General features: G+C 42.7%; 1 protein-coding gene across 1 annotated transcript; it reads right to left on the bottom strand.

The window, feature by feature from the left end:
- Positions 1 to 13,671: 13,671 nt before the first annotated feature.
- Positions 13,672 to 65,226, bottom strand: LOC149455020 (astacin-like metalloendopeptidase). The gene is made up of 12 exons (XM_089686743.1): positions 65,100 to 65,226; positions 53,327 to 53,380; positions 50,085 to 50,225; positions 47,456 to 47,573; positions 42,285 to 42,463; positions 36,578 to 36,665; positions 32,694 to 32,821; positions 25,297 to 25,412; positions 21,361 to 21,571; positions 18,675 to 18,793; positions 16,447 to 16,669; positions 13,672 to 14,408 (listed from the first exon to the last, which is right to left on the bottom strand). Exons 1-12 carry the CDS (start codon positions 65,224 to 65,226, stop codon positions 14,404 to 14,406), a joined length of 1,509 nt encoding a protein of 502 aa, XP_089542869.1. The 3' UTR covers positions 13,672 to 14,403.
- Between the last annotated feature and the right edge of the window lie 6,863 nt (positions 65,227 to 72,089).

Here is a 72,089-nt window from a genome sequence, read left to right as displayed (position 1 = left end):
TCCTTAGTGCACTTGGGGGTCATATAGGGACCACCATCCTGCAGAGTATAGCCATCTCTGTGCAATGAAAAATGAGAGGCGCCACCTGAGTGCAGTATTTCAGCAAATTTTAATTGCACATGATTATAAACACTCACAGAGCAATAGACTCTCCCAGCAACAATAGACTCTCCAGCAGCCAGCAACAATAGACCCCTCCCTCAACAGTAGCTCCCTTTCAGAAACAATTGACCCCAACAATATCGGCCCTGCGGCAACAATAGACCCCCACCAGCAACAATAAACCTCCCCAGCAACAATAGACTCTTCAGCAGCCAGCAACAACAGACCCCTCCCTCAACAGTAGATCCCTTTCAGAAACAATTGACCCCAACAATATAGGCCCTGCGACAAGAATAGACCCCCACCAGCAACAATAAACCTCCCCAGCAACAATAGACTCTCCAGCAGCCAGCAACAATAGACCCCTCCCTCAACAGTAGATCCCTTTCAGAAACAATTGACCCCAACAATATAGGCCCTGCGGCAACAATAGACCCCCACCAGCAACAATAAACCTCTCCAGCAACAATAGACTGCCACGCAAAAATAGATGCCATTCAGCAACAATATGGGTGGATTCCCATCCACTATGAGGCCCAGTGCTCCTCCAATAACATTTACTACTCAGGCTGTGATTGGATAGTGAAGAAGCAGCCTTTGATTTCCCCCTGTGATCTCTCTTTCTGCCAGCATGTTCAGTGCACTTGATTGGCCCCTAACTCTGCTTTTCCCTCTTCCAATCTAAGTTCCACTGTAGAGGGCATTGTAAGAGGCTGAGATGATAACAGTTATATTTGGATGGGTGTAGAGGGGTGGACTAGGGGCGGACTGACCATTTGAAAACTCGGGCACTGCCCGAGGACCCGGGGTCAGAAGGGGGCCCCATGAGATGCCCCTGGTACTTTTTTCATAGGCTTTTTTGTTTGGGCAAGGACACAGGGGCCCCATGATCCCCTATTGCCTGGGGGCCCCATGAGTTGTCAGTCCGCCCCTGGCATGGACGGCTGTCATTCTTGAGGTTATTATTACTAAAATGTTTGTTGAAAATCACAGTTCACAGCTGATGAGTAAAGCCAACACGTTTTTCTCCCTCTCCTTCCCGCTATACGTCGCTGATCACCGCCATTACTAGTGAAAAAAAAAATCACAGTATATATACCGCCATATGTAAATGCTATAACTTTCACATAAACCAATTAATTTACACGTATTGTGAGTTTTTATTTAGCAAAGATGTTGCAGAATACATTTTGGCCTAAATTTATGACGAAATTAGATTTTTTAAAAAAATTTACTGGACATGTTTAATAGCAAAAAGTCCAAAATATTGTTTTTTTTTCACAAAATTGGCAGATTTTTTTTAATGCTCACAAAATAAAAAAATGCACAGGTGATCAAATACCACCGAAAGAAAGCTCTATTTGTATGAAAAAAAGGACGTAAATTTCATTTGGGTGCAGCGTTGCATGACCGCGCAATTGTCAGTTAAAGTAACGCAGCGCCGCAACGCAAAAAATGGCCAGAAAGGGGGGTAAATCCTCAGGAGGGCAAGTGGTTAAGTAATAACAGGGCAATAACTAAAAATGATAAAATGTTGCAAAAATTAAAAAGCACACATGCACAGGTAACATACAAGCACAAATGTAACATAAAAACATTATACTCATACTATAGGGCAGGGGCGGACTGACCATTTGGAAACTCGGGCACTGCCCGAGGGCTCGGGGTCAGTAGGGGGCCCCATGAGATGCTGCTGCTACGTTTTTCATAGGCTTTTTTGAGTTTGGGCAAGGACACAGGGGCCCCATGATCCCCTATTGCCCGGGGGCCCCATGAGTTGTCAGTCTGCCCCTGCTATAGGGCCTTTTGAAGTATTTAACCCTTTTCCATTGTGCTCACATATTATACAGTATATCCCTCTACACAATAGAGATTCTAGAATAAATTTGGGAGCTTAATTTTAGTTTCATGCTAAACAGCTGAAGCAGGAAAGGATTTTCGTAAGTTGTGTAATTACAGTTATTCATAATGCTGGTGCCATTACCACCTAGTTAATCCTCCCTAGAAGCATATGGAGAACACAGTCCACAGACGGGAAGCGAAAACTTTAGCAATGTCCTGGTTCTTACAATAAGAATGCAATAAAGTGTTACTAAACCCACAACAGTAACATCAGTCTGTATATGCAGTAAAGCATGCTTGTTATACTCACTGTGGAACCTAAGGGGTTAATCCTCTGCATTGTGTAAAAAGGCTGTTTGATCCTGACTTCTCTGCTCCTCCTCTTGTTCAAATGTCCAAATCTTATCTCCTGATAAGACAAATTGAACCATAGCCATTCTGCACATGCTCAGTTTGGTGTGTATTGCTAGAGAGGGTTTTTTTTCTTGGGAGAGTGCATGTGATCAGCACAGGGCCAATCGGCGCTATTCAGACAGAGGTCAGGGGTTTTACAACCTCCTAGAGTAGAAAGAAAACTCCTCCTACAAGCTTTAACCAGTGCTCTGCTGAACACTGATAGAAGTCACAAGACTGCTCTAACTGCTGATGAGAAAAGGTATTTAGCAGTTTACATTTACTAAAATAATTGCATTTCCATGTGTGTACTGTGGGGGACCAGATAGAGTGGATGCAGTGTCTGGGGGGACCAGATATAGTGAATGCAGGGTCCGGGGAGACCGGATATAGTGAATGCAGGGTCCTGGGAGACCAGATATAGTGAATGCAGGGTCCGGGGAGACCAGATATAGTGAATGCAGGATCCTGGGAGACCAGATATAGTGAATGCAGGGTCCGGGGAGACCAGATATAGTGAATGCAGGCTCCGGGGAGACCAGATATAGTGAATGCAGGGTCCTGCAAGACCAGATATAGTAAATGCAGGGTCCGGGGAGACCAGATATAATAAATGCAGGGTCCGGGGAGACTAGATATAGTGAATGCAGAGTCCTTGGAGACCAGATATAGTGAATGCAGGGTCCTGGGAGACCAGATATAGTGAATGCAGGGTCCGGGGAGACCAGATATAGTGAATGCAGGGTCCGGGGAGACCAGATATAGTGAATGCAGGGTCCGGGGTTTAGTAACACTTTAATGCTGGTGGGAGGGAGAGGAGTAAAAGCTGGATTTTAGCAGTTGCAGGAGGACAGTGGAGAGGATTGGTTTCTGTATATGCTACCGACCAGGGGGCGGACTGACAACTCATGGGGCCCCTGGGCAATAGGGGATCATGGGGCCCCTGTGTCCTTGTCCACACTCAAAAAAGCCTATAAAAAAGGTACCAGGGGCATTTCATGGGGCCCCCTACTGACCCCAGGCCCTCGGGCAGTGCCCGAGTGCTCGAATGGTCAGTCCGCCCCTGCTACCGACTGCCATTCTTCCTGTCCAAGTGTAAAACAGAATGTGACAAGGAGGCTGCACAGGCCCCTGGAGCATGGGGCAGGGTCACTATTGTGTCCCCTGATGCTACACCAGCAGTTGGGGGGATGTAGTAAAAACACATCTCAACTATGGGGTTTTACTCCCCCAAAGCGCAAATATAGACAAGCCCTTATTGACCAGAGCCCCCTAAAAGGCTGCTTTCACACTGATATGCGTGGCGGGTGCATCACAGTACACCTGCGGCTTTCCTGCAGGTTCGTTTCGATTTACCATAGACATCTATTATATCTTGCAGGTGTGAAGCACTTTCTGAAAGCACACCAAAGCTGCCGTATTTAATAGAAGTCGATGGCTCAGCTAGCCCACAAGAAAGGTGCAGGTGCACTGCGCTGGGCTTGCGGATCAGTATGAAAGCAGCCTAATATTTGTTAACCCTTTTATAGGTGCTAATATGCCCATTGCAAAAGCGCAGTGTTTATGTGTTGTTTATTACACTGACTTTTTCCCTCTTCCAGCTTCTGCTGCCATCGCTCTCTGGGCTGCTAGAGTGGTCCCAGGCGAAGTGCACTTCCTCTGCTGCCGGCACCGGCTCAATGTACTCTGATGCTCTGGAATGGCAGGTCGGTAAGCCCAGATCGTGATCAACGGGTTGCTGACCCCTGACATTCGCTTCCCTGGTTTAACCCCTAGACGTCCAGCGCACGCAAATATGCGGCCTCTCGGCAGCTGGGCCTTGACGCCGAGTGCCCACATATTTGCGTACCATTTGAAAATACATATGTGCTGAGAGCGCGCGCCCTGCGCCCTCCCAGCAAATATGTCCATGACTCACGGAAAGGTCCTGATCTCCCCTTGCGATAGGGACCTTTTCCATTCATGTGGCCACTGTGACAGCGAATCACGGCAGTCACATGACCCTAAAACCCCACCCCGCCTCCCAGCTTCTGAAACTCTTAAAGGGCCGAGAGGCTCCGGTACAAAGGGGTTAAGATCCAGGGCCACATCAGAGGGCTCCAAGGGCCACAGGTGGAGCACCTGGTTTCGAAAATTTGGAAACCCCTGATGTTATAGTTTAGGAAATGAATTTTTTGTAGTAACAACGTTAACCAGTGACACACATTGGGGGATAAGGAATGAAGTGGAATAGTACTGGAAAATAGAATGTATTTGAGCTTTTTGATTTTAACATATATTTATTATACAACCTTAGGCTCCATGCACACTAGCATTTTTTTAGGCTCAAAAAACACTGGTAAAAAATTCTGGATAAAAAAACGCTAGTGGTGCACCAAAATGGAAATTCAGAATACATGTGGCCAAAAATCGAACCGAAACCGAAATGTCTATGTATGTGGGGGTGGGGAGGCTCCAATTTTTTTTTTTGTATTTTTTTTCTACTTTCGTGTATATTTTTATTTATTTATTTTTACTTATGATTTTATTGCTATCACATAAGGGATCAATAGTCCCCTATGTAATAGCATATGAGTGACAGGTCTTCTTTGTAGGGGGGAGGGGGTGGGGGGCAGTGTGCCTAAGGAGGGGGCAGGAGAGAAGCAGTGTATACAGAGAGGCTCCCTCACTGGTTGTCAGTGCCGGTTTTTAAATGCAATTGCCGGCTTTTTTTTTTTTTTTCTTCACTATAGCTCACAGAAATAGCTGCCACTTTCCCCGGTGTTAAGGAAACTTTGTTTCTTTTATCGCGGGAAAGAAACTAAAAGGAAACTTTGTTTCTTTTAGCTGGGGGGAAAGTGACAGCTAATTCTGTAAGCTATAGTGAAGAAAAAAAAGCCAGTAATTACATTTAAAAACCAGCACTGACATATAGTGACAGCCAGTCACTGTATACACTCCTGCTCTCCTGCCTTTCCCAGCCGCCCCCTCACATCTGCAGTCCCCTGTATCGGCACCTGTATCGGCTAAATTTTTCTTATCAGCAAAATCCCGAAAGGGCTATTTTCGGCCGGTATGTTTTGGTTGGCTGAAATTTCGGTGCATCCCTAAAAAAACGCTGGTAATAGCGTTGTTTGTTGGCGTTTAGGAGTGTTAGGTTTCATTCGCATTTTTACAGTGTATGTAGGGGAAAAAAAGCTAGAGAAAAGCTGTTAGGAGCGTTCAGTGTTTTGGTTTTTTTTTGCCAGGAAAACACGCTCCCAAAAACTATACAAAAACCATTTTTTTCTGCTCCTAAATGCCAAAGCTTAAAAAACACTACTAGCCAAAAATAGTGTGCATGGACATACAGGATAACACGCTTCTGGAAGCAGAAAAAAAATGCTGATAATAGCTTCTAGGAGCGTAAAAAAAAAAACGCTAGTGTGCATGGAACCTGAAAATGTATTTTAACAGGAACTTTTTTTCTTGTTTTGGATGAAGTGGGGAAGGGTAAGAAAGAGAAACAGAAAATAAGCTCATAGTGTTGCTTCTCTTTTCACTGTCCAGTCACAATGTGGGAATGGCAAGAAGAACTGTAAGTGAAGGTGAAACTGCAGCAAAGAAGGATCAGGTCCTCATCTGCCAGACAGGGCTGGGCTGTAAAGTAAAGTGGTGCAAATCAGAGGACTGGATGGACAGAAATAAAAATCCTTTGATAGGTAAAATGGCTTCCATATGTGTATTCATTCTACTTGCCTGGAGTTTAGCTTTCCAAGTATTGAGGGCAGGGCTCCCCTTTATGGTCGGTTCTGATCTTTTCTACACTAGTTGCTCATATCTTCTGATGTAAATTAAATATCGGTTGGTTCCTTTAAAGTCTTTGCTGGTGTTTGCAATCATGCACAAACTCCTACAAAAGCATTTAAAATCTAACTATTGCTAAATTGCAAGAACTGGCAGAATGAAGATTCAAATACTAGAACAAACCGCATCGGGGAAACTGCAAATATATAATCACAGTGATTGCTTTATAGAACGTGCCTTTGAATAGCATTTGTGCCAACAAATTGAACTGTCGTTAGGTTGATCAGCTATTTTATTTGAACATTTTACTGGTCTTAGAAGTTTATATGATGACATTCACAGCTGAAAAAAAACCCCTCAATATTCCTTTCTGGTGTCCTGCTGCCCCCCGATGGTCACATAGGAGAAGCACAAATTCCATTTGGAGTTGGAAGGAGAGTATTTCTTCAATGTAACTGAAAGGGTAAGTTCACCTTTTCACAAAAAATTAAAAGGCGAACTACAAATATCCTGGCCACCCCTCCAGACCCTGTTGCACATAGCGAGATGCCCTGCTGTCTGTGTATTTGTCTGTACACAGTACACCATGATATGTCGGGCAGCACAGTGGCTAAATGGTTAGAACTTCCACCTGCCAGTACAGTGGTACCTCAGTTTACGAACGCCTCAGTTAACGTAATTTTCAGTTTACGAATGAAAATCCATTGAAAATAATGCCTCGGTTTACGAATCTTTTACAAATTTTTTTGCAATTTGAAGTGTATGTCAGTGCCGATTTTTAAATGCAATTGCCCGCTTTTTTTTCTTCATTAACCTCCTTAGTGGTTTTCCCGAGTGTAGCTCGGGGTAAAATTTGAGTACCAAGAGCGGTAACCCTGAGCTACACTCGGGCTTACCATGCGGCGTTGCTCTGGGAGTCCCTGCAGCACTTACCTTGTCCTTCGCTCCCGCGATGTGTCCCCTGCAGCGTCCCCGGCCATCTCCTCCGGCCGATTCCAGCATCCGGCTTCTGTGTTCCGGTCCCTGTGACGTCGGACATACGGGCGCCGGAACCGGTGGCAAATTTGAAATTTTAAAAAAATGTAATTTTTGCTGTCATTGCTGTTTCAATGCATTTCACATATATTTTGTCCCTACTGCTTTGTCCTGTGCCCTGCCTGCATTTTGACTGTTCTTTCTGCCTGGAAACTTAGAAAAGTCCATGGCGTCCAAAAAGCGTCCCTTTAGGTCAAAAGCAGTTTTAGAACAGCGATAGTAAATCAGAACCACTTGCAGAATTGAGTGATAATGATTCGTGGGGGAAATTCGTCATCAGACACTGAAAACGATTTTGCGACTTTGCTCAGCGATGTGCGAACTTGGCGCTATATTTCAAATTTCAGTGTTTTTGGTTTGATTATATTATTTAATTAAATTTATTATTATTATATTATTTTTTTTATGATTATTTATTAAATTATAATTTATGATTTCGTGTTTCAAGTTTTATCATATCCGGAATGTTTACTAGACTCTTGTTCGTACAGATTTAGTGAGTTATTCCTAAAAATTACAGGCCTACAATAAAAAAACTACATATTTCCATGCAAAAAAAATGGTACCGCTTTCAGCACAAAAAATCGGAAAGAATCATACCGCCGAGGAGGTTAAAGCTCACAGAATTATCTGTCACTTTCCCCAGAACTAAAGGATACTTTGTTTCTTTTATCTCGGGGAAACAAACTAAAAGGAAACATTGTTTCTTTTAACTCGGGGAAATAAACTATAAGGAAACTCTTTCTTTTAGCTGGGGGGAAAGTGACAGCTGATTCTTTGAGCTATAGTGAAGAAAAAGCAGGTAATTACGTTTAAAAAACCGGCACTGACCTATAGTGACAGCGACTTTTTTAAAACTTTTTTCTGACCTCCGGAATAGATTAATTGGTTTTCAATGCATTCCTATGGGAAACTGCGTTTCGGTTTATGCATTTTTTGCAATACGAAACATCTCGAAGAACGCATTATTTATTTATTTATTTATTACAGGTACTTATATAGCGCTGTCAATTTACACATTAAATTCATAAACCGAGGTACACCTGTACTAGGGTTGTTGGTTTGAATCCCAACCATGGCACCACCTGCCTGGAGTTAGCATGATCTCCCTGTGCCTGCGTGGGTACTCTGGTTTCCTCCCACACTCCAGAGACATGCTGGTAGGTTTATTGGCTCCTGCTCTAGATTGGCCCTAGTATGTGTATGTATGAATGTAAGTTAGAGACCTTAGATTGTACACCCCTTGAGGGTTAGGGACTGATGTGAATGTACAATATATATGTAAAGCGCTGCGTAAATTAACGGCGCTATATAAGTACCTGAAATAAATAACCACCAGCCTGAACCATTGATACAAGGCAGGATGGATCCATGCTTTCATGTTAACTCCAAATTCTGACTCTACCATCTGAATGTCACAGCAACCAGTCTGTCCATTCTCCTTTGACATCAACAAGGCATTTTTGTCCACACAACTGCCACTCAATGGAGATTTTCTCTTTTTCGGACCATTTTCTGTAAACCCTATAGATGGTTATGTGTAAAAATCCCAGCAGATCGGCAGTTTTTGAAATACTCAGACCGGCCCGTCTGACACTAATACCCATGCCACATTCAAAGTCAGTTAAATTCCTTTTCTTCCCTATTCTGATGCTCGGTTTTAACTGCAACAAGTCGTCGTTACCATGTCTAGATGCCTAAATGCATTGAGCTGCTGCTGCCTTGTGATTGGCTAATTCGCAATTTGTGTTACCAAGCAATTGAACAGGTGTACCTAATAAAGTGTTCAGTGAGTGTATAAACTGCACATGTCACATACAGTCATGGCCAAAAATATTGGCACCCCTGTATTTCTGTCAGCTAATGCACCACCTCGCCCAGAAAAGTGTTGCAATTACGAATGTTTCAGCATTCTCATGTTTATTTCTTTTGTTTGTATTGGTATGACACAAAAAAGTGGAGAAACAAAAAGCCAAATATGACACATTCTACGCAAAACTCCAGAAATGAACTGGACAAAATTTTCGGCGTCTTTTCAACATTGTAAGAAATAATCGCATTCCAAGTTTGTGAAGCGCCTGTCATGTGTAATTAAACTCAGAGGTGCTGACAATATAGAAATCACTCAGCCAGTTAATCGAGGTTCTTTATCCACCATTTGAACAATACTTTCAGACAAAGCACTGGAGAGTACTGAACTGGCCAGCAATGAGTCCAGATCTCAATCCCATAGAGCACCTGTGAAGAGATCTCAAAACAGCAGTTGGGAAAAGGAACCCTTCCAATCTGAGAGACCTGGAGCAGTTGGCTAAAGAAGATTTCTCAAATTCCAGCAGAGAGGTGTAAGAAACTCATTGATAGTTACAGGAAGCCATTGATTTCAGTTATTTTTCCAAGGGGTGTGCTACCAAATATTAAATAGAGGGTGAAAATAATTTTTTTCCAGTCAATTTTTGAACTTTGGGTTGTAAACGTCTTAACAATGTTGCGTATAGTGGACACAGGAACATTAAGATCTCTGGAGATGGACTTGTAACCTTGAGATTGTCCATGCTTTTCCACAATTTTTGTTTTCAGATCCTCAGACAATTTTTTACTGCTCTTTCTCTTCTCCGTGCCCAACACAGAGATACACAACAGAAAGGTTGAGGCAATTTTTCACCATTTTAACTGTCTTCCGGTGTGATTTATCTATTTTCAGCACCTGTGAGTTTAAATACACATGACAGGAGCATCAGAAACTTGGAATGCAATTATTCCTTACAATTTTGAAAAGACACCAATCATTTTGTCCAGTCCATATTTGGGGTTTTGTGTGCAATGTGTCAGATTCGGCTTTTTGTTTCTCTACTTTTTTGTGTCATACCAATACAAACAAAAGAAATAAACATGAGAATGCCAAAACATTTGTAATTGCATCAGTTTTGTGGGCAAAATGGTGCATTGTCTAACAGAAATGCAGGGGTGCCAATATTTTTGGCCATGACTAAACATATACTCATAAAAAAAAAATCAAAAACTGGGCGCACTCTCTTCGTGCATTACCGTGGTGAAGCACAAGTTTATTTAAAAGCATAAAAGTGCATACTCACAAAGAAAAGGGGATTAAAACAGAGATAAAGAGTCAGTGGTGACGGTCCAAAGTGACGGTAGACCCTTATTGAGGCAGCTAACACTTTTCGGGAGACGTACTCCCTTCTTCTTGTCTGAAGAAGGGAGTATGTTTCCTGAAACGCATTAGCTGCCTTAATAAGGGTCTACCATCACTTTGAACCATCACCATTGACTCTTCATCTCTGTTTTAATCCCCTTTAGTTTGTGACTATGCACTTTTATGCTTTTAAATAAACTTGTGCTTCACCACGGTAATGCATGAAGAGAGTGCGCCCAGTTTTTGATTTTCTTTACCAGTACCAAGATTTCCCGATCTTCTAAGGGCTGCACCTCAATGAATGACAGTTACAGTACCCCTAGTCAGTATGAAGATTTGAGCGCTGGTATAATTTTTTTGGATACATATACTCATATTTTATAAATTGTGTCAAAATAAAAAAATCAAAAGAAAGTCCAATTTAAAGTCCCAATATGTACTTTGTTGTTTAAAGTCCCAATATGTACTTTGTTGTTTAAAGTCCCAATGTGTACTTTGTTGGGTTTAATTTAGTCAAATCTAAAGGTAACCGGACAGAGAGGATGGGAGAGCGTCTGGTCGGAGAAGGAGAAAACAACTGTATAACGTAGAGGCAGCTGCACAAGATATATCAAAGCAGATCTGCAGATAACTGAGGTCAGCAAAGGAGAAGAGCATCAATCTAAAAAATGAGAAGTACTGAGCACAAGGTGCTTTGTCATCATTAACAAATGAACAGGAAAGTAACAGTATTTAGGGATAAGTGGGCCATTCAGACTGGGTTCTGGACTTATGGACCTTTATAATTTTTTTGGCTTCATGTACACAGACACAAAAATCCTGGCACATGTAGGTGGTTTAGTGCATTTTCCTCTGCAGGAATTCCTGCCTACATGCATAAACGCACCCAAATGCAAGTTAGGAAATGCAAGATTAGGGGCATTTAGAGGCATTTTTTCTGGCAGCAAAAATGCCTCTAAACTTTATACACTGTGTGCATGAGGTCTTAATGGTTATGTAGAAGCATATCTTGGCCATGGCACACTTTCCTTTCCCAAACTTTATGCATAACAACTTTGACTATAATATTTCAATAAAGACAAGGTAGATTGTAGAATCATATTGTAATGTGTATGAGTATCCTAAAGGGCATTATGCAGGTCAGAGTATCATGTGTAAACTTAAAAGCATACATAGAAAGATTTGTTTGAAGGCCCCATCATCATGCAACATAACATTACTAGAGGTTGGGTTATCTGGTGCTTCAAAGGTCTTGTTGACTTAAAATTCTTCCAATGTGAAGTCCACCGGATTATGTCAGATAACATTCTTAATAACATTCTTGAGGTTGGGTTACTGCAGTGTTTCTCAACTCCAGTCCTCATGGACCCCCAACAGGTCATGTTTTCAGGATTTCCATTATTTTGCACAGGTGATTTGATCAGTTTCACTGCCTTAGTAATTACCACAGCTGTTTCATCTGAGGGAAATCCTGAAAACATGACGTGTTTGGGGTCCATGAGGACTGGAGTTGAGAAACACTGGGTTACTGGGTGATGTGAAAGCCCTGGTTCATGTAAGATTACATTACTAAAGGATGGGATTTGGGGTGCTTCAACACATTGGTTGACTTTGAATTCTTTCAGTGTGAAGGCCACAGATCATGTAAGATAACAATACAAGAGGCTGGGTTACCAGGAACTTCAACAGACAGGTTGACTTTAAATTCTTTCAGTTTGAAGGCCCTGAAAATTTTTCACATATACTGCATCCAGAAAGTATTCACAGCACTTAGCTTTTGCCACATTTTGTTATGTTACAGCCTTATTCCAAAATGGATTAAATTCATTTTTTTCCTCAACATTCTACAAACAATACCCCATAATGACAACGTGAAAGAAGTTTGTTTTGAAGTCTTTGCAATTTATTAAAAATAAGAAATGAAAAAAAAAACAAACACATTTACATAAGTATTTACAGCCTTCGCCATGACACTCACAATTGAACTCTGGTGCAGCCTGTTCCCACTGATCATTCTTGAAATGTTTCCACAACGTGACAGGAGTCCACCTGTGGGAAATTCAGTTGATTGGACATGATTAGGAAAGGCATAAACCTGACTATATAAGGTCCCACAGTTAACAGTGCATGTCAGAGCAAAAACCAAGCCATGAAGTCCAAGGAATTATCCGTAGAACTCCGAGACAGGATTGTATCAAGGAACAGATCTGGGGAAGGGTACAGAAAAATTTCTGCAGCATTGAAGGTCCCAATGAGCACAGTGGCCTTCATCATCCATAAATGGAAGAAGTTTGGAACCACCAGGAATCCTCCTAGAACGGGCTGCCCGGCCAAAATGAGCGATCGAAGGAGAAGGGCCTTAGCCAGGGAAGTAACCAAGCACCCGATGGTCACTTTGAAAGAGTTCCAGCATTTCTCTGTGGAGAGAGGAGAACCTTCCAGAAGAACAACCATCTCTGAAACACTCCACCAATCAGGCCTGTATGGTAGAATGGCCAGACGGAAGCCACTCCTCAGTAAAAGGCAAATGGCAGCCCGCCTGGAGTTTGCCAAAAGGCACCTGAGCGACTCTCAGACCATGAGAAACAAAACTCTCTGGTCTGATGAAACAAAGATTGAACTCTTTGGCCTGAATGCCAAGTGTCATGTCTGGAGGAAACCGGGCACCGCTCACCACCTGTCCAATACCATCCCTACAGTGAAGCATGGTGGTGGCAGCATCATGCTCTGGGATGTTTTTCAGCGGCAGGAACTCGGAGACTAGTCAGCATCAAAGGAAAGATTAATGCAGCAATGTACAGAGACATCCTTGATGAAAACCTGTTCCAGAGCGCTCTGGACCTTCGACTGGGGCAACAGTTAATCTTTCAACAGGACAACAACCCTAAGCACACAGCCCATATAACAAAGGAGTGGCTTCAGGCTAACTCTGTGAATGTCCTGGAGTGGCCCAGCCAGAGCCCAGACTTGAACCCGACTGAACATCTCTGGAGAGATCTGAAAAAAGCTGTGCACCGACGCTCCCCATCCAACTTGATGGAGCTTGAGAGGTACTGTAAAGAAGAATGGGAGAAATTGCCCAAAAATAGGTGTGGTAAACTTATAGCATCATACTCAAAACGACATGAGGCAGTAATTGGTGCTAAAGGTGCTTCAACAAAATATTGAACAAAGGCTGTGAATACTTATGTACATGTGTTTTTTTATTTTTAATAAATTGTAAAGATTTCAAAATGAACTTCTTTCACGTTGTCATTATGGGGTATTGTTTGTAGAATGTTGAGGAAAAAAATAAATTTAATCCATTTTGGAATAAGGCTGTAACATAACAAAATGTGACAAAAGTTAAGCGCTGTCAATATTTCTGGATGCAGTGTAATATTTCTGGATGCAGTGTAACAATACTAGAGGTTAGTTTATTAGATGCTTCAACAGACTGGTTGAATTTAAATTCTTTTAGTATGAAGGCTTCAAGATCATGTGAGATAAAAATAGTCGAGGTTAGGTTATCAGATACTTCAACAGTCTTGTTGACATTAACTTTTTTATGTCAGATAACATTCTCAAGGTTGTGTAATTGGGTGCTTCAACAGACTGGTTGACTTTGAATCCTTTCAATGTGAAGGCCCCAGATTATGTCAGATAACATTCTCGAGGTTGGGTTATTGGGTGCTTCAATAGACTAGTTGACTTTAAATTCTTTCATTGCGAAGGCCCTGGTTTATGTGAGATTACATGTATAGAAGTTGGGTTATTGGGTGCTTCAACAGACTGGTTGACTTTAAATTCTTTCAGCGTGAAGACCCCTGATTATGTCAGGTAACATTCCCCAGGTTGGGTTATTGGGTGCTTTGACAGGCTGGTTGACTTTGAATTCTTTCAGTGTAAATGCCAGAGATTATGTCAGATAGCATTCTTAAGGTTGGCTTATTGGGTGCTTTGAGAGACTGGTTGACTTTGAATTATTTCAGCATGAAGGTCCTGGTTTATGTGAGATTACATTACTAGAAGTTGGGTTATTGGATGCTTCGGTAGCACTTGTTGCCTTTAAATTCTCAGTTGCATTAAAACAAGGTAGTCTGTTCCAAGATCATAATTCTCCATCCAATGATGTCTCACTCTGCAGGAAGAAAATAAATATAACCATTTTATCACATCAAAGATTGTTAGGGCATATTTGCAAGTACTATGAAACAATTTCCAGGGCCACATTACTGCTCAACTGGAATAAAACTGTCACAAAATTTTAGAGAGAACTATCAAAGGCAGTGAGACTAATTTACCAAAGCAATCATTTTTTATTTAACTCTTTGATATTGTGTTGAGTTTAAACCAATCATGAGCATAGGAATTAAAAATGATCTCCAGGCAAATAGCTAAATATACATATATAATATATCTAAAGAAGCTGCTTTATTTGTCAAATAATTTCTGTTTCTCTCCATCCAGTCCTGGCATTTTACAACTCTGCCACACAGCACATCCCTGTCTGGCAGGGCAGGAGACCTTATTTTGTTCTGTTGTAGTAAGTAACACTTAAATGACAAAGGTGTTGTTTGTCCTGCAGTGTTTTCTTTCAAATGCTGCTTTATACATTGATATACCTCCTTAGATCCAGTCTTGTGGGGACAGCATGGTCACCTGCTGACTTGGCACAATGCATAGACAGCTTGACACTTCAGAAAGACACAGAAGTTGAAACCAAAGCAATTTTATGTCAGCTAATTGCAGTAAAGAGGATGTTTTCCAGTCTTTTGAAGTGTAAGAAGACAATGACTATCCTAAGCCCTGTCTTTGACACAGTCTAAGGGAACAAAGATAAAATGGGAACGGTGTAACTATGGATGAACTAACTAGCACTAAAGAGGAGAAGAGGAAAGAGGAAGAAATCAGATAGTAAACAAGTTGTAGTGTCCCAAAACCTCCACTAGATGTCCGCATACTACTGAACTATAATAACACAATGCAGTTCAGTACAACACAGTAAAAGTACATGTAAGTGGGACAAAACAAGTAGCCTGTTATTGGAAAGTGAAAGGAGAAGCAGCAGACTGATGAGACATGGTGACGTCTCTCTATCACTCTGCTCTCACCTGCTGCCAGCATGTACCTTGTTAGCACATGAGCACTGCAAACCAAGATTCTTCTTTTTCTCTGAACTCCAATGTATAGGGAATTGCAAAAGGTTTATGTAGCACTACCCCCTTAGGAGTCGCTATAGATTTGGATCCCCCTATAATCCTGCACAGTCAAGCAACATGCATTTTTCACAGACTTGCATCCAGGAGATAATAACCAGTCCTTGAGCTTGTTTTTTTGGAATTTATTAGGGGAATTTGAACTTGGATGGGTTATGGGGTGCATGGTATGCCCAAGGGAATGGCAACTGAGGACAATCTTCCTGGAACTATGTACAAGTCTCTTTAAACAGCAAAATTCTCTTCTTAGGGAGCTAGCCAGCCTCTCTTAATGTACCACCCCAGACCCCAAATGCTCCTCTATCCGGGTGTCTGAAGAATTCCTGGACAGGGGATCCAGTGCCTGTCACTTTAAATGTAAGACAGTCCCAGGTAAAAAGCTAATCCAAATTCCCACTAGAGTGCTCCTTCCCCTTACTGGCTCAGGGAGTGTAGGTCTACTTACTTAGTCCTCTGCCTATGAGCTGATGGGTTGGTGGCTGCTCTCAGGCCTTCTGCTGTGCCTCTCCTTCCCTGCTGCACAGGTGGTCCTTGTTCTAGGGGCCAATGAGGTCCTGAGCTTTCCTCCTTTCCAGCACCACTCCCTGTAGGTGAGCGATTTCCCAACTGGGCCCCCTCCCAGGCTCCTGCACCTCAACCTTCTCTCTCCATCTTCCATCAAAACTCTCCTGCTGCTGAGCAGGCTCTCTCACATTTAAGTGCTGCTCTGGCCCCATGCCAAGCCTTCTGCTTGGTGATTGGCCAGGGTTCCTTAAGTGTGCAGGCCTGCCCTTCCTCACCCCTGGCCCCCTAAGAGGTCCCCCTACACATATACTAAGTCAAATTCAAGTATTTACACTACATTTAATTTAAAGATGCACTGCACTGCATTTATTTGTGTTTTTAATATCTGCCTGGGTAGAGCTGTGAAGAAAAAGTACACTTTAAAACCATGACTCCACGTCCCCTCCTTCTACTTACCCCAGCTGTATGTGACCCGGAAACCGGTACTCTGTACTGACTTGTCTGAGTGAAACTGCAACAACATCCAGTTGCCAGAGGACACTAGTGATGGCATATTCTTGGCCCCACAATACTTGTGCGATACCGAAGTGCCAGATCGAGAGCTGTCCGAGATGGACAAGTAATCATAGACACAATTACGGGAGGACTCCAGTGCAAAGGAGATGAAATTCAGCTGTACCTGCCAGTGAAAAAAAAAAAATGGTGTTTTCAAGGCAAAATATTCATGTGGTAGCATCTTATGAAAAAAAATGTATGTGGCACCCCCCCCAGTTAGGCTGCTAGGTAAATTTAATGGTTAGCTCCACCTGTAGCCAAGGGAGCAGTAATTGTTTGTTCTTGACTGTTCAGGGTTTTTACGGGCTGGGAGATTGATTGTTTCCCCCATCTCTGGTAGAAGGAAAATTCAAATAACCAGCCTGAATATTGATAAGGTCCTATCCAGTCCTTGGGAAGGTGTGCCCAGATGGTGGATGGGGAAGCTGATAAATAGTCTGAAGCTCTGGAGAGCAAGGAGAAGTTCCCAGCCTTAGAGGGGACTGTTGCCCCTCTGAGGCAATCCTTGGATTGTGCTGCCATTCTCTGAGGCTGCAGGACATCACCAAAGGGATCTGGTCTTGAGAAGAATTTTTCTCACTCAGTGGACCGTGTCTGGAGGAAGCTGGAAGGTGGCAGCTGTCCTGGGGACTTTGGGAAATGACCGTTAATTGATTCCCAGTGACTGTGTGCTTTATATTAGTCTTGATAGGGGAATCCCTTCTGCAATTTGAGTTCCACGGGTAGGGAGCCTTCCCCAGTGGCAGAACAAAATGATTACTGCTAATGACTGTAGCCACCGGTAGTAATCACATGCAAAAAATCTACCAGGCTGGTTGTACTGAGGTCAATTTATGGACCAGCCTGCCCATAGATGGATCAAATCTCAGCCAGTTCCTGCTTAACCAGCTAAGATTCCATCCATCTATGACTGGCTTAAGGTGGTTGCAAAACTAGAAGGTTTTTTTTTTACCTTAATGTATTCTATGCATTAAAGCGAGCTTCAACCAAAAAGGGGAGGTTCCACTTTAAGGACTGGTCCCACGATCCCCGTTAAGGATTGGCACCTTTGGGGAGTGGGGGGGGGGAGCGGGTACCCGAAATTGACAGGTACCCATTTCCACTTCCTCTACAATCACCTAGGTGATCGGAAATGGAAGTTGTCCTCCCCCCTGCCTCCCCGTAGTCTTCTGGGACACATGATAGGTTCCAGAAGACTACGGAACCATTCACAAAGTGCAGCGCTACTCGCACATGTGCAGTGGGCACCCAGTTCTGAAGCCGCAAGTCCTTGGGGAGGTGTGCCCAGATGGTGGATGGGGAAGCTGATAAATAGTCTGAAGCTCTGGAGAGATTGTCTTCCCGAGCAAGGAGAAGTTCCCACAGCCGTGTGCCCACACTGAAGATGCCGGCGCCAGGAACACAGGGCGGCCAATGGAACGGGCTGCAGGCGGGACACTGCGGGATCAAGGGACAGGTAAGTGGCTGTTTTTTAAAAGTCAGCAGCTACAGTTTTTTTACATTTGCACCAGAACTCCGCTTTAAGGTAAAAAAAAACACTTTCTGTGGTCTGCTCTCTCTCCAGCCCACCCTATACGTACCTGAGCCCGATCACAATCCAGTGATATGCACAAGAGCAGCAGCTCTCTTGGCTTTCTTTCTCCTCACTGGCTTAAAGACAGCAGTGAAAGCCATTGGTTCCTGCTGTTATCAATCACAGCCAATGAGCAGAGGTACTCTGTGTGTCTTATGGAAACACAGAGGCAGCTCAGGAGTGAGCACATGAGTGCCCCCATAGCAAGCAGCTTGCTATGGGGGAGCTTTGCAGGGGAGAGGAGCCAGGAGCACCAGCGGGGGACCCCAGAAGAGGAGGATTGAGGCTGCTCTGTGCAAAACTACTGCTCAGAGCAGGTAAGTATGACATGTTTGTGATTTTAAAAAAAAAAGTCATAGTTTAACAAAGACTGTGTATACGATTAGGACAATAGTTGAACTATTGGGAGTAATTGTAGAATACTGTGACACTAATGGATATGAAGACTAGCTGAACATAAAAAAAAAGAGTTTAGTAGTAGGAAGTACTGTAGCCAAGATAACTACTTGAAACATTTTTTCCTTTTTTGATTGCAATTTTTCTTCACTTGACTTACTCTGTGCCCAGAGGGTGCCATAATAGACCACATACAGTCGGTGGAAGGTAGGTACTTGGTGGGGTAACCCGGAGAGCTGACAGTTCCATTCTCCTTCGTTTGCATTCCACCACATGCCACTACAACAACAGATAAATATGCAGCATCATATACTGGTGCAGATGGTATGATGTGTGTATTAATGAGATCCATTTAAGTTTTTTTTTACAGCTGAGCTTCAGGCAAATATTAAAGATACAATTGAATGCAGCTCGGTATTCATTGTTGCATTTTTTGTAGATACAAGCAGTGTGATTACCTAAAAGTGACTTGGTATCAGCTTCTTGCAATCTGCACAACAGAACTCAGACAGGGAGATAGAGAAGCAGCACAAGGAGCCAATCAGTTATGCTGTAGTACTCATGTGCTAACAAGAAGCATACTGGTAGGAGGAGAGAGCAGAGTGACAGAGACATGAGCTCATCAGTCTGCTGTTTCACTGTACAGTCACCAGCTGGGGGAGCGACAAGATGCGCATTTGTGTGACTTACAGCAAGTACAGCAGAGAAAATCAAGTCTCCTGTTCTGCAGTGTCAAAGAAATACAAATCCTTTGGCAGGTAAATCAACTCTCATATACTGTCTATAATTCACCTGCATAATTAGTTGGATGCCTGGAGTTCAGCCTTGAAAGTAAAGCTAAATCCAAAAAGCTAAAGCCTAAAACTTCTGTTCCAATCCGGTTAGACTTGGTTTAGATTGGATGTCGATCAAACCAAGTCGATCAGCCAAGGTAGAAAATTATCAATGGGTTTTCACTCATCAAAAACACTGAGATGATTTAGTCACCAATCTGGTTTTATTTCAATCAACTGGATTGTGAGGTTGCCTGGTGGAAACAGAGATATAGTCATTAACTTATGATTGTCTCTTCCAGCTGTCAATTGTATTCTACCTTCCCAAGTATAACTGTAGCACTACCCTCTTGAGGGCCGCTGGATTTGATTTGGGTCTCCCTAAGCTATGCATGGCCAGGCAAAACGCATTTCCACACACATTCAGAGTCAATCAATAGTCCTTGAGCTGGTTTGTAGCTGTTTGTATTAAGGGGTTAACAACTTGGATGGGGTCCAGGGGTATATGGGATGCCTAAGGAACTGTAAACTCGAAGGAAGTAAATCTAAAAATAGCAACTGTCTCTGTTATGGAGCACTGAAGTCCCCTTGGTGTACCTCCTCAGACCCCAGCTGAATCCTCCTCTTCACTCAGATGACGTTATCCCTGAGCAAGAGATTCCAAGATCTAGCAGTTAAGTAGTCCTGGATGAGAACTAGTTAAGTATTGCACCTGATAGCCCTCTCCCTTCAACTGGCCCAGGAGGTGTAGGAGTACTCACACTGTCCTGTCAGCGTGGTGGGTTGCTAGCTGCTTTCAGGCCTTTTGCTGGGCTAGCTCCTTCCCTGCTGCTCAGGGTGTCGTCCCAAGGAGACTTTGGGCAGTGGAGATCCTCCTTTCCAGCAACCAGCCTGCAGATAGGCTCCCCTCCCTGGGGACCCCTCCCAGGCTCCACACTCCAGCCTTCTTTCAATCTATCTTCTACCCGACTCTGCACACTGCTCCCCAGGTTCTGCCACATTTAAGGGTTGTCCTCGGTCACCATGCCCAACCTCCTGCCTGGGGATTGGGCTCCAGAAGCCCTGACCTGTAGACAGTGGTGTATTTAGGTTTTGTGCTGCCCTAGGCAATACAAGAATTGTACAACCCCCCTCAGCAGAGAGAGCCTGCCACCAACCAACACCAGACACCCCCCCCCCACGGAGAGAGCCTGACAGTGACCAACAACACCCCTGCCCCATCCCTCCCCTACCCCCACCCGAAAGAGCCTTCCGCTAACCCCTCCCCCCCCAACAGAAAGAAAGACACTCACCTTCACAGCTCTGGCCATCCCAAGGAACAACAGTGGGGCTCTGCATACACCATCAAGCAACCCACAGCCCACCTGGTCCCCATGTCCCTCCTTCCGGAGACCAGTGCTGCCCCCCTAAAAAAAATGCCGCCCTAGGCAAATGCCTTGTTTGCTTTGTGGTAAATACGCCGTGCCTGTAGAGCCTCCCAGCTTGTCCTGAGGTGAATTCACTACCTCACTCCCAGGCTGACTCATACCAGGCTGCTACCCAGCTTCTTACTAACAAAAATCTGATCTAGTTTACCTAGAGGGTGTTACATAACATATTGGTTATGTTCCCTGTTCTCACATTCGCAACCACCCACAGCCAAATCGCTCTGTTCTCGCAAGATGCACAGAGCAGCCATTCATTCTGAATTGCATCCCCACGCATTTCAGCCTGCAGCATGTTTTCAACTATAAAAAGATGCCAAGGCAGAACTTTTCAGTAGGCTGGGGTTTAAGGGAAATACTGTGTATGATAACAAAACTATGAAAATATGTAGGTTGCCATTGTTGACCTTCTGAAAGCATCTTCTGTCTGCCTCATACTCAACCACTGGCTTCATGTTCCTGTCACTGACCTAGGACAAGTATACATATCGAGGGCTTTTGACTTCACTTGCTGCATGATTATTCCAGAGTAGTATCTTAAAGTGCTGAAGCTCAGACAGCATCCAATGGATTTGTCTCCTTCAACGTCATCAGTAAGCGTAATAAAAAAGTTACACCCTTTGTTCAATGAAACACTCTGAAACTCTACCTGTCTGATAGGAAGCTGTGAAAGTTGATGTTCCACCGCTTAAAAATTCCACGAACATCAGGTTTCCTGAGGACAAGACGGGAGGGAGCTCCTTCATCCCACAGGTAGTGTTCATTAGTAGAGGAGACATCTTGCCAGCCCCATCATACACCTTCAAAGAGTCCGATATGCAGCCAGGAGAGATATCAAAGGTTTGAAACTGCAGGAACACCTACATAGGAAAACCTTCATCAGCAATTCGATATGGTGCAATTGACAGGCAACCTAAGTGGGAACGAGGTTCTCGCAGCTGTTCAGAGGATGCCTGCTCAGCAACAATCTTGTGCTTCAGGATGCTGAAAATCCCTTATGTAGGTGTAAGTATACCAGGCCAATGGACTTACTCAGATATACAGTGCACAGCATAAAGGAGTACACCCCTTTTGAAAAGTAAAATTTTAATCATTATCTCAATGAACACAAGAACAATTTCCAAAATTTGACAAAACTGAGTTTCTTAGAACATTTGTTTAGCTCCTTACATGAAAGTAAGGTTAATAATATAACTTAGATTACAAAATCTTCAGTTTTACTCAAATTAGTTGATGCAAAAATGAATACACCCCACAACAAAAACTACTCCATCTAGTATTTTGTATGACTTCCAAGATTTGTAAGGACAGCACCAAGTCTAGGTATGGAATGTACAAGTTGACAACATATTGCAACATCTATCTTTTTCCATTCTTCAAGAACGACCTCTTTTAGAGCCTGGATGCTTTATGGAGAGTGATGCTCAACAAGTCTCTTCAGAATTCCCTATAGGTGTTCGATTGGGTTCAGAACAGGAGACATACTTGGCCACTAAATTACTTTCACCCTGTTCTTCTTCCGAAATGCAACAGTGGCCTTAGATGTGTGTTTTGGATCATTGTCATGTTGGAAAAGTGCACAAAAACCAAGGGAACAGAGTAATGCTAGCATCTTCTCTTCCAATATAGAGGACTACATCCATGAATTCATGATACCATCAATGAATTGCAGATCCCCGAAACCAGCAGCACTCATGAAGCCCCACAGAAGGACACTGCCAACACCATGTTTCACTGTGAGCAGCATGTATTTTTCTTTGTACTTCTCAAGTTTGCGATGCCATACAGTTTTTAACCCATCAGTTCCAAAAACATTTATCTTAGTCTCATCACTTCACAGTACAGAGTTCCAGTAGACTTCTTTTTCAGCATGGGCCCTGGCAAATTCTAGGTGGGCTTTTTTGTGATTTTTTTAGGAGAGGCTTCCTTCGTGGACAACACCCATGCATGCCATTCCTCTGCAGTGTACACCATATTGTGTCACGGGAAAAAATCACCCCAGTTTGGCTTTCTACTTGCTAACTGCAGTGAACTTGCATGGCGATTTTCTTCAACCCTTCTTATCAGAAGATGCTCATGTCGAGGTGTTAAAGCAGAGCTCCACCCAAAAGGGGAAGTTCCGCTTTAAGTCTTTGGCCCTCACTCCCCTTTAAGGATTGGCACCTTTGGGGAGTGGTGCAACCCCCTAAGACGATCGGAAGTTGTTCTCCCCCCTCCCTCCCTATAGTCTTCTGGGACATGTGACAGGTCCCAGAAGACTACAGGGCCATTCACAAAGCGTAGCGCCACTCACACATGCGCAATGGGAACCCTGCTGTGAAGCTGCAAGATGTCACATTCGGGTGCCATCTCTGAAGATGCCAACGCCAGGGAGAGAAAACGGCTGGTGAAACCAGCCGTGGTGAGGACACCACTGGACCAAAGGAACAGGTAAATGTCTGTATTTTAAAAGTCAGCAACTACAGTTTTTGTAGCTGCTGACCTTTATTTTTTTTTTTACTCAACTGGAACTCTGATTTAACTTCCGTGGACGTCCTGGACGTCTGTGAGATGGTCGCAGTTCCATCTTTGTTAAATTTTTGGATCAGTTTTGCTACAGTATTCTGACTGATAAGTAAAGCTTTTCTGATCTTCTTGTAGCCTTCAACTTTCTTGAGTAAAGAAATTATCTTCTTTCTCAGGCCTTGTGACATTTCTCTTCCATGTGGTGCCATTGCTGACAGCATGAAATGGGAGGGGTTTTCATTGTTAAGTAACGCCCTTTTATAATCAGCTGTCTGCTGGACACCTGTTTAATGAATAATTAGACTCACCTGTAGTTGAATTCTTGTTAATTAGGATTTTGTTGTCTAAAATTTAGCTTTGCTCCTAAGACTTTCATTGGGGTGTATTCATTTTTGCAACATGGTCTTGAATTAATTTGTTATGAAAAATACTTTTTTGTGTGTGCAAATTAATAAATCTTGTTTGCAATCAATGGCCCGCATTTCTGGGAGTATTTTGTAGTAAAGTGTCCCATAGAAAATGTTTATTCTGAAAGGAAAGGTTTTCTGAGAAATCTGTTGCGGTGTACTTATTTATGCTGAGCACTGTAGTTACCAACATTTCAAAAAAGTTTCCAGTGACATCTTTGAAGGTCTTGTTCAGTAGGTTCAGGAGGGCAAAATATAGGGTGGTACCAGGGCACAGTACTGTGGGGTCAGAAGAGCAAGGTACAGGGGGGCACCAAGGTACAGTACTGTGGGGTCAGGAGGGCAAAGTACAGGGGGGCACCAGGGCACAGTAGTGTGGGGTCAGAAGGGCAGGGTACAGGGGGGCACCAAGGTACTGTACTGTGGGGTCAGGAGGGCAAAGTACAGGGGGGCACCAGGGCACAGTACTGTGGGGTCAGAAGGGCAAGGTACAGGGGGTCACCAAGGTACAGTACTGTGGGGTCAGGAGGGCAAAGTACAGGGGGGGCACAAGGGCACAGCACTGTGGGGTCAGGAGGGCAAAGTACAGGGGGGCAGCAGTCTATGGTACAGAAATTATTTCCTTCACATACAAAGTGGCACAGGGAAGATGCTTTGACAGTATCTACCTGTTCTAAAGCGTACATGGAGGGCTGTATTTATCCACATGGGGATGCACAGGTGTTCTGTGCATCCCCATGCAGACAGTTTCATTGATGTTGATTGGGATGCAGCTGCTGCTCCCAATCTGACATCCATGCAGCTTCATGGCCCCGAAAGCCGACAGTATGAGTTTGGAGACCCGCACCTGTGCCCACATGGATGTCAAATAGGGAGCAGGGGCTGTATCAGTGCAGCTGATGCATCCTAATTCAAATCAATGGGATTGACTGAACAGGGATGCATGGAACACCTGTGCATCCCTGGGTGGGTACATATAACCCCACTCGGGTATATGCTGCAGTATGCTCCATGCATTTTTTCAGCCGTGTTTGGGGTCTTAACAGACCACTGATGTCTCTTTTTTGAGACAGAGAAAGCGACTGGGGACATAGAGTTCTCAGTCCCTTTCTCTGTTATCACATGCTGCAGATGTATATGAAGCACTACTGTATATACAGAGAAGCCTATTAATTCACAAGCTGAAGCATAGTAAACAGTTTACTATGCTTCAGTGATTAATGAACACATGAGTGATCGGTACCGATCACTCACTGTGTTCATTCAGGAAGTGGCTGGTAAACATACATATGTACTGTCACTTTTATTTACCTTTTTTTTGTGTGTGAAACAAAAAATAATGAGACTAACAAGTTTTTCACTATGTCAGGTCCAGATAGTTGAAAATAGCTTTTTTAACCTTCAGGAGCCATTACAGGCCATTGCACCCTATAAAAGACCCTTTGCCTTCACCATTGATCGAAATCATGTAGCTAAAATGGTAAAAGTTTGCCATAGCTTCCCAGTTTTAGATGAAAATTGGAGGAATTGAACACTCAGAGTTGTACGTGTCTCTTTTGTCATATAATAACATATTTGGACCCCCTTTGATTTTGGAGTGTCTAGGAATGTACAAAACAATATAAATTTCCACCTAGTATACAACAGCAGTTTATAACAATTATCCTAAATACCTTGTTTGTAGGGACCCGAATGAGCCACACACATTGTGATCTGTTCTGATTGTCCGACTGCACATATCCTGAATGCAAAGATCCTGATGGATCACAGAGAAGAGAACTGCAGACATCTGCAAATCAGATGGAGAAATCAAAAACGTTATTTATTAGAGAATACTTGACCTCATCCATAATCTTCCTTTATACTAAAGTTATCATCATCTTTCTTTGAAAACCAGCTGAAATTACAGATAGAACAGTAGAACAGTTTGTGTTGGAAGCTGAAATCAGACTACAAGAGAACCAGACATAAAAACTGGCAGGCGTCCATCCAAAAAAAAAACTCATTCATTTAGATCTTCCTCCTGTAGCACTACCCCCTTAGGAGTCACTGAGTTTTGGGACCCCCTAAAGCTCTGCAAAGCCTGGCAACAAATATTTTCTTCCACATTTTGCACACTAGAGACAGTAAACATTCCTTGAGCTTGGTTTTGTTGTTTTTTTTACGGGGTTAACAACTTGGATGTGGTCTAGGGGTATATGGGATGCCCAAGGAAACTGTAAACTTTAGAAATGTATACATGAAGTCAGGCCAGAACACACTTCAGGTGAGTGGATAGAGAGACCAGAAAGCTCAAAGCATAATCTCTCCTAGCACAGAAAATGATCAAATCATACATACACTATATTACCAAAAGTATTGGAACACCCTTCCAAATCATTGGATTCAGGTGTTCCAACCACCTGCATAGCCACAGGGGTATAAAATCAAGCACCTAGGCATGTAGACTGCTTCTACAAACAGAATGGGTTGCTCTCAGGAGCTCAGTGAATTCAAGCGTGGTACCATGATAGGTTCCCACCTGTGCATTAAGTCCATTCCATGAAATTTCCTTGCTACTAAATATTCCACGGTCAACTGTTAGTGGTATTATAGCAAAGTGGAAGCAACTGAGAACAACAGCCAACACCCACGAAATGGTAGGCCACGTAAAATGACAGAGCGGAGTCTGCGCATGCTGAAGCACACAGTGCGCAGAAGTCGCCAACTGTCTGCAGAGTCAATAGCTAAAGACCTCCAAACTTCATGTGGCCTTCAGATTAGCACAACAACAGTGCGTAGAGAGCTTCATGGAATGGGTTTCCATGGCCGAGCAGCTGCATCCAAGCCTTACATCACCAAGTTCAAGGCAAAGTGTCAGATGCCGTGGCGTAAAGCACGCAGCCACTGGACTCGAGCAGTGAAGACATGTTCTCTGGAGTGACGAATCATGCTTCTCTGTCTGGCAACCCGATGAACATGTCTAAATCTTGGCGGTTGCCAGGAGAATGGTACGTGCCTGACTGCATTGTGCCAAGTGTAAGGTTTGGTTGAGAGGGATTATGGTGTGGGCTTGTTTTTCAGGAGTTGGGCTTGGCCCCTTAGTTCCAGTGAAGGGAACTCTTAAGGCATCGGCATACTAAGACATTTTGGACACTATCATGCTCCCAATTTTGTGGGAACAGTTTGGGGATGGCCCCTTCCTGTTCCTACGTGACTGTGCACCAGTGCACAAACCTTATTCCATAAAGACATGGATGAGCGAGTTTGGGGTGGAGGAACTTGACTGGCCTGCAGAGTCCTGACCTCAACCCGATACAACACCTTTGGGATGAATTAGTGTGGAGACTGCGAGCCAGGCCTTCTTGTCCGACATCAGTGCCTGACCTCACAAATGTGCTTCTGGAAGAATGGTCAAACCTTCCCATAGACACCCTCCTAAACCTTGTGGACGGCCTTCCCAGAAGAGTTGAAGCTGTTATAGCTGCAAGGGGTGGGACAACTCTATATTGAACCCTACAGACTAAGGCTGGGATGCCATTAAAGGTCATGTGCGTGTAAAGACAGGCGTCCCAAGACTTTTGGCAATGTAGTGTAAATGTAAGTGTGAAACTGCTAAAGAAATGTGGGAAGGATTACAAAAGGTACATGAAAAAGCTAACCTCAGCAAAAAATTCTCTGCGCTTAGCCCAACCAAACTACACAAAACGTGAACTACTGCAGCCGATTCATTTATCTGAATACTAAATAAATATCAATCAAAATGTGATTTCTAACAATCACAACTGACAGACTAGTGAGTATCAGCACTGGGGTCCCAATACCAGGGGAGTCACCAGTTGTTGCTCGGATGTTCTCAGGGTGGATGTGTAGATCATCATGATGAGTGGTACTGGATATTAGAGCCGAATCTTGGTGGGACCGCACACCTTTTTGCTGAATGCAGCAGTGGTCTGACAGTGACAGTGCCAGTTTGAAGTTGTGAAGCACATGCTTGCTTGCTCTCTATAGCTTGAAATGATCTCATTTTGGTAAGAGGCTTACTTGTTTCTTAAGGAGCGCCTTTTGAGCTTGGAAGCACTTTACATGACGTTTTGCAGCACAGAGCACCTTTTCCACAATTTATTTTCGGCCTTTTTTATTTATATTTTGCATATGAATGTTCATGTTCTTATGTATTGATTTAATTATTTATCAATGTCATGCTCACATTGATCCATTTAATATTCATATGGGCACATATTATTGATTCACTTATTCTTATTTTATTTAAAGTTACAGTGCACTGTTTATTTAAATCTGAGCAATAAACTGTAATTTATTAGAAAGCTATACCAAACTAAGCTGATGAAAGGCCAGGATATGCAGGATTACATAAGCCACACCTTGGAAATGGTTGAACATCTGAGAGGTATAGAAGAAATAAAAGATTTTCTTGCCGCAGCACTATTACTTAGTGGTTTACCAGAAAGTTATGAAACACTCGTCACAGCACTTTATGCATGTCCAGATGATGAACTGACATAGGAATGTGTTAAGGGCAAGCTTGTAGATGAATATAAGCATAAAACAAAAAATACAACAGTAGCATGCTTCAGTCTGCTTTACAGATGAAAAATAGGAATAAAAACAGTAACATGCAACAAGAAATATGTGCATATTTTGTGTGCAAGAAACAAGGCCATTTAAAAGCAGAATGCAAAATCTGGAAAGCTAGAATACAAAAACATGAACTACAAAAGGCCAAAGGGGTGAAGGAAAAAATTGATTTGTCTTTAGATAATGCGTATGTTTTTCAATCCAAAAGTTGCACCTCATCTTTGCTGGCATGGTGTGTTAATTCATGAGCTACAAGTCACATAACAAATGACAGAAATTTCTTTATCCATCTTAACCAGATAAAAACAGAAAAAAATCATCATAGCTAATAGGCAAATAATGGAATCAGAAGGAATAAGAGATGATTTTCTTTACTGTCCTATTTCCCAAAGTGTCACCAGATAGATACCTGTGAATAATGTCCTGTATGTCCCTATTCTTGAAATTAATCTTTTGTCAGTGGAGAAGCTCACAAAAAAAGGCAATGTAGTGACCTTCCAAGATGACAGGCGTGCCATCACAAAAGTGGATATTTTACTTGCAAAGGCTAAAATTACAGGTGAACTGTATCAGCTGAACTGCAATGAGTGGTTAATAATGCCAAGGAAGAAAAACATTCAAACTGCATTCACACATGGTATAGATGACTTGGGCACAGAAGGCCTGAAAAAAAATGAAGAAATGAACTAAGAATGACTATGTATGTGGAATAAAAGAAAAAATGACAAGAAAGGCCTTTCCAAAGCAGAGTAACAGCAGAGCTAAAAAAAAACCTCTGGACTAAATTCATTCTGAGGTATTATCTCATTTTATAGATGATTACTCCAGATATACTACATTATATCTGTTACACAACAAAAGTGAAGTACCAGAGAAGCGTGAACAGTATTTGGCTCAAGTAAGCAACAAATTTGTCAAAATGCTGAGTGTTTTGAACACAGACAATGGAACTGAATATACAGGTGATAACACGTAGGCAATTCTCAGAAAGCATGGCAAAATATTTCAAACTACTGTACCATGCAACTCAGAACAAAATGGAGTTGCAAAAAGAATGAGCTGTTCTCTATGTGAGAGTGGAAGAACCACGATGTTTGATGGAGATATGCCAACCACACACTGGGGGAGGCAATTACGACCGCATGCTATCTCCAAAATCGACTAACAGGAAAATCAACTGAGAAAACTCCATATGAACTGTGGAATGGAAAGACCCCGAATTTGAACCGTCCCAATACCAGGGGAGTCACTGGTTGTTGTCCGGATGTTCTCAGGGTGGATGTGTAGATCATCATGATGAGTGGTACTGAATATTAGAGCCGAATCTTGGTGGGACCGCACACCTTTTTGCTGAATGCAGCAGTGGTCTGACTGGAATGGAAAGACCCCGAATTTGAACGGTCTAAAATTTTTAGAAATGAAAGGCAAAACATTTGAGTATAGATATAAAAAAAAACATTATAAACACCTTTATCCCCTTTTTTATACAGTAAGTGATCACATACCCTCTGTTCTCAGCTGCATAAGGAGCTCAGAGAGCTGGGGGGAAACAGCAGCACACTGGTCTTCCCAGTGAATGGCTGTGCGGGGGTAGCATGTCAGCACAAGCCTGACCATTGGTTTAGCTCCCAACACAGAAAACAGATTGTGCTGTACTCTCATGCCTAGTGTGGTCATTTTTTAATAGGAAAGCAGAGGGACTGGTAGGGATTCCACACAAAGGAAGCAATACAAAGAGAACAGGATACTTTTTCATACAGCAGGCACAAATCAGGAATATGAAATGTTGGCTTTACATATTTTTGCTTGACTTGAAGCAAACTTGTACTTTGTTGTGACCAGGGGCGGACTGACAACTCATGGGGCCTTCGGGGAATAGGGGATCATGGGGCCCCTGTGTCCTTGCCCAAACTCAAAAAAGTCTATGAAAAAGGTACCAGGGGCATCTCATGGGGCCCCCTACTGACCCCAGGCCCTTGGGCAGTGCCTGAGTTTCCAAATAGTCAGTCCGCCCCTGGTTGTGACCCAGAACTTACACAGTTCTTTCCTAAGTAAATCTTTCAGTAGACACTGCAACCAACAATGGTGTCTTATTGACCAATGACTAGTTGAGATCCTGCACTGCACAAGTTATTGAAACTTGAGTAGGAATTGGTTGCAGTGCCTGGGGTGCAGTAGGGGCAACTTGAGGACAATATAAAAGCTCTGATGAGGTTAGTTTATTACGCTCCTCATAAGTACAGGTACATTTTAAGATGAACATGTGCTTCATCCATCTAGAGCCAACCACAGGGTCAATGTGCAACAGCACCTTCTTCCTCTTCACTTCGTTCAATCACCAAGAGTACAAGGAAAGTCCTGGGGAGCCATAGCTTACACATGACTATGTATTCCCCATGTGACAATGCTGACTGGTCTAGTGCTGTAACATGGAGTGGGTCACATGTTCTGCCATGCCGGGAAGTCCCAGGTATTTCCTTTGGCTCTTGGCACTTAGTGGAGCATTGGGTAAGTGAAGGAAATGTAAGTATGTAGTGCCACCTAGACACAGGTTGTTTAGCCAGTTTCTGTGCCGGGGACCTACTACAGAGCTCGTAAAACAAGGTTAAAGCTGGCTCTCATGGCTGGGATCTACGCTGCTATCTTGAAAGCTTACGGGGTCTGCCTGTTTGTGGCTGGCCTGAGGCCTAGTAGCTCAACCTCTTCTCTACTTAACTCACTTTCACAGGCATAACAACCATGGATTCAGCAACTGGTTCCCACAGATAGCACTAGCTTCCCTCAGAACAACCTGGCATAGTCCATGGGTTCCCCAGTAGACTTAGGCTCATTTAATCCTAGTGGTATTTTAGTGCCCCCCAAAAAGCGATCCAAGGTGGATCCCTTTTTAGAGGATAGTGAAAGGGGGTTAGCAGGCACTCAGAAGGTGATACTTCCCCTCATTATCCCTGTTTTTTTTACTTCTTTTTCTTTGGCAGCATGCCACTAGTGCAAGCCAAGTGTTTGGCTCATGGGTGCGGTGTGGCCCCATTAACATACAGTATATGGGAGAGTTTGACTGGTGGTGCCACCTGTCAAACTCTGCATGCAGCATTAAAATTGCTGTGCCACATTCCTATGGTATGATGCCCCTGCGTCAACAGTGTCATTCTGAGGAGGACTGATGGGCATCTATGTCAGTGAGATGAAGTTGGGGGTCAAAGCTGGAAGGTGGGTTCTGTGGAGTGCATCAAACTAAAGGGGTCTAAGGGGTCTCTGGGGGAGGAAGTGAGGGCAGAAAGGGCTCTAAGGGCTAGTTCAGATATGTGGCTGTCATTGCTGCCCCTCTGAAAAGCCATCTGCTGTGGATTTTGTTTTGCCGCCCCTCAACTTGCCCATGTGAATGAGACCTAATGAAGGGAAGAGGCTTAAGCACTCTTTAAAGGTTCTGAAAACTAGAGGGAAAGTCTTGGGCTGAGTCATCCCCTCACCCTCTGTGTACTCACTGTTCAGAGCTCCTTCTCAGCGCAGAGCCCACTTGGATTGAAGGCAGATTCTCCTTCTTATCTCAGGTCATGTGATTTGTCCCATGACAAGGGGATACAGAAAGGACTGTCTCACTTCTCGCACCAGTGGTGCCACACGGAGATGGAAGTATGTGCTCAGTGGGCGCTGGCTTTTTTCTACCCAGGCCGGGCTGTTATTGGAGGAAGGAAAGAGTGGAGTGCTCCCTCCATCAGCTATTTGCTCCTTCTGACAGGGGTGATGCTGCAGTCTTCCCGCCAGTGAGGTACAGGAAAACCGAATGTCTGAAGATCCTAGCATGTCCCACTCCTCCACATATGAACACCTGCTCCTGGGGCACATGTCCCTTCTGCCCTCTCTTTGTCCAGGCCCTGAATATCCTCCACAGCTGACCTATACAGTATAACAGGGGGGCAAGGACAGCACCTAGACTAATTGGAAACAAAGTGAGGAAAATCATAAAAGGGAACTAATCTCCCTATTACATGTATATGCTGATGATAAATAGGGATTGAGGCAACCCTGTTGCTTTGCCCTGAATGGACAAAGTACATAGTACATATTTGCATTATTCACAACAGTGATTCTAAATGTGAGTCCTATTAATGCCATAGATGACTCAACTTTCTTTCCTTCTACTATGGGTGGAAGGAAAAAAAAGTTGCTCGACTCCTCCATCAACACAGTCAGTGTTGATGGGGGAATGTCTTCCACAGAGCTATTGTGTTCTGCAGCAGGGGGCGCGGGGAGCCTTCCCAGTTGGCAGAACACAATGATTACTGCTAGCGGCTATAGCTGTAGACAGTAACTGCATGCTAAAATCCAACAGGCTGGTTGTACTCAAGACAATGGATGGTCCCTGCTGAACCGGCCAACATTCAATCCATCTATCACCATTTTTAGAAATAAAAAGTGTGCAGGGCCGCATGATGATCAGATAATGAAAACTGTAGTCTGGGTGATGGTATTTTTTATTGCTGGCTCTCACCACACTGATAAAGACGATTGATCTTCTGCAGGTCCAAGCCACTCAGTCCATACCTCTGCCCTATGAGGATACTGGGATCAAGCTTTGGGACAATAGTTGCCTTCCCAGGAGCATTGCTGAAGGCATATCTACAGAAAAAAAACACAGTCAGATAAGGCGATACTTTTAAAACACTTGCATTGAATTTAGGCATTGCAAATTCCAGCCAAATTAAACCATTCTTTGGTATAGTAAAGCCAACCTTTACTGTAGACCTCCAGCCAAACCTTCTACTGTAGGGTTGGACAGAGTGAAGAAGGGTTAAAACTTTTGTCTGTTGCCCTTGTCCCCGTTGGGTAGACCACCCTTCAATTTGCATCCCAGAGACATAAAAGGATTTAGTCACACAACTGAATTCCAGTTAAGGCAGCACTAAAATTCTACACCACTAACCTGCCAGCTCTGCTAGCCCCTTCCATTCTCCATTTCAGTACCCACCCACATATACCAATATACAGATATACACTCACCGGCCACTTTATCAGGTACACCTTGCTAGTACTGGGTTGGACCCCTTTTTGCCTTCAGTACTGCTATAATTCTTCATGGCATAGATTCAACAAGGCGATGGAAACATTCCTCAGAGATTTTGGTCCATATTGACATGAGTTACTGTTGCCTTTCTATCATTTTGAACATTTTGTCTGCCCATTCTCCTCTGACCTCTGACATCAACAAGGCACTTTCGTCCACACAACTGCCATTCACTGTATATTTCCTATTTTTGGGGCCATTCTTTGTAAACCCTAGAGATGGTTGTGCGTTAAAATCCCAGTAGATCAGCAGTTGTTAAAATACTCAGACCAGCCCTCTGACACCAACATCCATGCCATGTTCACAGTCACTTAATTCCCCTTTCTTCCCCATTCTGAATCTCGGTTTGAACTTCAGCAAGTTGTCATCACATCTAGATGCCTAAGAATGGTATCCGCCTCTGAAGAAGTGTGTGTGCACGAAACGCCTTAGGAGGAGCCAGGACGTCGTGACGTCACACCGCCGGTGCCACGTGGAGGCCCCACAGCCATCTTAGTTTCTGGAGGGTTAGTTCCTTTCTGACCTGACGCTGCTATATTGCATACCCTACTGTTTTTTATTTAATTTGCAAATTCGTTTTTCATTATTAAATAAATCTTTTAAAACTACTGCACTATGGGCACTATTCATGGTCTCCTTTGAGGAACAATTTGTTTATAGAGCCAGTCATCCATCCATCGAATCCAGAGAAGGGAGTTCCTGTAAGCAGGCATCTTTACCCATCCATCCCTTTAAGGGACCTCTGGCTATCTGGATCTATTTACTCTCCGCTGGACTTGTAACAACATCACCCTGAAGGAGGATTATCCGCGCCCCAGACCAGACCTATACCTGTTAAAGAGACCCACATTGGTTTACACACTGCGTACTTTAATTACGCATCTGGTGAGTGCGTAAATTTTACCACACCATTTGGAGCACCGCTACTGGATTTTATTGTCATTCTGCACCTTTATCAACACAGACTGTCACTTTTATTAAACAACTTATTTATAATAATTTACCGTTATTTCTTATGTGGGATAGACTTTATCATTTTAGCGCTGCACTTACTTTCTATACATATACATGCCTAAATGTATTGAGTTTCTGCCATGTGATTGGCTCATTAGCAGTGGCTAAATGGTTAGCACATCCACCTAGCAGTACCAGGACTGTTGGTTCAAATCCCAACCACAGCACCACCTGCCTGGAGTTTGCATGTTCTCCCTGTGCCTTTATGGGTTTTCTCCAGGTACTTCAGTTTCCCACAACATTCCAAAGAAATGCTGGTAGGTTAACTGGATCCTGTCTAAATTGGCCCTAGTATGTGTATTTATAAATGTGAGTTAGGGACCTTAGATTGTACACCCCTTGAGGGTTAGCAGCCAGTGGGAACTCTGACTCTCCACCTCAGCAGGGATCATGGAATGGAATGCCTAAGCTTTTGGTTATGTGAGCAGCACTGGAGTGAATATGCACTGGTATTCACTCATTGCTCTTGAATATTTATTGTGCATGTTCCATTCTAACAATCCTCATGCACCAATATTCACTCATCATACTTGCAAACCATCTTTTGTGCATGCTCCGCTCAGACAACATGCATGGACCTATATTCACGCATTACTCCTGCAGATTGCCTGTTGAGCATGCCCTTCTCTGGCAATGCACGTGCACATAATTTACTGATTGCCCTTGCAGATTGCCTGTTGCACATGCCCTTCTCTGGCAATGCGCGTGCACAGAATTTACTGATTGCCCTTGCAGATTGCCTGTTGAGCATGCCCTTCTCTGGCAATGCGCCTGCACAGAATTTACTAATTTCCCTTGCAGATTGCCTGTTGAGCATGCTCTTCTCTGGCAATGCGCATGCACAGAATTTACTCATTGCCTTTGCAGATGATCTGTTGAGCATGCCCTTCTCTGGCAATGCACGTGCACAGAATTTACTCATTGCCCTTGCAGATTGCCTGTTGAGCATGCCCTTCTCTGGCAATGCACTTGCACAGAATTTACTCATTGCCCTTGCAGATTGCCTGTTGAACATGCCCTTCTCTGGCAATGCACGTGCACAGAATTTACTCATTGCCCTTGCAGATTGCCTGTTGAGCATGCCCTTCTCTTGCAATGCACTTGCACAGAATTTACTCATTGCCCTTGCAGATTGCCTGTTGAACATGCCCTTCTCTGGCAATGCGCATTCACAGAATTTTCTCATTGCCCTTGCAGATTGTTTGTTGAGCATGCCCTTCTCTGACAATGCACATGCACAGAATTTACTCATTGCCCTTGCAGATGGTCTATTGAGCATGCTCTTCTCTGGCAATGCACGTGCACAGAATTTACTCATTGCCCTTGCAGATTGTCTGTTGAGCATGCTCCACTCTAACAATTCTCATGTACCAGTATTCACTCATTGTATCACTCTGACATTGCTCATGCACCAATAATAACTCATCACTCTTGCAGATTGTCTGTTGTGCATGCTCTGCTCAGAGAGCACTCATGCACTGGTATTCACACATCGTGCTTGCAGATTGTGTATTGAGCATGCTCTACTCTGACATTGCTCATGCACTGATATTCACCCATCACTAATGTAGACTGTCTACTCTGTATGCTCCATGTCATGTTTCACATGACTGTCATATGCCTTTAAGTGTTCTTTGTATTTTGTCTCTGCTCCCCTTCCTTTGGTTTAGTTCATGCTGTAGAGATAGCCCCACCCTTTTATTCATTTTCCCAGTAATGCACCTCAACTTCAAGCCTCATGTCTCATGAAGTAGATCACATTATGATCTTTTGACATATCTGATGTTCATTGTTGTAAGATTCTCTCAGTTTATGGAATAAACTTCACAAGATCTACAAGGTGTCATCTGGATCCAGTCACTGCCTGTGTTATTCAACTAAGATTGGAGTTATCGCTATCTCATCACAACTGTAAGTTACAGAGATCACACTTTCAATGCTTAGATTGGAGAGACAGAACACTCCACTCTGACAGTGCTCATACACTTGTATTCACTCATCACTCTTGCAGATTGTCTATTGCACATGGTCTGCTGTGACAATGCTCTTGCATTCATATTCGTTCATTGCTCCTGCAGACTGTCTATTGTGCATGGACTGCTCTGACAACCTCATGTATTCACTCATCCTTCCTGCAGTTGTGTATTGCGCATGCTCCATTTTGACAATGCTCATGCACCAGTATTAATTCATCACCCAGAAATACATCACAAAAAGACCAAACCCCTGTCCCAACATTACTTGAGAGCTGCATGATGAAGGGTCCTACAGAAGGTGTATTGGCGACTGTGACTTACCTCCCATAGTGCATCACAGAAGTGTAATCATACGGCAGGCCCAGGTTATTGGTAGCTGGTTGGGTCGTCTCAAAGTTGCTTTTGTATACTGTATGGTGTAATGTACAGAAAATATGTTTAATATCATTACTACTTTTCCATTACCAAGGGCTAAATGCAGTACTATTCATATATAATACTGTATGCTGTGATTTAAATAATATCAGTTCAAATTCCTGACTAACCTAAACTTTCTCCATTGAGTAGATGAGGACAAGTTGAATCACTCAGCATCTTCCTATACCTCTCAGGGACCTTCTATGCAAAATCCGTCCACCAAAGCTGCTAGCTACACCCACCACCACTTGTCTGTAAAGCTGACTTACTCTAGCGCTTTCCTTAGAATGTAAATTAATGAGGGAAGAGGAAGAAATTATACTGAAGTATCCAAAATATACTGTGTATATATACACTGCTCAAAAAAATTAAAGGAACACTTTTTAATCAGAGTATAGCATCCAGTCAATTAAACTCCTGAGATATTGATCTGGTCAGTTAAGTAGCAGAGGGGGTTGTTAATCAGTTTCAGCTGCTTTGGTGTTAATGAAATTAACAACAGATGTACTAGATGGGCAACAATGAGACGACCCCCAAAACAGGAATGGTTTTACAGGTGAAGGCCACTCACATTTTTTTCCCTACTCATTTTTTCTGACTGTTTTTCACTAGTTTTGCATTTGGCTAGGGTCAGTGTCACTACTGGTAGCATGAGGACCCTACAAAGCTCCAACTCCTCCAGTGTGGCACATCAATACGTGCCATTGCCAGAAGGTTTGCTGTGTCTCCAAGCACAGTCTCAAGAGTTTGGAGGAGATTCCAGGAGACAGGCAGTTACTCTAGGAGAGCTGGACAGGGCCATAGAAGGTCCTTAACCCATCAGCAGGACCGGTATCTGCTCCTTTGTACAAGGGGGAACAGGATGATCACTGCCAGAGCCCTACAAAATGACCTCCAGCAGGCCACTGGTGTGAATGTCTCTGACCAAACAATCAGAAACAGACTTCATGAAGGTGGCCTGTGGGCCTGACATCCTCTAGTGGGCCCTGTGCTCACTGCCCCACACCATAGAGCTTGATTGGCATTTGCCATTGAACACCAGAATTGGCAGGTCTGCCACTGGCGCCCTGTGCTTTTCACAGATGAGAGCAGGTTCACCCTGTGCACATGTGACAGACATGAAAGGGTCTGGAGAAGCCGTGGAGAACGTTATGCTGCCTGTAACATCGTTCAGCATGACCGTTTTGGTGGTGGGTCAGTGATGGTCTGGGGGAGGCATATCCATGGAGGGACATACAGACCTCTACAGCCTAGACAATGGCACCCTGACTGCCATTAGGTATCGGGATGAAATCCTTGGACCCATTGTCAGACCGTACGTTGGTGAAGTTGATCCTGGGTTCCTCTTGGTGCACTTCAATGCCCAGCCTCATGTGGCGAGAGTATGCAGGCAGTTCCTGGAGAATGAAGGAATTGATACCATTCAATGGCCCCCATGCATGCCTGACCTAAATCTAATAGAACACCTCTGGGATATCATGTTTTGATCCATCTGATGCCACCAGGTTGCACCTCAGACTGTCCAGGAGCTCAGTGATTCCCTGATCCAGATCTGGGAGGAAATATCCCAGGACACCATCCGTCATCTCATTAGGAGCATGCCCCGACGTTATCAGGCATGTACACAAGCACGTGGGGGCCATACAAACTACTGAGGACCATTTTGAGTTGCTGCAATGACATTTCAGCACAATGGACTAGCCTGTTGCATCATTTTTTCACTTTGATTTTCGGGGTGTCTTTGAATTCAGTCCTCTGCAGGTTGTTAATTTTCATTTCCATCAAACGATGGGGCATCCTTACGTTCCTAACACATTACCCAGTTCATATCAGTATAGAGATCCAGCAGGAGATTTTTCCGTATTGGGATCTGATGTGTTTTCAAAGTGTTCCTTTAATTTTTTGGAGCAGTGTAGTATATAAGACACTGGTGAGTGATGTACTTCCCTGCTCTGCCAATAATAAATTTTCTTTTCAGAGGGCTTAGGCTTTGAAGTGGCTGTAAAGGCTGAAGGTATATTTTTTTTACCTTAATGCATTCTCTGCATTAAGGTGAAAAACTTTCTATTGTCAGCTCTCCCCCAGCCCCCTAAAGACTTACCTTAGCCTGATCTCAACCCAGCCCTTTGCCTGAGAGCAGCAGTGCTGCTCACTCTCTCTCCCACCTCACTGGATTCAGTGGAAGCCATTGACTCCTGCTGCTGTCAATCAAATCTAGTGATAAGGAAAAGGGACAGGGCCGAGATGCATTGTGTGTGTCAATGGACACACACAACGCTGCTCGAGATTGAGCCAGAACTTGTCCCACTATATGAAGCAGCTTCTTATGGTGGCACACTATAAGAGGTGGAGCCTAGAGAGTAGGTGGGGGATCTCACTTACTCCTCACCTCATTACACAGAATAGGTAAGTATACCATGTTTGTTATTTAAAAAAAAATAACTTTACTATCACTTTTAAGCTGTTTTGATGTAAAACTAGGCAAGGAGGTGAGGGAAATCAAAGGCAGACACCCTCAAAACACCTAATTTCTGGTGTATAATTGCATTTTAAAATAGGTTTTGGGGTTCCCAGATATATTCATGGATTACAATGATCTGCCACAGTTTTAAGTCCTGAGGAAGTGGTCCCTGAAACGCGTTGACTAACTGGACACTAATCCCTATTTACTATTGTATAAGGCTTTGTAAACCTTCTTCACTGTCACTGATCACCGCCATTACAACTATAAAAACAAATTCCAGTATATATACCATAGTTTGTAGACGCTATAACTTTCACAAACCAATTAATATGAACTCCGTGGGATTTGTTTTACCAAAGACATGTAAGAGAATACATTTTGGCCTAAATTTATGAAGAAATTTGATGTTTTAATTTTTTTATTGGCTGTTCTATAGCAGAAAAAAAATATATATTTTGTTATTCAAAATGTTCTGTTTTTTTTTCATTTATATAATAAAAAATTTAAAAAGTGGGTAATCAAATACCATCAAAAGAAAGCTCTATTTGTGTGAAAAAAAATGATATCAGTTTCATTTGGGTACAGTGTTGCATGACTGTGCAATTGCCAGTTAAAGTAGCGCAGTGCAGGAATAGCAAAAAATGAAGAAAGTAAAACTTTCCAGAGCTTAACCACTTCCCGACCGGCCGTTGCATAAAAACGGCCGGACGGTGGCAGTACAGGGTCGGGTGGCCATTTATGAACGGCCTCCCCGCACCCTGCTTGTGCGCGCTCCCTGGGAGCGCGCAGCACCGCGATCCGGTGCCCGCTGTGTCCTCCGGACACAGTGAAACACCGATCGTCGGACGGGACCTCTGTACGAGGTCCCGATCATGTGATCACTGATTGGCCAATCAGTGATCACATGCAAAGTAGTAAGCAAGATGTCACTTGTGACATCATTGCTTACTACGTGTGAAATCTGTGAATGATCACAGAGGTCACATGGTACAAGGCTATTCACAACAGCCTTGTACCATGTGACAAGCTGTGACCAATCACAGCTCACTCTGTATTTCTCAATGAGTGCAGGAATGCACACAGAGAGAAAGAGAAATGATTGCTTTTACATCCTATATGGGTGTAAAAGCAATCATTGTAAAAAAAAAAAAAAAAAAAAAAAATCTTCATCACCCCCCACAAGTAGTACAGTGTCACCATGGTGACACTGTACTGCTAGGGTGACAGTATGTAAAAAAAAAAAAAAATAAAAAATAATAATAAAAAAAAATAAAATAAAAATGTAAAAAAAAATGTTTAAAAATTATAATTTTTGGTTATAAACTAATTTGTTTTTGTTTGTTTTTTTACTAAAAAGATAACGAAATACATTTTGGCAAAGATTTATGATCAAATATTATTTATTTGCAAAATTTTATAAAAAAAACACTTTTGTTCAAAATTTTTGGACTTTTTCATTTACATAGCAAAAAAAATAAAAATCCCAGCAGTGAATAAATACCACCAAAATAAAGCTTTATCTGTCGCAAAAAAATGGTAAAAAATTAAACTGGGTACAGCGTTGCATGACTGCGCAATTGTCATTCAAAGTGTGATAGCGCTGAAAGCTGAAAATTGCCCTGGTCAGGAAGGGGGTAAAAGTGTCCGGTCTGGAAGTGGTTAAAGTGGAATTCCACCTGAAAAAAAAATAACAGTCAGCAGTTACAAAAACTGTATCTGCTGACTTTTAAAATACAGACACTTACCTGTCCCTTGGTCCAGCGGTGTCCTCACCACCGCTGGTTTCACTGGCCATCTTCTCTCCCTGGAGCCGCTGTCTTCAGTGTGGCCACCCATCTGTGACAGCTTACGACTTCACAGCCGGGTGCCCACTGCGCATGTGTGAGAAGTGCTGTGCTTTGTGAATGGCGCCGTAGTCTTCTGGGACCCAGGGCGGACTGAAAACTCATGGGGCCCCTGGGCATTAGGGGATCATGGGGCCCCTGTGTCCTTGCCCAAACTCAAAAAAGCCTATGAAAAAGGTACCAGGGGCATCTCATAGGGCCCCCTACTGACCCCGGGCCCTCGGGCAGTGCCCGAGTTTCCAAATGGTCAGTCCACCCCTGCTGGGACCTGTCTTGTGTCCCGGAAGACTACAGGGAGGGAGTGGAGGAAGACAACTTCTGCTTCCGATCGCCCAGCAATCGCAGCAACGGAAGTGGGAGTTGGTACCTGTCAAATTCGGGTACCCCCCCCCGCTCTCCAAAGGTGCCAATCCTTAATGGGGAGCAGGGGACAAAGCATTAAAGTGGAACTTCACCTTTTGGTTGGAGCTCCTCTTTGAGGGGTTAAACAATTGGCAAAAATACCTTGTTTGTAGGGACCCGAATGAGCCACACACATTGTGATCTGTTCTGATTGGCCAACTGCACATATCCTGAATTAATGTTTGGTCTTTTTTCATTTATATAATAAAAAATTTAAAACCTAGTGGTGATTGCATACCACTAAAAGAAAGATCTATTTGTGTGGGAAAAAATTATATACATTTCATTTGGGTACAGTGTTTCATGACCGCACAATTGTCAATTAAAGTAGCACAGTGTTAAATAGCAAAAAATGCCCTGGTCATGACGGGGGTAAAATCTTCCAGAGCTCAAATGGTTGAAGTGTAAAAAAATTTGGATGTAGTAGGTGAAGGTTAGAACTTCTGCCATCTAATAAGAGCTCTGATGTTTGAGTCCTCTTAACGCAATACAATATTCAAGCCCTGAAGAAGGGGACGAGCCCCTGAAACATGTTGTCTTTTTTATGTCTTCAGGTATGAAGTTACATTAGTATTAAAACTATTTTTGGGCTCTTAGCTCCTTGACCTGGTGCTCTCACTATACTTTCTATACCTGGATTCCAATTTAGGGATTCCCTGGTTAAGAAAGTCCCTGCTTGTCTGATGAGATGCCTCATCAGAGCCTTTGCACCCCATAGGAATGAGAGAGCTTCCTCAACCACAAGTTATTAATGAGTCAAATCGAGTGCCTCAGTCATACATGTTGACGTTTTTATTGCTGTGTCCCCTCTAGGATGAATGGTGAAATGTCTTCAACATCACATAACAAGTCAAGGAAAAGCAGTCAACATGGCATCATTAGAAGGTAGGATGAAATTTACCATCTGGGATATGTGTCCATTCGATGTACACGTAGGTATCCCGGTCACTCCTGGTGTGCTCATGGACAAAGCCCAGGACATGATTGAGCTCATGCTGTACAATCCCTTTCATCACGCAGCCGGGGTGCAATAGTGAGAGAACTTGGGGTCCTCCGATTCTCCCCAGGTAGGACCAACATCTGAGGAGGCACTTGTATCATGAATGGTCTGTCATTCTTGTAGCTACACACAGAAAGAAAGTCTAGAAAGAAAATCATATCAAGGAAAAGCAACACAGGAGAGGCAGATAGTGAGAATGGGTTTAAGGAGAATCGGTTCAGGGGGTAGGAGGAAATTCACTGCCAGTCCTGAGATTAATTTATACGTTTCCTCCATTTGGAGGTCTTAAGTAGGAATATTCTGTATGCTTTCTAGGAATGATCAACATAAGGTTAACAGATTTTCAAAGGACCAATCCTACTGACCACGCCTACCCACAAAACCACATCCCTCTATGTACCCATACCCAAAAAATCATGCCCCCACCACCTGAACATGCTCTGAAACAATTGGTCACAGACCTTTGGAAAAAGAAGCGACATTGAAGGTATAAAGGCAAAATGCCTTGTGTGCTATGGGCAGGGAAATGATGCACCAAACCAAATTGTAAGTGTGGCTAAATTTCAGTAACAGTGTGTGGGGGGGGCTCTTAAAGGGGTATTGTTTCATAAAACGTAACCTACTCTGCTGTTGTACAAGAGTGCAGGGGTAAGGGGTGTGTAATGCACAGCGTAGAGCACTGTATACAGCACAGAGTAAGAAGTTCGGAATTCGTAACATATACAGTGCTAGTGTCAGGAGTGCGTAATACTTAGAGTGCAAGGGCCGGAAGTGTTTAATGCACAGAATACTAGGATCAGTTGTGTTTAACGCATAGAATACTAGTACTGGGACCAGGAGTGCTTAACTCACAGAGTGCAGGGGTGTGTAATGTACATAGTGGGGTGGTCAGGAGTGTGTACATTACAGAGAGAGTTAGGAATGCATAATGCACAGAGCGCTGGGATCAGCAGTGAGTAACTCACAGAGTGTAGGGATCATTATTGTATATTATATGAAGTGCAAGGGTCAGAGGTGCGTATCTCAGCTTGTAGAGGTCAGGAATATGTAATAGACATATACAAATCTATCTTTCTACCCCTCACCTCACCCCTTCAGTCTCCACTCGCATTACTAACCTACTAAGTGACATATCGGCATGGATGTCACTCCACTTCCTCAAACTCAATCTTTCCAAAACTGAGCTCTTCGTATTCCCCCCAGCCCTTGCCCCCTCCCCTGACTTCTCCATCAAGATCAATAACACAATCATCATTCCCTCCCCTCATGCCAGGGTACTAGGTGTAATCCTGGTCTCCCATCTGTCCTTTCAGCCCCAAATCCAATCACTTTCCAAATCTTGTAGACTTCACCTCCGCAACATCTCCAAGATACCTAACCTCGGAAACTACTAAGCAACTTATTCACTCCCTTGTTATCTCTCACCTTGAATTGTAACTCCTTCCTCACTGGCCGACCTCATCGCAGGCTATCCCCTCTTCAGTCTATCAGAATGCTGCTGCCAGACTCATCCACCTTACTAACCATTCCATATCTGCCACCCCTCTCTGCCAATCCCTCCACTGGCCTCCACTCAGTGTCCTCCATCCCTCTCTGCCAATCCCTCCACTGGCCTCCACTCAGTGTCATCCACCCCTCTCTGCCAATCCCTCCACTGGCCTCCACTCAGTGTCCTCCATCCCTCTCTGCCAATCCCTCCACTAGCCTCCACTCAGTGTCCTCCATCCCTCTCTGCCAATCCCTCCACTGGCTTCCCATTGCCCAACGGATAAAATTCAAAATATTAACAATAACATATAAAGTAATTTATAACTCTGACCCAAATTACATCACCAATCTTGTCTCTAACTATCATCCAAACCGTACTCTCCGCTCCTAGCAAGACCTCCTACTCTCTAGCTCAATTGCCTCCTCCTCCCATGCTCATCTCCAGGACTTCTCCAGAGCTTCTCCCATCCTCTGGAACTCTCTACCCCAATTTATCAGACTATCGCCTACTCTGCTCACTTTTAGGCGATCTCTGAAAACCTATCTCTTCAGGGAAGCCTATCCTGCCCTCAGCTAATACTGGAATCTTCTACTCTTCCAAAAAGTCCAACCCCACAGTTACTACCTTTTTTACCACTAGCCCCTCCCTCCTAGATTGTAAGCTCCAAGGAGCAGGACCCTCAAATCCCTCTTGTATTGAACTGTATTGTTACTGTATTGTCTCCCGTTATATTGTAAAGCACTGAGCAAACTCTCCTCCCAAATATCCCCAACCCCAATGCAGATTTCTCCTCACCCAACAATTCTTCCCAGTATAGGGCTCTCTTCCTCCAGATCACTCCCAGTACAGATCAAGAGCACCCCTCAAATACCCCTTCCCACATGGAAGAAAAATATATTTTAAAAATACATTCTTAATATATTCTTCCCAAATATATTGACATATATTTCAAATACTAAAATATTGGCCATATTCAATATATTTCAAAAATATATTTCAATATATTTGTGAATATATTATTAAAAAAATATTCAGAACACATGCTGAAATATATTTTGGAATGCATTTACAAGTATATTTAAAAATATATGTTTAAATGCATTTTTTAGATGTTCAAAAATATCTGGAAAATATATTTAAAAAAATAATTTTTTAAATATATGCCTTTGGAAAAAATATTTTAATTTATATTTTTGGAATACCGCACATGTTAAAATGAATTAGTGTAGGCCACTATATTGTAAATATATGTCGCATGTATAATTTTTTTTTCTAAATATATTGGAAATATATTTCTCTTCCATATGGGTTAGTACAGACCTCCCCCACCCCTCAAATACAGACATCTCTCCCACGTTACAGACCATTTCCCCTACTTTCCTCCCTAGTATACATCTGAGGACGCGCTTTTTTTGGCTCTACAGTCGCTGTCTGAGGTCTGAGCAGTAGTGCTGAAATTTTAAAAAAAGTTGGGTGGTAATGGTGTCATGACCCAAGCCACAAGCAAGAGATGTTGGTGCTCAATGCTAGCAATGACCCTGGGCACACAATGCTTGTGCAATACTGCTCATTCTCACAGTGCGAGTCTTTGGCTCAGTTGACTAGTATACATTTATTTCCAGCAGGGCTGATGTCTTATCTCAACAGTTTGTAAGAAAGACAAAGGAATTTCACTGAGCCACTAAGAGTGCCCTCTGATGGCTGACACACAAATCTCTATAGTTAATATAATTATGGACAATTAGCAAGAGCAAGCTTGTAAATGCAACATCAAAATTTCCTGTATATAAACACTGCAAAAGTAATGCAAAATACTGTATGCACTTACTGAAAATACAGGGTGCACTATGCTTTTTCTTTACATCTTATTTTAAATGAGAAAATAGTGAAACTGCCCCCCCCCCCCAATAAAATAGTCATCATCACCAACTAACTGTGGGTTAAACGAAATAGTCCTTTAATTATATTGTTCAAAATCATTGCCAAATTATGTATAAAATCTTGCTGTAGTGGATCAGTTGTAACTAGGGCTTTAACTTGGGATCATATAAGGCTCCCACTGACCACCAATGTAAAGAGGCCGTTAACTAGGAGGAATAAAAGGCTTCCACTGCCAACCAGCATAAAGAGTGCTTTAACAAGGGGGGCATATAAGGCTTCCACTGCCAACCAACATAAAGAGTGCTTTAACAAGGGGGGCATATAAGGCTTCCACTGCCAACAAACATAAAGAGTGCTTTATCAAGGGGGGCATATAAAGCTTCCACTGCCAACCAACATAAAGAGTTCTTTAACAAGGGGGGCATATAAAGCTTCCACTGCCAACCAACATAAAGAGTTCTTTAACAAGGGGGGCATATAAAGCTTCCACTGCCAACAAACATAAAGAGTGCTTTAACAAGGGGGCATATAAAGCTTCCACTGCCAACAAACATAAATAGTGCTTTAACAAGGGGGGCATATAAAGCTTCCACTGACCACCAATGTAAAGAGGCCGTTAACTAGGAGGAATAAAAGGCTTCCACTGCCAACCAACATAAAGAGTGCTTTAACAAGGGGGGCATATAAAGCTTCCACTGCCAACCAACATAAAAAGTTCTTTAACAAGGGGGAATATAAGGCTTCCACTGCCAACCAACATAAAGAGTTCTTTAACAAGGGGGGCATATAAGGCTTCCACTGACAACCAACATAAAGTGTGCTTTAACAAGCGGGGCACATAGGGCTTCCACTGCCAACCGACATAAAGAGTGCTTTAACAAGGGGGGCACATAAGGCTTCCACTGCCAACCAACATAAAGAGTGCTTTAACAAGGGGGGCACATAAGGCTTCCACCGCCAACCAACATAAAGAGTTCTTTAAGAAGGGGGGCATATAAAGCTTCCACTGCCAACCAACATAAAGAGTTCTTTAACAAGGGGGAATATAAAGCTTCCTTTGCCAACCAACATAAAGAGTGCTTTAACAAGGGGGGCATTTAAGGCTTCCACCACCAACCAACATAAAGAGTGCATTAACTAGGATGTCATATAATGCTTCCACCAATCTAAAGAGGTGTTTATAAAGCTGGCCATAGATGGATCAAAATGCGTCAAAAACCAGACACATTTTGATCCATCTATGGCCATTCCCATCGAACGAGAATGTTGGAACCTTTTTGTAAATCAACAGCTGCAGTCAGTCGGCTGCAGCCACTGATCAGTGTATTCTGATCAAAATACAATGGTACAGCGAGGAGGATTCCTCTACCCACCTCATTTTTGTGGATGGGGAAATTAATTCATTTTGTTTCATTCAACTGAACGAAACAAAAAGAATAATCTATGGGCAGCTTAAGGCTTCCACTGAACATCAATGTTTAGGGAGTTATAAAAGACAGCCAGGACCAACAATTTAAAGATGTCTCTTATTGCAGAGTGGGGGGTAAAAGCCTGCTACTGTCCACCAATGCAAAATGCTGTGTGCCACAGATAAAATTTACCCTCGATCCATAAGGGGCCCCAAAAAACTCTGCAATGGGACAATGTGATTGGTAGTTACTCCCTTATTCTTCTGGAAGTGCAACATATACTACACACTTACCCATCTACTGACTGGATCTGGATATAATCAGTCTCTGTTTTGCGCTCCACAAACCGAATGCAGGTTAGAGAGGTGTATTCCTGAATGGCAGAATAGATGATTGCAGAATCAGTGGATGCTAAAAGGAAAATAAAAATACATACTGAATGTAGGTTTTAAAATTGTGTGTGGCTTTAAAGGATTGCAGTTGGAAGCCTCACTTATCAAGGCCATAGACGGGTCGTTTTAATCACGCCGTTAGTGGGGCCAGCCCATCGGCTGTTTTTTGCGGATCTCCTCATTTATTTTTATCGTTCATGCTGGAAAATCCACAAAAAACTGTCATTTTTCATGGACATGGGTGGCAGCATTGACAACGGGGCCGACCACTTTTTCGTTTATTGGCCGAAAATTTGTCTGATAAACGGCCCGTCTATGGCCTGCCTTATAGTGTGTGCTAGAAGTACCACAATCTAATATATATGGCATTAATTAAACAAAGCTGTAGGATTTCAAAATAATTACTGTCAAAAGGAGCCATGTGATATTATCTGCAGCCTTGGGCTATTTTTGGTGAGCTCAGCCCTTTATTATCTCTTAATCTCCTCTGTCTTGTCAGCTTGAGATGCCCTAATGCAGGGGGGTCAAACTGGCAGCCCTCCAGCTGTTGCAAAACTACAAGTCCTATCATGCCCCTACCTTTGGGAGTCATGCTTGCAACTGTCAATCTTGCAATGCCTCATGGGACTTGTAGTTTGGCAACAGCTGGAGGGCTGCCAGTTTAACACCCGTGCCCTAATGGTATAAAGTCACTCTCACTGATTAAAGTGTATGTAAAACCTAAATTTCAGTCAGCCAAAGACCACAAGTTGCAGGAAAGAAATTTGCTCGATTCCCCCATCCACACAGTCAGTGATGATGGGGGAATTTTTCCCGTGGAGCCACTGTGTCCTCCCGGCAGGGAGGGGGGAACCATTCCGCACTGGCAGAATACAGTGATTACTGCTCTAATAGCCACTAGCAATAAAGACATGTAAAATCCGACAGGCTGGTTGTACCCAAGTTGATCAATCGATCAACTTGGGTACATTCAACTTGCCCATACATGGTTCGAATCTCGGAAGCCCCTGCTGAACCTTTCTGAGATTTAAACCTATGGATAGCTTTATTTTTTTAAGCTTGCCATAGACGGATCGAAATTTGGCCAGTTCAGCTGGAACCAGTTGGTTGTACTGAAATCGATCTATCAATTGACTTTAGCACAACCAGTCTGTCGGGTTTTTTTTTTTTATGCCATCATTGCCTGTGGCTATAGCTGCCAGCAGCGATCACTGTATTCCGATGGCGGGGAAACCTCCCACTGTCAGAATACAATAGCACAGTGGGAGGGATTCACCCATCAACAATGACTGATTGATCAATTTTGTAGAGTTGAAGGAAAGAAAATATCATAGCCTATGGCCAGCCTTAGCTTTGAATAAATTAGAGGTAAATCTCTGGCCATACACTATTAGGTTCTTATCAGCACAAGACTTGACAAATGTCGTACGAAGGTACTTAAAAAAAAAAAAAATAGCTTTTAACATGAGTGAATAAAGTGAACGAGAACCACATTCACTGTTAGAAATTTGTTTGTTCACGAAAATGTTTCCATCTTGCTCCAATGTAGTTTCACTGCAATTGAAAATGGATTTGACCACACTAAACATAATAAAAACAAATGTTCTCAAAATGTAGATTTTCTAACATAATTCTACTTTGCATGGCTGTACCCGTAAGCCAGCAATCATTTCATGGTTTTGGGGTTACTTAAAGTGTGTCTACAATCAAAACTTTTTTTTTTGGAAAGTGAAGGGAATTGTTAAAGCCTGCCTGGTTACCTTTGCAGTTTGTATCCACACAGAGGAAATTTGTCTTTACTTCTTGCCCCAGAAACACAACATGAAGGAAGAGAAAATCTCTCCAAAATGAAGGGAAATCTCCTCTTAGGTATCACATGAATAGGTATCCCCAATGAAAGATTATCCCTTTATTCCTGCTCTAGTGACAGCTGTGTAAAGTGTATTGTTCAGAGAAAAAAAAAAGTTGATCTTGTCAGAAATTCAGAACTGTCCTGTGTCCTTTGCACCCCTCCTGTGTTATCCCAATGAGCCCTCCCAGTTCCTTTCTTGCTCTACATAGTGATGCTTTTTCAACATAGTAACTGTTTGTTTAGGTCTGGGGCTATAAAGGAAGATTTACTTATCTGTTCCGTTGCTCCTCCACACTGCTAGACTGATCCCTGCAGCATCTTCTCCCTTATGCTTCATCGCTCTAAGGTTCTGATGCCATCAAGGCCAATGCAGGGTCCATAGCCCTGCATTGAACATGATGACTCCAAGGGACAGTCCACCATCAAACCATGCGGTGCATTGTCTGCTAGAAGAGCAGAGGGCTAGATAAGCAAAATGTTTTTACTCCCCTATACTTAAATGAGCAGCCAACCCTTGTAGTGAAGGCGCAGCCCCACTGCAAGGGGGAATTTTCTGGTTTCCTGGAGTTGTCCTTTAACTTTTTATAGTTCTTAAAACTTTTGTATGGGATCTGTTCTCTTCCATATATTTTACAATAAGATGGTAATGTTTCATAGTGAGTGTTGAAGGCAGCTTACTGTAGTCAGCAGACAGGGTGTAGGGAACAGTGACGATTCCAGAGCTGGATTTTGGCCAGAAGCAAGTCTGTCCCAGACAAGTCAGAGCACTACGACTGAGTTTTACAGCGATATCTCCATGATGCATCAGCTTCTTACTACCTGCAGGTTACAAAGATATCTTATTGTTCATGTCTTTAAACAAACTGCAGATGCAACAAGATTATCAGGATCTGAGTGCCAAGTATGACAAAAATGCAGCCTGCAGTATCTGTATCAAGAGGAGAACAGAAAACACATGCTCACTTGCTCATTTCGAGTTTAATGTGTCAAAGACACAATTATCTAGATAATTGCTTTCTTTATAGTGGCAGCGCAGGACACATGAAAAAGCGCACCAATTTGTGTCAGAGAGTTACCAATACTAACGTATAGGATACTAAACAGAGAAAGTGAGTGTCAGAACAAAACACAAAACAAAGATAGCATAAACCAAGTGTGACTAACCTGTATGAAGGGAAGAACAGAAAACATATGCTGCTCACTTGCTCATTCTGAGTTTAAAGTAGAGCTATAGGCAAAACTTTTTCTTTCATTTTGGATAGAGCATGGAAGGGTTATAATCCCTGTCAATTTTTTTTTCACCTCCTGTGTCTTATTTCCAGGATTTCCTTTCCCTTCATGTCCCATAGCCAAACAGAAAGCCAGCACAAATGACTGCAAATTGAGGGAATCCCCAGGTCACCAGAACTAGTGATCCCATTGGAAGATTTCCCCTCTATTACTTTTCTGGGGACAATTCAAAACTTCAGGTTTTCTTTTACTGTCACTTTCAATTATAATGGTAAACAGGACACATAGAAAGGGTGAATCTCCTTAATTGGAGCACAAGCAGCAATTAAAACTGACAGGGGTTCTAATCCCTCTCCCATCTATCCAAAACTAAAAAAAAAAAAGGTTTTGCCTTTAGTTATACTTTAATGTGAGCTTGTTGGTTGTTAGTCTCCTGAATTCACACTACAAATCATTAGAGCACCTTCTAGCTGCCGCCTAGTAAAAGCAATACTGGGAGGTTTATTCCTTTACTTGCTACACAGACATGTCTGTATACAGAGAGATGAGATATAATGGGTGCAGGCCAGTTTGCCCAATGAGGGGGTACACATTCTCCCTCATTGGACATACAATATGCCTAAAGCAAGCCAATTCAGGATTTTGTGAACTACACAAAAAAATAGAGCTTGGATGTCTTCATGTGTCACTGTTCCTTCCTCTTGCCAAGGTGCTAATACCATGGTGATGCCCAGCATAGCTGTAACCTATTAATGCCTCTCCTTGTCATTCACTGCTCCAAATGCTATCATTACCTTCACAAATTCAAAGATTTCCATTACTTATAGCTCTGCTCTTGCCAGAAATCAATGGCACTCTTGTCAAGTCTATTTTATCCAAAGTGTCTATTTTGACACACATTGAGCCATTTTTACACATTTACACTGCAGCAGATCATGGACTTATCTTCTCATTGCCTCTTCCCTGCTTTTACAGGTACAGCGTATATTGTATCTGTATCTTCTTCATTGTCCCACTGAAAGGGAATGTATAGTGGCTTTGTATATAGGGGTTATTTATTGTGGTCAAGACTAAAATATATAGCAGACTGATGACGTAAGCTATGTCTAGGCAAGGTCACGTGGCTGGAACACAAGGATTGCATTCATGATAGAAGTTGGAGGTTTTTTGAAAAACATATTGTGACATGTGAGAAATATATTGTAAAATTACTGGATTTTTGTTGCATACACTGAATCCACCAATGCAGGGGGTTATAATTGTGGACACTGACACCAATGCCAAAGGGTTATTATGTGTTCACTGAGACCAATGCAGGGGGTTATTGTTGCAGTCACTGATACCAATGTTTGGGGTTTAAATTGCATCCACTGACACCAATGCTGGGGGTTATAGTTCCAGCCATTGACAGTTTGACACCAATGCTGGGGGTTGTTTTTGCATCCCCTGATCAATATTGAGGATTATTATTGCGGCCACTGACACCAATGTTGGTGGTAGCTATTGCAGCCACTGATCTCAATGCTGGGGGTTATTATTGTAATCACTGATACCAATGCTTGGAGTTATTTTTGCAGACACTGAAATGAATACTGGGAGTTAATATTGCATCCACTGACACCAATGCTAAAGGTTATCATTGTGGCCACTGATACCAATGCAGGGGTTATTATTAAATTCACTGACACCAATACTAGAGGTTATTATTGCGGTCACCGACACCAACGATGAGAGTTATTATTATGGCCACTGGTGCCCAGCGGTGGACTGACCATTTGGAAACTTGGGCACTGCCCGAGGGCCCAGGGTCAGTAGGGGGCCCCATGAGATGCCCCTGGTACCTTTTTCATAGGCCATTTTGAGTTTGGGCAAGGACACAGGGGCCCCATGATCCCCTATTGCCCAGGGGCCCCATGAGTTGTCTGTCCACCCCTGCTGCCAATGATGGGGCCTATTTTTGGTTAGTCAAAAAGTTAGGTTTAAGTTAAAAACCATGACATGCGGGGCTGTGTTTCTTTAAATGTATTTTCTGTGCTGTAAATCCCATACCAAATATTAGCAGTTGAGATGCCAACACCTAACATGCCAAATCATATGATTTCCCTGTTACACTTTACTGTAATTTCTAAAAATTATAAAATTGTCCTTTTGACATCCTGCTCTGTGAATGTGCAAAGGGGTTTTTCCCTACAAGTGAGGCACTGTGTATAAGTGTGTCAAAAACACTACAATTCCAACGATTGCAAAGAAAAGTCTAAGAACTGTTAAAAGAACTGCTATCTTCTGGCTTCAAAATCTTTTGAGCTGCTGATCTAGAACAATTTTGCAGCTTAGGAGTTCTGAGATTGCTTGCTGCTTACTTATTTCAGATCGGTGACTCAAAAAGTACTCATAAAATATTAAAATTAGATGAACCTGACAGCCAGCCAGCTACCATTGTCAGTTGAGATGGAAGGCCACATTCATTTCATGATAGGTTCCTTCAATGAGCAACCAAAAACCCTTAATGTGACCCAAAAAGGGATCTGGACAGTAGTTAGTTTGAATAGCTTAGAACAGCTGCATATTTCCAGGGAAATGCTTGTGACACAATTTTCCAGTTACTACTGGCTTTCTGGACTTTTAAACACATTGGCATGGCTAGGATTTCTTAGGGTCAGCCATTGTATGAGACCTGTACTGGACCGTACCTTTGTTTAGCTTAGCAATGATACTGGTGACATCTTCCTCGCTGTCTTCAGCTCCTGTAAAACATATAAATAGACTAAGCAGATATCCATACAAGAGAAATACTTTTGTCTATGATATAACCTATAACAAAGCCACCCTAGGAAAATCCCACCACTGAAAGATCCCAAGTCAACATTCATAACCACTTTGAATCAAAGGAGACACTCCAAAAATGGTCTTTTGTTGGGTAACACCAAACTCCTGTAAAGTCTTTTCTAAACTTTTGAGATATCAGTGGGGGTTACTTTTTTAATTAAACGGACTGTCCACTTAAAGTGGTAGTAAACTCTTTTTATTATATTTTTACTTTCAGGTAAGGTTATAATAAAGCTTACCTGTACGTAAAATGAATATCTCCTAAATGTGCGCCATTAAGAAGATATTCACTCTTTCAGAGAGCCAGCGCATGTGCTCTGAAGGAATGGCATATCCGTGCCATTCCTTCAGACCACTGTGCCGTGGCCCAGGACTCCCACGCATGGGAGTAACATCATCACGGCTCGGCCATTCAGACAGCCAGGGCTCTTGACCCCGGAAGGAAGACCGGGTGAAGATGGAAGCCTCTGTAGCGGTGACAGTGCGTCGCTGGAAGGCTTTGTGTTAAGGTAACTCCTTCAAATCTCAGCTGGTTCAGCAGGGACTGGCAGAGATTCGATCCATGTATGAGTAGGCTGATTGTACCAACATGTCGGATGTATATGACCTGCCTTAGAAAAGATTGTCCGATGCATTTGTTAAATTAGGTGAAGTTCTGTTCACTTCGATCATCCAACTATGTGCTAGCAAAATGTATTTTTTTGTATTGTCCCTGTTACCTTATGGTGTAATAAAAGTATACACAGATTTGTTCATTTCCAGTAAAAACTTTCTTTAAAAAAAATAAATAAATAAAATTACTAAATTTGACAAAGCTTGGAAAGCCTGGTCCGACTGGTTCAGAACTGTAACCTAAGATATTATTATGCTTAACCTTTTTTTGGATTCTCTAAAATTATTATTTTGTGGAACTAGCAGGACTGTCAGGAATTATTCAATATTTCCTTTTTTCTCTTTGTTAAACTTTACCACAGCACCTATACTGTGATATTGTCTAGCTTTTCACTGTCCTGTTTTTGTTTTGTTTTTTTTGTTGTAACTATATTTGTAAAACCAAATAAAAATGTATTATGGAAAAAAAAAGCAAAGGTTCCCCTCATTCACTAACATACATATTGCATGGCAAACACTCTCTATTGCTTTAGTAAATTAGCTTCATTGTGTCCTGATCCACACATTTTCAGCTGGATTCTGAGACGATATCCCATAGCTAGGGTTAGCCTTAGTTACTACTATTTTGGGGGCAGAATTACACATATGAAGTAGGCTATCACAGTACATTAAAGGGATTGTAAACCCTCACATATATTTAGCGAAGTGACTGGCCTCAGGTGATACACAGAGATGAAACAAATTCTTCTACTTACGTTGTACCTGTTTATCTGAAGCCTTCTCTTCTCTACATCCCGTCAAAATCCAGAATATATACAGCTTGCCTGAGCTTTCAGAAAACAAGGGGCAGAGAGCTGAAGTTACACTCTGCAGAACTCAGTGAGGAGAACTCTGTGAGCTGATTGGAGGGAAGGGACACACCCACCTCCACACAGCTCACAGAAACAGAGCTGAGGTTGTCAATCTCTTGGAGGTCCCTCCCATTTTTCTCCTGGCACCAGGAAAGTTTGTCAGAAGTGATTCATGCTGATAGCAGAGGAACGAAGCAGCAGACAGAAATGACACTTAGAGCTCTGGATTGAGCTGAGAGCTGATTGGAGGGAAGGGACACACCCCCTTCAAAAAGCACATAAGAACAGAGCTGAGGCTGTCAATCACAGGCTGAATGCTGTTGGTCCCTCCCTTATCAACGTTTTCTTTTGGTGTCAGGAAAACTTATCAGAGGTAACTCATGCAGATAGCAGAGGAAAGAAGCAGCAGACAGAAATGGCACTTGCTTTGTTCATATGTCATGTCTGAGGTTTACAACCACTTTAAGGGATACAGCTGTCATGTGGCACTGTAAAGGGTAGCATATAAAAGGGGTTCTATGATTAGCTGGATGCTGGCACCAAAGCACAAATCCCTGCCCCTATCCTGTGCTTTCTAGAACACTAAACCTCTTGCTGAAGCTATACCCCCCACCATGTTGTACCCCACTCCATGTCAAAGACCTGCACATGACATTCCCAACTGCTAAACTTTATATTCCCAAAGGAAGGACTGTCCACACATAATAAAGGTTGCTACACTTTACTGGTGGTAGTAGGAAAATGGGACAAACAGTTACATCACATTGACATAGATTATGGAGTCACTTGACAGTATATTGTCAATCACATTTAGTGGATAGTCCACAGCAGTCAAGTGTGAAAGCATATGCAGTACTTTAAGCAGCCATCTTCCCTCATTTTCTCTCTCTCCTTAGGAGCACCACAGTGTTGGGGCTCATCTCCGTTTATACTATTTATGCAGCATTCTTCTCAATTCAGAGATTCACAAGGTAAAGCATCCTGCTTTGTCAGCTATAGTTATAATATACCAGTTTCTCCTTTCAAGTCCCACTCCATAGCTCTACCTATCTGGGTATGCTCCCTGCAGTCACTCTCCAGATCCCAGAGTCATTAGTACTCACTCAGAAGGCTTTGATTTGCCCATTAAGCTTTAGACATCCAGCTAACGACTCTCCTTTAGTTATTCCGAAGACAGGATTGCTGCAGTTGTTCCTTCTGAACTCTTCTGTACAACTCTCCTGGAACTTCTGACCTGAGCAAGGCCTTGGCTGTGCTGACTACATCTACATACACGTGTGGGGTACTTGGCTCCCATGCCCCATCTGCCCTAAGGCTCCTCTCCACCTGGCTTATATATGGGCCCCAACGTTTGTGGCAATCTAGCCAACTGTACCTGTTTACAGTCAGACTTGTGAGGTCCAAGCACACTGTTTCTTTCAATGGAGGATGGGTGATGAGAGGCTCTTACTGACTCTACCAACTATGATGGAACATTAGGTTGGCCTGATCCAAATATCGCTATCTTCTGTCTAATCAGCAACTACTACTCACACACCCTAGATTGGAGATCATGCAAAATAGGGTATATGGGGGTCATAGCAGACACTTTTTAAAATTTTCAGACAAGGAAAGGGGAGGTGATCCCTTTATTGGTGTTGCTGTGCCCATTCCTGCAGGGACTCGGCAAGTGTAATAAATTTAGAGGTGGCGTGATAACAGTGAGGTCTGATGAACCACAAACTGTGTGGAGAGGATGGGGGGGGGGGGCTAGAACTGAACACTATGCCACCTTAATTTTCTCCAAAATGCAAAAGGCGTTAACAAAAATTGTAAAATTTCATCTCAAGCCTGTGGTAGGCAGCCAGAGAAGGTGACTTAGTCCAGAGTAAACCGCATTTGACATATTTGGTGTCTAACAAATCTTAATTTCTTTCTATAAAATGACATTATGATTGTCGGATTGGGAAACCTTGTGAGATGGAAATATAGAGGCATTTAGGATAATTGGCATTAAGGGTACGTCTGCTGGGAATTATAAAATACTCCAGCACACCTATCAACACACCGCTCGGTCTCTTTGAGTTTAATTAGATCTGGACAACAAAAAGCTATAGCAATTGGTAGCCTCAGCTCGCTGATGTTAAAACTAGTAAGGATATTGCAAGTCAGTTTTTCTGAAGGCCAGTGTCTCTTACATCAGATTGGAGTTACTCTGCAAGTGAATTGGACTGTGCATTGAACCAAAAACCTGGTGAATCGTGATTAAATATCTATGACGTTTACTGTTGTTTTACACTGCATCCAAATTTGAAATTGTGCGATTGCGACTTCACTTAAAGTCACATGATTTCAAAGCTGCATATCAGTGTGACTTCAGGTGCAACCTGGCAGACAACTGTGTGACTTCAAGCACAGATGTCTATGTAAGTTGCACCTGATATTGCAAAAAATAGTTTGGTTACCTTTGCAGCACTGCAAAATCTTCAAAGTTGGAGCAAAGTGAACGGTTCCATTGCGGACAATAGGGTGTGACTTCTCATGCGATTTGAAACTGTCATATCGCATGACAAGACGCACCAATGTGAAGCAAGGCTTAACCTCTGTTATTTCACCGCTGCTTATGCCTGTTTAGTTAATTTTTTCTGGTACTATTTTGTGCAGCATTTTCCTTTCTTTACATTAAAATGAAACTTACCACCATTAAGCTGAATCTCTGAGCGTTCTAAAATACCAATTAAAGACCTTTGTCTCTCTGAAGGAGCTACAGTGCTGTAAAGCCTTGTACACACAATGAGAATATTGGACGAAAAAAAAACACTTTCAAAGCCGATCATATCAACTCATGCAAAAATACCTGCAGGGACAAACACGAAAATTTTTGTCATAAGATAAAAGAATAAACAATTTTCGTGTAACTGTTATAGTATTTATATGAAAAAAATCGAGTGACCAAGATCGCGCATGCTTGGAAACGAAAGAATACATTACATTGCAATACAATACAATTCATGAAATCACTTCCAACCTTGTGTTCCATCTTACAAGAATTTTCATAACTTTAGTAACCTATTCATTTTCAATATAGGAGCAGCATGCAAATAAAAATAAAAAAAATGGACGATCATTCATCTGGTATGCTCATCGTGTGTACTAGGCTGTTACATTCCTCTCTGTGTGTGGCAGCGAGTGTGCAATCAAAGTCAGAACTATATCAGCGAATGTTGTGAATGGAGAGTTATAATTAAAACACTTGGTGGTGGCAACTGTGTTGTTAAGGGATTAACTGCTCAGTCTCCTGCCACAGTGACAGCCTAAGCTGGTGCTTAGATTGTTGTCTCAGAGCTGAAAACTCTCTGCCCAGAGTGAGGCTGAGTGTATAAAATGTCACATTCTGACATTTGGCAGCAGTGTGATCTGAAAGTATAATCACAGGTGGGATCAACACGTTTGTCTGTTAACCTGCACCTCTAAAATATGACAACATCTCTGGTCAGAAAGGTGGGGTAGGTCCCCAGTCACCCTGGTGCGACTTGTCATGTGACTTGATAGTTTCAAATTGCATAACAAGTTGCACCCTATTGTCCGCAATGGAAGCGGTCATATGAAAGTGTTTCATGCACTACTAAGTTCAGGTGCGACTTGCATAGACATTTGTGCTTGAAGTTTGAAATCGTAAATTTCAAGTGAAGTTGCACGATTTCAAAGTTGGATTTGGTGGGACTGAACACTAAACTTGTTAGGCAGGAAGAAGTTTATTACCAGGTGACTAGCCATTATATGAGAACCTGTGCCACCAATTAGCAATTAACTCATCTCTGTGAAAACAAATAGACGCTCAGGGAACAGCAGTAAAACGGGTGTAAATCTAAATCCTGGTACTGACCATCTTGGTTGTCTGTTGCAAGTGAAATCTGTAAAAAAGAATGCAATAATTTATTTATTATAGGATTAAATAATTTTTGACTGCATTTTAAATTTAGGACATTTTTCCTACAAATACAGTGAAGGAAATAAGTATTTGATCCCCTGCTGATTTTGAATGTTTGCCCAATCACAAAGAAATGATCAGTCTAAAAATCGAATGGTAGGTGTATTGTAACACTGAGAGACAGAATAGCAACACAAAATTCAAAAGAAATGCATGTCTAACAAATTATGCACTGATTTGCATGTTCATGAGGGAATTAAGTATTTGATCCCCTATCATTCAGCAGGATTTCTGGCTACCAGGCGTCTTTTTACCTGTATAAAAGACACCTGTCCACAGGAGCAATCAAACAATCAGATTCCAAACTCTCCACCATGGCAAAGACAAAAGAGCTGTCCAAGGATGTCAGAGACAAGATTGTAGACCTACACAAGGCTGGACCGGGCTACCAAACTATCACCAAGCAGCTTGGTGAGAAGGTGACAACAGTTAGTGCAATCCTTCGCAAATGGAAGAAACGCAAAACAACTGTCAGTCTCCCTAGATCTGGTGCACCATGCAAGATCTCACCTCGTGGAGTGTCAATGATGATGAAAACAGTGAGGAATCATCACAGAACTACACGTGAGGATCTTGTCAATGATCTCCAGGCAGCTGGGACCGCAGTCACCAAGAAAACAATTGGTAACACACTACGCCAACAAGGATTGAAATCCTGCAGTGCCCGCAAGGTCCCTCTGCTCAACAAAGCACATGTCCAGGCCCATCTAAAGTTTTCCACTGAACATCTGAATGATGCAGAGGAGGACTGGTTGAAAGTGGTGTGGTCAGATGAGACCAAAATCGAGCTGTTTGGCATCAACTCAACTCGCCGTGTTTGGAGGAGGAGGAATGCTGCCTATGACCCCAAGAACACCATCCCAACTGTCAAACATGGTGGTGGAAACATTCTGCTTTGGGGGTGTTTTTCTGCTAAGGCGACAGGACAACTGCACCGCATGAAAGGGACAATGGACGGGGCAATGTACCATCAAATCTTGGGTGTGAACCTTCTTCCCTCAGCCAGGGCATTGAAAATGGGTCGTGGATGGGTATTCCAGCATGACAATGACGCAAAACACACGGCCAAGGCAACAAAGGAGTGGCTCAAGAAGAAGCACATTAAGGTCCTGGAGTGGCCTAGCCAGTTTCCAGACCTTAATCCGATTGGAAATCTGCGGAGGGAGCTGAAAGTTTGCGTTGCCAAACGTCAGCCACCAAGTGGCAGGAGTGGGCCAAAATCCCTGCTGAGATGTGTGCAAACCTGGTGGCCAACTACAGGAAACGTCTGACCTCTGTGATTGCCAACAAGGGATTTACCACCAAGAACTAAGTCATGTTTTGTGAAGGGGATCAAATACTTATTTCCCTCATGAACATGCAATTCAGTGCATCATTTGTTAGACATGCATTTCTTTAGAATTTTGTGTTGCTATTCGGTCTCTGTGTTACAATACACCTACCATTCAATTTTTAGACTGATAATTTCTTTGTGAGTGGGCAAACATTCAAAATCAGCAGGGGATCAAATACTTATTTCCTTCACTGTAGATACATTTCGGTGACCTCATTTACGAACAATAACATATCAATTAAGCTCATTGAAATGGGTTTAGCCACTTGCCCTCCAGAGGATTTACACCTCGGTCACATTGGGTGCAATTTGGCATGCAATTTGCATGCCATACAATTTGCAAATTGGATGCCAAGTCGCGCCCTATTGTCCGCAATTGGAGCGGTCATATCAGTGCGGTTCTGACTTGGTCAGAGCCGCACCAATTTCTAAAGTAGTGCATGTACTACTTTTGGTGTGATTTGCATAGACATCTGTGTTAGATGTCTTGGAAATCGGCAGTTTACCCGACTTTGAAATCGTGCAACTTCACTGTAAGTCGTACGATTTCAAAGTCAGGTTTGATGTGACCAGGGTGTTACCCCCCTTCCTGACCAGACCATTTTTTGCAATATGGCGCTGCATTACTTTGACAATTGCGCAGTCATGCAACACTGCACCTAAATGAAATGTATGTCCTTTTTATCCCACAAATAGAGCTTTCTATATCTGATTGCCTGTACATTTTTTATTTTATTTGCTTTATAAACAAAACAAGACCAACAATTTTGAGAAAAAAAACAATATTTTTGACTTTTTGCTATTAAACATGTCCAGTAAAAAAATTTAAAAAATCAAATTTAATAATGAATTTAAGCCAAAATGTATGTATTCTGCTCCATGTCTTCCCAATACATGTAAATTACAATACAAAAATCCCAATACATGTAAATTAGTTGGTTTATGTGAAAGTTATAGCGTTTACAAATGGCGGTATATATATACTAGAATTTTGGGGGGGGTTTACTAGTAATGGCAGCGATCAGTGACTTATAGCGGGACACTGGGGGGGAACTGACTTGGTGTCACTGACATCCCCAGTGACACCAATACAGTGATCAGTGCTAATAAAAAGCACTGACACTGTACTAATGGCACTGGGCAGGAAGGGGTTAACATGTGGGGCGAGCAAAGGGTTAACTGTGTGCAGTTTCACTGTGGGCTGTGTAAGTGCTTTACACCGTAAGCACACTGCTTTGTATGGCGGTGCTATGCATAGCCATACAAAGCAGTGTGCAGGAGCTGACAGGGAAGAGATCTGTGTTGTTTATACACTGGTCTCTCCCCCGTCGGAGATACTCGGCGATCATTGGATGGCGGTTGAGAAATCACTGGCCAAGACCTGGAGATTGACAGCTGAAGGCCGCAAATGGCAGCGCGCGTAGCCCCCTACCCGGAACTGCGAAATCATGTATATATGCATGATTTCTGCTATAGGGTGGCACAGAAGCGGTTAAAGGTACATTGCAGTCAAATTCAAATTGTTGCATGGAACTACACGCGGGGATTACTTGCCAAGAGATTTTAGAAGTATGGAAAATCTGTCAGTACCCCAGATCACCCTGGCAATCTGGTGTTGTGAGAAACCCATTCCTTTGACTGTGCAAATTCTAGAATTCCAGGAAGCATTATTAGAGTGCTCACCAGCAGGAGGAAGGAGGTCCTGATTCCTCTATATAGATTTGTAGTCAGACCTCATTTACATAGTTACATAGTTAGTCTGGCTGAAAAAAGACAAAAGTCCATCCAGTTCAACCAAAAAAAAAGTTATAATCCTACATCCACAGTTGATCCAGAGGAAGGCAAAAAACTCAGCAAAGCATGATCCAATTTGCTCCTGTATGGGAATAAATTCCTTGCTGATCCCTTGAGAGGCAATCGAATATTCCCTGGATCTACTTTACCTATAAATGTTAGTATCCAGTTATATTCTGTGTATCTAGGAAAGAATCCAGGACTTTTTTTAAAGCAATCCACTGAGCTGGCCAGAACCAACTCTTGAGGGAGTCTATTCCACATTTTCACAGCTCTCACTGTGAAGAAACCTTTCCGTGTTTGGAGATTAAATTTCTTTTCCTCCAGATGTAAAGAGTGTCCCCTTGTCCTCTGTGATGACCTCAGGGTGAATAACTCTACACCGAGTTCACTATATGAACCACTGATGTATTCATACATGGAGATCATATCCCCCTTATGTATTATACATGGAGATCATATCCCCCCTTATGTATTATACATGGAGATCATATCCCCCTTATGTATTATACATGGAGATCATATCCCCCTTATGTATTATACATGGAGATCATATCCCCCTTATGTATTATACATGGAGATCATATCCCCCTTATGTATTATACATGGAGATCATATCCCCCCTTATGTATTATACATGGGGATCATATCCCCCCTTATGTATTATACATGGTGATCATATCCCCCCTTATGTATTATACATGGTGATCATATCCCCCTTATATATTATACATGGAGATCATATCCCCCCTTATGTATTATACATGGAGATCATATCCCCCCTTATGTATTATACATGGAGATCATATCCCCCCTTATGTATTATACATGGAGATCATATCCCCCCTTATGTATTATACATGGAGAGCATATCCCCCCTTATATATTATACATGGGGATCATATCCCCCCTTATGTATTATACATGGAGATCATATCCCCCCTTATGTATTATACATGTTGATCATATCCCCCCTTATGTATTATACATGGAGATCATATCCCCCTTATATATTATACATGGAGATCATATCCCCCCTTATGTATTATACATGGAGATCATATCCCCCCTTATGTATTATACATGGCGATCATATCCCCCCTTATGTATTATACATGGCGATCATACCCCCCCTTATGTATTATACATGGAGATCATATCCCCCCTTATGTATTATACATGGAGATCATATCCCCCCTTATGTATTATACATGGAGATCATATCCCCCTTATGTATTATACATGGAGATCATATCCCCCCTTATGTATTATACATGGAGATCATATCCCCCCTTATGTATTATACATGGAGATCATATCCCCCTTATGTATTATACATGGAGATCATATCCCCCTTAATCTCCTCTTCTCAAGAGAGAATAAATTCAGTTCCTCTAATCTGTCCTCATAGCTGAGCTCCTCCATGCCTCTTATCAGTTTGGTTGCACTTCTCTGTACTTTCTCCAGTTCACCAATATTATTTTAGTGAATTAGTGCTCAAAACTGAACTGCATATTCCAGATGAGGTCTTACTAATGATTTGTACCGGGGGAAATGATATCTCTCTCTCTGGAGTCTATACATCTTCTAATACAAGAGAGGATTTTGCTCACTTTAGAAACTGCAGCTCTGCATTGCATGCCATTATTAAGCCTGTGATCTACCAGACCCCCCAGATCCTTCTCCACCATTGATTCCCCCAGTTGTACCCCCCCCCCCAGTATGTATAATGTGTATTCTTAGCCCCCAAGTGCAGAACCTTACATTTATCAACATGAAACCTCATTGGCCACATAGTTGCCCAATTAAACAGTGTATTGAGGTCAGCTTGTAAATTGGAGACATCCTGTAAGGACGTTATTCCACTGCACAGCTTGGTGTCATCTGCAAAGGCTGAAATGGTATTTTTAATCCCAGAATTTAGAATACTGTGTCTAATTCTGGAGACTTCACTTGCAAAAAGATATTGATAAAGATAGGACAAGTCCAGAGATGGGCAACAAAACTGGTGAAAGGTAGTGAGTCACTCAATAGTAAGTGGGTTCATACATGCTTGGGACCCCCCAGCCAAAAAAATTAGTCACAGTCCCAATTCAACGTAAGTCTAAAATGAAAAATACATAAGCAGAGGCTAGCCATAAACCCTATAGGAAAGTGATCCATTTATGCAGGTAGGTAAACGTGGAGACAAATCTCAACTTTACCTGGTGTATATAACTATAACTGGTGTATATTGCCTCACCTGGAGTGGTAGCAGCATTTGTACCAGGTATGAAATCATGAAGATGTATTTGCTGGCGTCCATGGAACTGAAACAAGGTTTTCCTACAGCCTCTGAAGTCTGCTTCACATTAACCTATTTCAGCTGTGAAACAGATTAGAACAAGACAAGAGTATAATAGGCACCAATCAGCGGGCTCCGTCAGGACATAGAAACGGAGAAAGATCTTCTTACACATGCACCATATTAGATTCCATCTTTTTCACCTTAAGGTGGAATCAATCTCAGCTAGACAAGGATTATTTTGTGACGTGGCTTGATGCAGGTGACCAGAGGCTTACAAGGAAACGGGAAAATGTGCAGTGACCCACAACAAACAGTTCTGTCACCAGTGAAGCCTGTAGGTCACCCATAGATGTAAGATGTTGCTCCCCAGACCTGTGTGGCCAGATCTCCAGGCATGCACGTTTGACTATATTCACCATTCTGTAAACAATTACAGTATAACCCAAGCCATCTTCTGCACTCTGCAGGACCAGGTTCATCTAGTGTATTCAGTGGTCAATGTGACTAGGCCAATGCCAAATCATAGTAGTGACCTGGTGTTCCCCGGATAATCAGCAGAATATCACTGCCTGCCCCATTTCCATTCCAACCCAGAAAAATCAAGGCTACCACCAGAATCCAACAAACTGTCCTGTCTTGTCATAAGGGATGGTGTACTGTACTACAGAATAATGTTCACCAATGATTCTTCAGTGACCTGGCAAGTCATACTGTTAAGGGCCTAGGCTCTCTCTGTGGCTGAGAGAATCCATGTGGAAGCAGGACACTGGGGTTTCCATAAACCATTCACCTGGTTCTAGAGACAAGCCCTGTTTGTGGGTCTGTTCCTGTTGGTTGAACAAGTCTGTTGACACTGTGTGATCTGTTCTTTGTAAAGGGTGCTGAGGCCCAAAATCCATATCTGATTTGGCACACATCTGCCGAACTGGAAGTACTGACCATCAACTTTTTTTACTCTTGACATATCAGAAAATGGATACTATCACTTTCTAGTCATCGTGGACTGCTTTATCATCTTTATGGTGGCAGTACTGACCAGCGACCAGACTGCCATCCAAATAGTGTGGATCACTTTGCATTTATTATGGCTAACCAAAGAAAATACATTTAGACCTGGAACCCTGTTTCCAAAGTAACTTCTTCATTAGTCATTAGGAAATCATATACTACCCTTACCACCCACAAGGCAATGGGTCATATGAGAGGTTCAGTGATATCTTCAAGCAACTGCTGGAGGGTTTAGCTCAGAAATGCAGGAAATGGGCCATTTACTTAGCAGAAGTGGTCTGTAAATACAACTATAAAGTACATTCCTGGATAGGCTCCTCAACCTACCATGTTATGTTTGGTCTTACTCTCAGGGGCCCACAGACCAATGGGCCACAGTTCCCACAGAAGAACTTGAACACACTCTGAAGTTCTGGATTCAAAAGCAGAGATAACACCTGTCTGAAGTCCAACCATCTATTTAAGACCTGAAAAGGGTGGAACAAAGAGAATTGAAAGCATCAGACTTTGACCCTTAACCTGGGGACAGAGTGTTAGTCCATCATAAAGGCACACATCAACAAGGAAAACTGCAAACACAATGGAAAGAAGTAATTGGAGTTGTCCTACAACAGCTTATTCCAGATGATCCAGTCTATGATATCCAGAGAAAAAGAAAGAAAAACCAAAACACCTACACTGTAAACTCTTCAGACTCAAATATAGGCCCATAAGGGGGAGTTCAAAAATGTGCCCAAGTTCATGAACCCCAAAAATCTCTGCCACCAGAGGTTTAATGTTGGCTGCCTTCTGCTCTTCCATTATTGCCTCCAAGAGCCCCAGGAAAAGCCAAGGAGTCTGACAATACTACACAGTCCAATGGCCACCTAGCTCAGGTCCATGATCCTGCTGTGCAGCTCTCTGAACCACCATCCACTGATGCTCTTGAAGATGCTTCAACTCTTGTCTAAGTAGATAGATCCGAGATTCAACCCCACAGGCGTTCCCAGAGGCATAATATTATGAGACCCAGTGCACAGTTTGCATAGGATGAATCTGAAAGATCTGCACACTTGCCAGTTACAGTTGGTTCAAGTAGAGGGTAGTGAAATGGAGTGCCTATTTACTCATCACGCTCAGATGCAGGCGAAAACATGTTTAATTCTTTTTCCCACAAATGCCTGGGTTCCTGGACTTGCTCATGGAAGATAAGTTTTTCTGCTTCCCTCTAACAACAGCTCAAAGGGTACACCCGATGAGGTAGCAGCAGCTGGGCAAGTGATCTGTAGCCAGGCACAAGGCCCCCTACAGCCAGACTTGGCATGCAGGCAGTTGGGTCAGTACTTAATATCACACAGCTTCCCTGGTAGACCCATCTACTGTGGGAAGACCCTCCCCAATTGCTGGCTTTGGGTTTGTTGTTTTATTTAGGGGATTTGAACTGGAATAGGGATAGGGGTGTACAGGATGCCCAAGGGTACTGATAAACTGAGGACAACTTCCTGGAACTATTTACAAGCCTTCTCTGCAGCACAGTCTTTGTTGGAGAGTTAGCCAGCGTCTCCTTAGTGTACCTCCCCAGACCCTAGATGAACTTCTCCTCTTCACCCAGCAATCTGGAGGTATCCCTGAGCAGGGGATCCAGTTCCTGAACAGTCACTGGTAGATAGCTAATCTGATTTCCCACCAGAGTGTTTCTTCCCCTATCCGCCCAGGGGGTGCAGGTGTACTCACTCAGATACTCTCCACTTTTGGGCTGGTGGCTGCTACCAGACCTATCAGCTGGGCCGCTCCTTCTCCACAATACAATGGTCCTCTCTCAGGGGGCCAGTGAGCTCTGAGCTTTCCTCCTTTTCAGATGCAGGCTTGCAGGCAAGTGCCATCCCACTGGGCCTCCTCACAGCCTCCTTCCTTCAGCCTCACATCTTCCACCCAAACTCTCCCTCCAACTCTCCTGCAACTGAGCAGGCTCCAACACTTAAGGGTGTCCAGCTCCTTGCCAACCTCTTGTTGGAAATTGGCTAGGACCCTTAGGAGTGCATCCAGCCACTCCTCAGATCCACCCACTGCTTCTAGGGGCTCCCTCCAGAGCCCTAACACAGGGGGAAATTAAAGAGGGGCTGACCTGCAGAGCCTTTCAGCCCTGACCACAATTTGACCCCTGTCTGGCTATCACACCTTGGCTTCTGTTTAGCACCTGTCTAACCCTTGGAGTCCAACTCCCCTTAGCTGAACATATGGATATTGTTATTGTCTGTTTTTCTGATGGAAATAATATCTCTCACTTCCTTTTACTGTGAAACATCAAGAAGGGAAAGAAAATGTCTCCTCATTGAAGCCGTTGACTCAGTAAAAACCTAACAGAGGTTCCAAAGCACCCCAGTAACCTCAAACAGCAGTCTTTATTGATAAGTTGTCCCCAAAGTAGAGATTTACAGTTTTCTGTCCTGATGGTTGTCTGAAGTATTACATATACCTAATATAATATGCAGCATTATAATATGCAATATCCAATATGGTAATGTCAGGCTCCCTATATATAGTAAATTGGTCAGCACTGTTCTAGATTAGCATTTATCTTTTTTCAAGTATGAACACAAACAGTTTCAATTAATATCACACACTTCATACTTCGGAGATAGAAGTGTACAGTACAGACTCAAGGAGTGATATGTATGAGCAGGGGCGTCCCTAGGGTTGGTGTCACCCTGTGTGTTAACACGTGGTGTCACCCCTCCAGAGGTGGGCGGTCCCTGTCATGTACACACAGCCTGGCTGGCTCTTCCCCTCCCTGTGTCCCCGTCGCACCCCCCCGGACCGGTGTTGCAAGATCAGGTAACCCCGTATAGGTTGCAAGCTGACGATCCCCGCAAGATGGATTAGATCTGCAGATTGGGGAGCATAATGAATCAGACTCGGATCCATTATGCTCTCCAATCCACAGATCCAATCCATCTTGCAGGGATCGTGGGCTTGCTTTAAAATTTTGGTGTCACCCCATGCAATAGGTGTCACCCAGTGCAGCGCACACCCCCCCTGCACCCACCTAGGGACGCCACTGTGTATGAGATATAAGATACAGGTATTGGGTGTAGCAGGATAATTGAAATCCCAGGAACAAACATGCATTGCTCCAGGCAGCAGATAAGTCACAGGGAGGAACAATGACCATGGCATGCTTGTATCAAACTACCGATCTGCTTTTTAAGAATAATACATCCATCCATTCTCCTAGCTCTACAATAAGCCACAAATGGACACAATGTGCAGTACAATTCCTATTACAGAGCTTTCAAAGACAAAGGAAATAGTCCATTTATCCATTTGACTTCTCAGCCTTTCAGATTTTATAGCCAGTCAAGTTTTATTTTTAAACCAACAAAATGCCTAAAGGAACATGCAAATATATGAAGCAGATGGGACAGCATATGCCCATCCCAATTTAAAGCTGAAATCTCCACCTTAGGTTCACAGGCAAAACCAATGCTCCGAGATGGAAATCTCTCCAGAATGAGAAATCCTTCAAGACTTGGTCTGCTTTCTTGGGCTCTGAAATACCAAGGGACGAACTTATAGAACATATGTCAGCTTTCAAATACACAACACTGAGAAACTGGAATGGCGTACATATTGGTGGTGGTTCAGGTTTTGGTATAGAGGGACTAAGGGAACCTGATTTTGGACTCAATGGAGCTCGCTGATGTAATGTGTTGTCTAGGTTGTTAACTGTTGAAACTTAAAGCGTCATAAAACCCACATTATTAAAAACTATTTATAAATGATGTATTACATGCTGTTCATACTAATTCACTACGGGAATTGTTTTCTGTATTCTGCAAAAAAAAAAACCTGATTAATCCTGCTGTTCTCTATCTCCCTCTTTTGATTATGTCCCCAATGCAGTTAGGGATTTTGCAGATTAGTGTTGGCAGCTACTGCACATGCTCAGTTTTCAGGGAGTTTATATGCTGAGCATTTTTCCCCGATCACATCTGAGCAGCCCATGGGACTATAGAATCAGACATGTGGGTGTATACAAACTGGTAAATGCCAGCCCACTCCCTCCTTTTTTCTTTATGCCCACTAACCAGCTAAAGATAAAGGGGACAGGCAATTACATCTTGATTGATGGAGGCTTCATCCCTCCATTATTATTCTAACCACAAGCTAGAGGGCCGTGACACAGCCCGTGACTGGCAGAAATCCAACCACACCATGTTATTGCCAAAAATAATAAGGATTTCATTTTAAATATAGGTATGATTTAGAACAGTTTATTGATACTTGGTTACTCTGTTTTTTTGTTTTTATTTTTTTTAACCATGACCAGTAGCAGAGGACTAGAAGCTCCTCCTACCACTGTTTTCCTGCAGACAGGCTGGGAAAGAGCTGAGTCATGTGACATCTGTATAGCAATTAGGAAAATGGTGCTTAGATTTTTTTTTTTTATTAAAATAATTACAGTGCCATCATCCACATACAGAAAGAGAAGCGAAAGAGGGGCTGCCACATCTCAGTAAAGGCGCCTTAGACATCTTAGGATGAACCCACATACATGCATCTTTAGAGCACCCTCAGGCACCATCTGCCAATGAGCCCTTAAAGCACCCTCTTGCTGTAGGTTGCTAAACCAGTTCCCACATTGAGGCCTACAGTGAAAGTTTTCAGTGATGGTGGGTGTGAAACCCCAGTAACCAACCAACCAACCCTCCAGTTCACTACATTTCACAGGTTTCTCACTAAAGTCGTCCTTGGAGCCATGTTGAAAATTACATTTTACATAGTTGCATGAGACCTCCCTGACTCCTGTGGTTCCAGACCTAGTTTGCATGAGGTCCCATGAAACTCTTGTGGCTCGTAAGATATGAGGCCCTGCTTACTTGATGCATTCACCCAAGGAAACTTTTCCTACCACCACCATGAAAGGGGATCCTCCTCTGATAGGCCACCACTCATATCCAATCAATTTCATTATCCACACTCCCCAAATCTGTATTAGAAATGTATCACCTCCTTTACCCTGAAGAAGCAAATTTAATATACAGGGACGCATTGAGAAGAAGTCTCCTCCCTCTGCAAATATTGTCCGGAAAGTTGAAAGATAATTGAAAATGTGTTCTTAATATGCAGATGTAATCCAGAGACATACTATAACAGGGGATGTATTACCATGATTGAAAACAATCCCATCACACTATTCGTCTCAGAGATTTATTGCACAACATTCGGGCTAAGGGCTTGCAGACATGTAATTGTTTTTTTTTTTCTTTTTTTTTTTTTTCTCAATCCCTCCCACCACCTCCCCCCACCCTATCCCCATCTCCCTTCCCTACCTTTTCTCTGCATCTTCTTATAATAGCAAGTAAAGTAAAGTTCTCTTTATTCTTTCCTATACTTCATGTATAATTTGGCTTTTTCCCAATTCTCCCATTTCCCATAGTAGACCTCCATCTTATCTTTTTGAATATGGCAGAGTTTTTCCATCTTTCTGATCTGCTCCACTCTTTCTATCCAGTCCTCCTCCCTCGGCACCTCCATTTTCCACCAGAACTTGGGTATCAGACCTTTTGCAGCGTTTAGATAGTACCATATCCCTGATTTTTTATATTTATTCACTGTTATATCCATATTGTGCAAAATACATACTTCTGGATCTAGCCCTATGTCTATTTCAGTTATCCTTCCTATCAAATGGGTTATTGTCTTCCAACAGACATGTAATTGTTGACCATACCTCCCAACCGTTCTTCATTTGGTGGATCTGTCCTTTTGAAAGCAAATCCCTCTGCCCCACTTTCCTTCTTAGTTGTCAGGAAATATAGACCTCTAGAAAAATGTATTATTTAAAAGTATATGTGTAGCCAAAACTATTTTTTGTATAGAGGAAATGATTATGACCGTTGTGAAGATTTTAAGGCTGTCTGTCCCTGCTAGGTAGATTTTTTTACTTAGAAAAAACCTAATCCAGTCTTTGTGGTTAACGTGTAAGATGGCCTCAGCCACACCCGCTTGTGGCCTCCTGGCAGAGAGTGTGGTTTGTGGAGTGGTGTAAGGCTCAGGCCATCTTACACATGTTATTCACATAGACTGGATTGGGTTGAGCTGCGTTTTTTTTCTAAGTATGCTGCACACTACTGGATGGTGATATTTTCAGCCTGCACCTCAATCCTGAGTACCAGCTGGATTATACACATTCTCCTTCTTTGCTTAGAGCAGCACTACAAGTATTAGCAGGTCACATGCAAGGTAGATTTCCTCTATTATTTGAGAAATCTAATATTTTATTATTGTCACCCGAGCAAGAAGTGAGGATTATTCTACCAATGAAGATACCTGTTTTGGTAGAGATTTCTTCACATTTCCTATTGGAAAAAGCAATAATCTGACAGGGGTATTGACCCTTCCCCATTCTATCCAAAACGAAAAAAAATTCAAAACGGTCAGATCACTCCCATATGGAAGAAAAATATATTTGAGATATATTTTAAAATATTCTTCCCAGATATATTGGCATATATTTGAAATGCTACAATTTTGGTCGTATTCAATACATTTATATATATATATATATATATTTGGGGGGATGCTGACTTTCCTCACAAATGTTAATGGGTAGGCCCATTTCTGTGTGCCCCCCCCCTCCCCATTTTATTCAGCTTAACTCCATTTTATCAGGTTAACAAGCCTTGCTAAGGATGAAGGAGTGACCAGTGAATAGCAAGAGAGATTCAAATGCTAAGAGCCTGATTCCATCTTTGAGTTCAAGTCATGGTGCCGATGCTAATTGTGTTTT

The sequence above is a fragment of the Staurois parvus genome, unplaced genomic scaffold (assembly GCF_062004578.1).
Source record: "Staurois parvus isolate SC_StPar_1 unplaced genomic scaffold, SC_StPar_1.0 ptg000410l, whole genome shotgun sequence".
Lineage (NCBI taxonomy): Eukaryota > Metazoa > Chordata > Amphibia > Anura > Ranidae > Staurois > Staurois parvus.
Note: the sequence above shows the minus strand (reverse complement) of the source record. Positions and strands in the feature narration are given on the sequence as shown.

What these genes read in the sequence shown, in the direction of transcription:
- LOC149455020 (XM_089686743.1), bottom strand. Translation starts at nt 65,226, where the DNA reads ATGTGTGCCAAATCAGATATGGATTTTGGGCCTCAGCACCCTTTACAA. An exon ending in TTCGGGTCCCTACAAACAAG is followed by an intron (nt 21,572 to 25,296) that starts GTATTTAGGATA and finishes TTTCCTATGTAG; the next exon opens with GTGTTCCTGCAGTTTCAAAC. An exon ending in CACAGCTTCCTATCAGACAG is followed by an intron (nt 18,794 to 21,360) that starts GTAGAGTTTCAG and finishes CTGTTGTTGTAG; the next exon opens with TGGCATGTGGTGGAATGCAA.